The sequence below is a fragment of the Nymphaea colorata genome, chromosome 10 (genome assembly GCF_008831285.2).
Source record: "Nymphaea colorata isolate Beijing-Zhang1983 chromosome 10, ASM883128v2, whole genome shotgun sequence".
Taxonomy (NCBI): Eukaryota; Viridiplantae; Streptophyta; class Magnoliopsida; order Nymphaeales; family Nymphaeaceae; genus Nymphaea; species Nymphaea colorata.
The window spans coordinates 24,630,373-24,699,768 of record NC_045147.1 but is presented as its reverse complement, the minus strand read 5'-3'; the positions used below and the strand labels follow the sequence as shown (position 1 = coordinate 24,699,768).

The 69,396-nt window shown below is 42.3% G+C and overlaps 7 protein-coding genes, 2 long non-coding RNA genes and 1 other non-coding gene across 12 annotated transcripts in view; 5 read left to right on the top strand and 5 right to left on the bottom strand.

Annotated features, from left to right (window-relative positions):
* Window positions 1-1,909, bottom strand: part of LOC116262409 (bifunctional bis(5'-adenosyl)-triphosphatase/adenylylsulfatase FHIT) — a 6,184-nt gene extending 4,275 nt beyond the window's left edge. Inside the window, exon 1 of the mRNA XM_031641752.2 lies at window positions 1,583-1,909. Coding sequence (XP_031497612.1) covers window positions 1,583-1,702 — 120 coding nt within the window. The 5' untranslated portion in view covers window positions 1,703-1,909. The remainder of the gene's footprint in view (window positions 1-1,582) is intronic.
* Window positions 1,910-7,671: 5,762 nt separating this feature from the next.
* Window positions 7,672-9,157, top strand: LOC116262742 (protein LURP-one-related 8-like). The gene is made up of 2 exons (XM_031642232.2): window positions 7,672-8,134; window positions 8,237-9,157. Exons 1-2 carry the CDS (start codon window positions 7,886-7,888, stop codon window positions 8,624-8,626), a joined length of 639 nt encoding a protein of 212 aa, XP_031498092.1. The 5' UTR covers window positions 7,672-7,885; the 3' UTR covers window positions 8,627-9,157.
* A 2,493-nt stretch (window positions 9,158-11,650) lies between these two features.
* TRNAA-AGC (transfer RNA alanine (anticodon AGC)) lies at window positions 11,651-11,723 on the bottom strand. The gene has a single exon. It is a non-coding gene; the product is annotated as a tRNA-Ala (tRNA).
* A 1,405-nt stretch (window positions 11,724-13,128) lies between these two features.
* Window positions 13,129-16,468, top strand: LOC116262741 (uncharacterized). Its single transcript, XM_031642231.2, has 4 exons — window positions 13,129-14,404; window positions 14,803-15,018; window positions 15,119-15,210; window positions 15,476-16,468. The coding sequence occupies exons 1-4, from the start codon at window positions 13,304-13,306 to the stop codon at window positions 16,317-16,319; spliced, it is 2,253 nt and encodes a 750-aa protein (XP_031498091.1). The 5' UTR covers window positions 13,129-13,303; the 3' UTR covers window positions 16,320-16,468.
* Window positions 16,469-30,427: 13,959 nt separating this feature from the next.
* Window positions 30,428-32,389, bottom strand: LOC126410443 (uncharacterized). The gene is made up of 3 exons (XR_007574423.1): window positions 31,202-32,389; window positions 30,992-31,123; window positions 30,428-30,869 (listed from the first exon to the last, which is right to left on the bottom strand). It is a non-coding gene; the product is annotated as an uncharacterized LOC126410443 (long non-coding RNA).
* A 172-nt stretch (window positions 32,390-32,561) lies between these two features.
* On the top strand, window positions 32,562-40,209 carry LOC116262217 (flocculation protein FLO11-like). 3 transcript variants are annotated; one of them, XM_031641361.2, is made up of 11 exons: window positions 32,562-32,818; window positions 33,637-33,749; window positions 33,863-34,045; window positions 34,141-34,252; window positions 34,339-34,372; window positions 35,903-35,940; window positions 36,025-36,059; window positions 36,133-36,285; window positions 36,674-39,231; window positions 39,743-39,817; window positions 39,933-40,209. In XM_031641361.2, the coding sequence occupies exons 2-11, from the start codon at window positions 33,679-33,681 to the stop codon at window positions 39,995-39,997; spliced, it is 3,324 nt and encodes a 1,107-aa protein (XP_031497221.1). In that variant the 5' UTR covers window positions 32,562-32,818; window positions 33,637-33,678; the 3' UTR covers window positions 39,998-40,209. The 3 variants fall into 3 exon arrangements, with proteins under 3 accessions (XP_031497221.1, XP_031497220.1, XP_031497219.1); XM_031641360.2 differs by having other exon boundaries at window positions 33,577-33,749; XM_031641359.2 differs by having other exon boundaries at window positions 33,539-33,749.
* A 3,153-nt stretch (window positions 40,210-43,362) lies between these two features.
* Window positions 43,363-50,543, bottom strand: LOC116262543 (uncharacterized). Its single transcript, XM_031642000.2, has 8 exons — window positions 49,877-50,543; window positions 48,561-48,708; window positions 48,298-48,448; window positions 48,090-48,215; window positions 47,910-47,990; window positions 44,661-44,853; window positions 44,228-44,498; window positions 43,363-43,826 (listed from the first exon to the last, which is right to left on the bottom strand). The coding sequence occupies exons 1-8, from the start codon at window positions 50,066-50,068 to the stop codon at window positions 43,600-43,602; spliced, it is 1,389 nt and encodes a 462-aa protein (XP_031497860.1). The 5' UTR covers window positions 50,069-50,543; the 3' UTR covers window positions 43,363-43,599.
* A 6,348-nt stretch (window positions 50,544-56,891) lies between these two features.
* On the bottom strand, window positions 56,892-58,203 carry LOC126410478 (uncharacterized). Its single transcript, XR_007574535.1, has 2 exons — window positions 57,841-58,203; window positions 56,892-57,651 (listed from the first exon to the last, which is right to left on the bottom strand). It is a non-coding gene; the product is annotated as an uncharacterized LOC126410478 (long non-coding RNA).
* Window positions 58,204-59,066: 863 nt separating this feature from the next.
* LOC116261926 (uncharacterized) lies at window positions 59,067-60,704 on the top strand. The gene has a single exon (XM_031640875.2). The coding sequence runs from the start codon at window positions 59,897-59,899 to the stop codon at window positions 60,560-60,562; it is 666 nt and encodes a 221-aa protein (XP_031496735.1). The 5' UTR covers window positions 59,067-59,896; the 3' UTR covers window positions 60,563-60,704.
* Window positions 60,705-67,290: 6,586 nt separating this feature from the next.
* LOC116262769 (uncharacterized) lies at window positions 67,291-68,724 on the top strand. The gene is made up of 3 exons (XM_031642262.2): window positions 67,291-67,664; window positions 67,978-68,222; window positions 68,322-68,724. The coding sequence occupies exons 1-3, from the start codon at window positions 67,413-67,415 to the stop codon at window positions 68,512-68,514; spliced, it is 690 nt and encodes a 229-aa protein (XP_031498122.1). The 5' UTR covers window positions 67,291-67,412; the 3' UTR covers window positions 68,515-68,724.
* The last annotated feature ends 672 nt before the right edge of the window (window positions 68,725-69,396 follow it).

Below are 69,396 nucleotides of genomic sequence, written 5' to 3'. Positions count from 1 at the left end.
CCAACTTTGTAATTGAGAGGAGGACAGTCGAGCAAAGACGGTATACAACAAACGCACCATTGGTAAACATATATACAATTATCCTCCAAATCTTAATGCCTTAAGTTATTTTAATCAAATATACCCATATAAATCACTATGTCTGCTTTGATAAGAATCAACTCCGAGCTCCTCTGAATAGGACAAGAATATGAGACGTCATTTTGGAAATTAGTGTTGAGTCTATCCAGAAAACCTATTAGTTTGAAGGTTTATGGGTCCTACTTAAAGTATGAGTCCTATTTTTTAGGAGTTGCAGTATCCTTTTAGGATTTGATTGTGTGGGTGCGCTCCCTTGGCAAACTAAGGTTTGATATTAAGATTGGAATTAGTTCCCTTAGTGAACTTTGTTTCTAAGAGTTGTTCTTCTTCCGAGGTTACGAGTCATGGGATATCTACAAGTGGTTAGATATATGTTTTTGCCTCATTGAGATATCCAATCGTATTCAGGTGTGTTGAGATATTGAGTAATACATAGAATCACATTGAGTCACATGGAGGAGTAGTGGAGATTCTGTTGATTATGAGTGGACTTCCAAAGATTTTTTTCCACTTTTCTAGAATGGTATCAGAGCACAATCAATTTTCCCAACTTGTATTTTGCAAACCGAATGAAAAGGCAAATTTGGTGATACTAAAAGGATTTTTTTACATCGAAAAAGACAGCTGAAAGTCAATTTTTTATCAAATCAACCACGTGGAAAGCCTACACAACTACCTGTACTAGAAGTCTAGAACAACTTAAAACATGCAGACTGAGAGGTAATTGCACATAATCCTTGATTGTCAACAGCCAAAAGAGATTAGGGAATGCATTCACGTTACATCAATGCTCAAATAACACCCGAATGCATAAACGAGTAGCATAGGTGACGGGCGAAATGCTATGGAATATGCAAGCAAGTCCATGTTTTCTATCAAGGGGACAGACATGCGCTGAAGTGAAGGTTGCTGAAGCAAATGAACTTGTTGGCTGCCTTAGAGCTCGTCAAAGAACCATCTCACACAACAAAGACTACTTCATCGGGAAGGAAAAAGAGAAGAATATCAACTAAAATCCAATTCGGACGGCACAATCAACTGCTTCCTAACAGGTTTAACAGGGAAGTCCATTCAACTTGTTAGGGAGAACCGGAGAACCTCCTCATGGAGAAGCAATATCGGCAAGAAGCTTTAGGCGTTTTAACAAAAATAAGTTCCTCGAAGACCAGTTACGTCACAGAGTCGCTCCCACAACAGAAATTGTTCCGAAGATTCAAATGGCTCTGATCAATATATTTCCACACAAGCATAGAATCTGACTTCAACTAAAGGAAAAGGTCCAGGGAGTGTCATCGACTCAGAAGGAAAGAGCATACACCCAAACGTTCATCCACATCATTTTCGCACACCTGACCATGGCAATCGAAATCGAAAATTTGGTGCACTGTCGTAAATACGAGGATGATTTGCAGCAGATGCAGGAGGAGGGAGAGGAGTGACTATAACTATAAGCATGTGCATAAAGAAGAGTGGAGTTGAGAGGGTGGAGGCAAGGTAACCGACCAGGAAGGACGGGCCTGAGGTTGACCATGACAAAACACAGATCAGTGGTGTAGAAGACCTCTTCCTTGTAGACTTGGTAAGGTCCAAACATATAAAAGCCAGGATCCTCCGCAGCCATCTCCTGTCTCTCAGACGTTACTTGAGGCGAATCGCAGGCAGCAGCGAAATCCACGACCGTGGGTCAGAGAGAGGGAGATAGAGAGCAGAAGAAAAAAGACGAAGACGAGGGGAGGGAAGCAAGGTGAAGTATTGACTCCAGGTTCCCACGGGAGAACTGACTCTGGCTTCTCAAATTTAAAAGGACCTTTTGTCGCCCACCTGCCAAAAGCATAAAAAGGGTTTTTTTTCAAGGCGGTGCTCGTCTTGTAGGCTATATTACGAGAACCTGCCTTAGCGGTCGGAGTGGCATTCATGGCTGCTTCTCCCTTTTCAGTCTTGGGTAAAACTGCTGCGGTGGGCGTGGAAGACTCCAGCTCCTTTATACTGAAGAAGAAGAATGATCGTCTCGTCCCTTATAAACTTAACACTTTTTCTTCCTCAAACATGACACGATGTTCATGTTCAAAATTGCAAGAATTGACAAAGTATAAATTTTGTCTTGGATAAATCTTCCATTTTAGAACTCATAAGGTAAAGTTGTACAGTGGAAAAAAACTGATTTCATGTTGGTTGCGAAGTTTTACACGCGGGGATCAAATTTACAGTGCCTGCCTCGTTGACCACGGAAGCCAAGACAATAGGGGCAGCAAGCGTTTTCTTGGAAAGAGCAGGTTTTGGTCGTTAGTTCTAAACTTATTTAACCACAATAAGATGGAAACATTGTTTTTCCGACAGTTTTTACTTTTTAACAGTAAGATTCACGGGCATTAGCTATTTCCGAAAATTTTTAACCACAATAAGAAGCAAATTGTAGTTACTGTTAACATTTTTTAACCGTCAGTTTGACATGCACTGCAAGTAGAGTAAGAGGCTGCGAGCTAATTTGCAAAACCAAGTGATGACAGGAACTAGGTTGCCATATCATGCATATTGCTGAGAGCATTTTAATTTAGTCAAACTTTTATAAGGAGGCAATGCCCTAGTCATGATCTCTTTTCCTATAAGCCACCACTGCATGAAGGCCACTTGTATTTAGTATATCGGGAAAGGCACTAAAAGGCAAAGTGCTGACACGGCTACGAATATCTTACAGAAAAGAAAGTAAATCCTTTCAAGAAACAATAAAAGTACTGATAGTCAAAGACAAAATAATTGACAAAACTATGAATATTTTAACGGAAAAGAAACAAAAACCTTTCATCCTGTATTGCAAAGAGCACGAAGAAGAAAAAAGGTTCCATCCTGTTGAGTTGTGCCTTTCGTAACTATCTTGTGGTAAATGAAGGTATCTTCCTAATGGAGCTTTCTGAACGAATATTTAATTTGAACGCCTGTCACGAGGACATGGTTTTTATGCAATTTCTTCTTTTAGTTTTAGCAGCCACCGTTGAGGTGACCAGCCTATCGATGACGTTATGCCCCTTAGACTTAGAGGCTAGAGCAGGACCTTGTGTTGCCAGTCAAAAGTGCCCTTGATTCTAAAACTAGAAGACCCCTGCTACAAGGGCAAAAGTAGACCGGAAAAAATGTCGCTGTATAAAATCAAGGGCAATTAAACAATAAAAACATTGATAACCAGCTAGACAAGAAAAATCGAAGCATAAAATGCGTCAGATTTTTTTTTTTTGGTATGGGCATATCAACAGCCCTTGTGTACAAAAGAGACTCCAAAGAAAAGAAAACCTACAGCTAACATACGCACAAAACAATCGAGCCCACCTAGACCTGCGTTGGAAAAGGGCATGCAACAAGGCCGACTTGGGGCGAGGAAATTTTCAGAGGGGCACATTGTAAAGTTACTCCTGAAATTCTGATTTATGGGATTGCTACAATTTTTTTGCACACTGAAATTATGATCTATTAATGTGTGAACATGGATGAAAATTTATGATGCATATCTTTTTAGCCTCAGAAATAAGGTCCAATTGGAGCTGCAAATTTAGGTCTTCAATTCTGTGACGCTGGAAATGACAAAACCCTTGTACCACGGTTTTATCATTCGCGGCCCTTCTAAGAGCAGTTGATCATCATCCCAAAGGGCTTAAGAAAGTCTTCCTTTTGCCCAAGTAGTCAAGTGGACCTCTATTAACTCACAATGGACCAACTGTAAATTTGCTCAACATGTTTTAGCAAGACGAATCCCTGGCGTCTTGAGGCGTAGTAATTAGTCTGGGGACCTTACTTCAGCAGCCGCCCAATTTAAGTGCATTGCGAGCCATTAATTGCAGCATTTAAACGTTGCTGCTAATGAAGTAAAAAGGCCCTAATTAAGTTTAAGTTCCATCCTGCAGTCTGCAACCTACGCTTTCCCGCACCCTTACCCTTCATGAGGTCAAGCTTAGTTCTACAAACAGAACAAGAATGCTTCTAATGTAATTACAAAACAAAGACAAACCTATACATTAAACAAAACTGAGACGAATCATATAATATGGTAGCTCAGTTATATAGAAACAACCATCCCTGCAAGAAAAGACAAACAAAACTCGACGTCTGAAGCAGACCCGTCTTGACTTGATGGGGTGACATCTAATTGTTTAACCCAGTTATGTCCAAGTTTTCTAACTAGTTTTAGAAATCTTGTTGTTTTTTGTTTGGCTGACGCATTTACAACACGGTTTTTGAATAACTTTATAATTAAGGAGGGTTAGGTTTTTTACTCATTTAATTTTACCAAACCAGGTTATGTGGAAACTAGGTTCTCCACAAACCGGGTCTTGATGATATCCATAAAACCTAGCAAAACCTGATTTTGAATTGAATTTTGAGGTGCCATCCAAACACACCTCCAAAAGTTGGCAAGAGGAGGCTTGTATGGAGTTGAGTAATTGGTAAAAGCTCGGATACGTCTCGCACACACCCCCACTCCTGGTTGCTAGGTAGCTCATGAAAATGGCGGTCGTGGTCCGAATAGAGGCAAAGGAGGAGGAGAAGAGATGCTTGATGGGTGAAAAAGACGCGAAAGTTGAATTGCTCACCTGCCTTTCTCCAATGCACCAACATGGTGGATCGGTGATCCCTCGTCGAGAGCCACCATTAATGCGGAAGGTTGAAGACAAGCTGCTATATCAGCTGCCCGCCCATTCATTATGTATCTTACGCGTACATGGTTAGGTTGCAAACATTCTACGTACCTTGATCAAAATATAGTCACGTCGCGATGCGAGTAATTTACGTTTCTTCACTTCTTCTTCTCACAAAGATACGTTCAGGCTTTTTTCTTTCGGAGCTTTCCTCGTGGTGGCGACGCAGGTGAAAAAATTGCATCTCTGATTACTTGATGACCAAGTAAGGGTAGGCCGCCTTGAGCAATTGAAGAGGCTTTTCCAAGGCCGAAACTGCTTCTCTGCTCTCAATTACTTTGAGGCCTGATAAGCATTTAAAACTGATATTGGCACAATCTCCATGCATCCCTGATTCACTTACGTTACGTTTGTCAGAAGTCTTGATTTTACTTGTTGATTGAGATGTGATTTAGGAAAAAGAAAAGGCAGTCCTATCACGTCGACCCATCTAAACGAATTACTTGCATGGCCAACTGACTTTGTCCTCCAGTTTTCTGAATGGTAGTCGATCGGGAAGTGGATATGAAACAAAATTTTGTTAATAAAATAACAAAGTTTAAGACAAACGATGGAAGTTGAAAAAAAAAAAATTGTAAAATTTGGAAAAGGGTTATTATAAGATAGCCTACCTACCAGCTCGTTCTCACGATGGACAAATTGCCTCGATTCCAATGCATTGTACATAGCTGACAAAGCCCATTAACTCAACCTTCCATCTTTTGCATCGTTTTTTACCCCCACAAGTCGATGAAATTGCGATTGATGCACCCATGAGGTGATGAAGGTGCGAATTATGTTCAGTATTTGATCATTGACCGTAAAAATAACATCCATACTCATACAACTTTTCAAATCGATCGAGTAAGTTGAGTGAGAAAAAAAAAGAGAAAATTGTTTTAAAGGGTAAGGAAAGTTCTTTAACACGTGGCACCTGTTAGTCACGTATTCAACTCAAATCGTTGAATTCAAGCTGATTTCGAGAAGACTGGATTGAAGATCTCAAATCACGTATGATAAGCGGCATTCAACTAGCTAATGGAATGGAATTGTGGATGTGGGAAGTTGGTGGCCCGTCCCCTCCTTTTACGACGGAACTAGCTCTACCTACTATAGTAGCAGTTACATGACAGGGAGGGACGGCAGGCCTGGGATGGGGACAGCTACAAGAGGCGCCACTTTTCATTTTAATGATAACAGAAGCATTTTTTTTTTTTTTTTTCCCCGTCTATCCTTTCGCCTCCCAGCTAGAAAAAGAGAAAAGGGATGGACGGTTTTCCTATCTCGTGGAATAAGTAGTCGACAAGAAATTAAGCTGTGGTCTATGAAACGATCTTATATGAAACCAATCATTGAGTGGTGGACCCAATCTCATGATCTCCATGGAAGGGAAGGGAAGGGAAGGGAAGGGAAGGAGATGGGATCCAACGCAGTGAGCACGTGGTGGGGCTCGGGGAGGGCCTATCGGTAGGAGCAGCACGCAGCTTGCCTTCGCATGGCAACGTATTCTGCAACCCCTTCCTTCAATTGGGTTATGTCTGTCGCCAGACAAAAGTGAAAAGGATGCGAGAGGGCGGCCGCTGGCCTGGGAACTTTAAGGGGGCAGCCATTGCTATGTGCCACGAGCTCCATATAATTGATCTGCGGGTGAATTAGCTGCATATAATGAAGTTAAATTTGCAAGCTCATATGCGCTGCACATGCCATCGACATTAATTAGTGATAGTACTGCATGCATGATGGAGAAGAATATACATATATCCGACTTCCCTTGTGTTAGAGTAGGATGCATGCATTATGGAGGCATGGTGGACCCTTGGGGGGCCGCAATGCCAGTGGATCTACCTGTTCTATAATCAAGAAGATAGGGCTTTTCAGTTTTATTCTTAACACTAGAAGTGGCATCCAGATTCAGAAGCAGGTCGAAATTGAGATTAAAGGTGCCGAGATCTGTTTGCTTTTGGCACCATATCCATATACATGCATCGCATCAGATTTGGTAAAATGGGGCAACATGCGCATGTGGGAGTGGTGGGATCGGGGAGAGAGAGAGCAGTGAATTTTGAAGGGGGAGAGCGAGCGTGAGATGATGGAACGGTGGTGCGTGGCGTGGGTCGGCAGCCACCCTGCTGAAGTGATATGTGAATCATTCATGGATTTTCTTTCCTCCGTTGATGCGGGTCAGGGGTCCAACCCAACCCAAGGACGAGTTAGCCTTGCCAGGGCGGTGGAAGGTTGGGGGAATATATTCATGTATGTAAGAAACCTATTCCTTGCCCAATGGTATGGTTCTCTATAAAACAAATCAAAATAGTATGTGAGAGAATAAGAAAATAAAAAGTGAAAATATCAACCTTTAAATATGCTTCCTATTATGAGTGACTCTCATAGTCATTGCCTTAAACTTGTTTTTACAAACGTAACCATATAGATGCTAACACGCTGACGCCCCTACCTACTTGAAGCTTAAAGCAAAAACATCTCCCGCAATATGATTGCACAAAAGCATACACTAATTCGCAAGGACAATTTTAATACACTAATTCGTATGATTGCTGTAAATGTCCGAGAGAGAGAGAGACGCGACCCAAGACCTCAGACCATAGTGCCTTGTTACCAGGACCCTTCTTCTTTAAAATTTTTAGGATAATACTTTTCCTAGCCTTTTTTTCGAACAAAAGATGAAAACATAGAGTAAATAGTAAATTAGCTTACTTACTTGATAGGCCCCATGCCTCCATACACAAGAAAGGAAGACGATTGATTATATACCCAGCTGGAATCCCAAAATTCCCAATCCCAACCGCAAGGTGTATAATTTGTTACCTTTGAAGTAAAGTATAGAAACCAGATACTGCGTAGTTTAGTTGGTTGACGTAGCTTATGACGATGGCCACGAGGAGGAGCCAAGTGGGGATGGCAATCTAACTGGCACGCTTCCAGATGCGGTACGTGCGATGGAGACCGTCCGCCTCCCTCCTTATAAATGTCCTCAGTTTCCCTCGTCTTGGTTTACAGTCAGATCAGAGACTTGAGGACGGAGCACAGCCTTGGGAGCTAATATATTTAGAAGCGGAGAAGAGAAAAGGAGAGAGGGAGAAGAAATTGAGCAGAGACCCGATCGATCGAGTTACGGAAGGATGACGAAGGTGCACCCGAACGCAACAGAGGAGGCCATAACACAGGGAGGAGTTTCCTCCTGCGTCCGCACCGAATCGACGACGTTGACGGTGTGGAAGAAGTCGCTGCTCTTCAACTGCAACGGCTTCACGGTCTTCGACTCCAAGGGCAACCTTCTCTTCCGAGTGGACAATTACGCCTCCGACCACAAGGGCGAGTTGTTGCTTATGGACGCATCCGGTCACCCGCTCCTCACCCTCCGCCGAAAGGTTGGTTACCGGCACCCAATCTCTCTCTCTCTCCCTCTCTTTCGATGCATTAATGGAGTCTCACTCACTGACATCCGTCTCCTGCTTTTTTGGTTTGTGCAGCGGCTGAGCCTGGGGGAACAGTGGCAGGTGTTCGAAGGGGAGTTGGCATCAGCAGGAGGGTCTCCGACGAGGCCCCCCAAGTTCACGGTGAGGAAGCAAGGGGCTCTGCGGGGCTCGAGGGTCATCGCCCACGTTTTCTCTCGGTCCTCCAAATCGGCACTCTACGAGATCCAAGGGTCCTACTCCAAGCGGTGCTGTGCGGTGTACGACGACAAAAGGAGGAAGATGGCGGAGATCAAACGGAAGGAGGCTGCGGCCGGTGGCGTAGCCTTCGGCTCTGACGTCTTTCGGTTGATCGTTCTGCCGGAGATGGATATGGCTGACGCCATGGCGTTGGTGTTGCTGCTCGACCAGATGTTCTCCTCTAGATGGTCTTCCTACAACGCCTGATCTTGCTGTTGAGAGTAATGACACCGCGACTCATACGAAGATCAGGAAGAAGAAGATCAAGAATATGATGATGGCAAATGAAAGGGGAAGGAGATGGCCGGCCGGAGTTGGTGATCATGACGAAGACGACCGTGAGGGTAGCCCATGCCATGAGACCAAGTGTTAATCATGATAAATGAGAGGAGTCGATGTGGCCTTGTGGTGGGAGAAGGAAGGGCTCCGGTCGTTTTCTAAAACCTGTTCAGGCATCATCCTTTGCTCATGGAAAGAGGGAGAATCTGGAGGCGTCCTGTTTCACTTTTTCTGTTTCTCCCCTTCTTCGTCTTGATGTTAGGATGCAGCACGTAAGGTCTTGTCATGGGGCTGATGTTTTTGTAGAGCACCCAAGGGGCTCCCTGCTCAATTTTGGTTGGGGGCCTTTTTTATATTCCGACCTTCTCCGCGTCTTGCGGAAAATTTGGTTGCAGACTCATAGAATTCTTTTGAAAGCTGACAGTACTAAAAATAAATCAATGGATCCATGTTTCTAGCCATGGTGCTTCTTCCTTACTGGAATTTTATCTCCGGCCGCCAGATATTTATTTCATCATTATCGGCTGGCGGTTGTGAGAAATGGCCGGAAGCGTCTGGAGGCCGAACGGATCGGTCGGCTCCTGGACAGTGAATTCTTTCTGGTTAAAGAATCTATGCAACCATTTAAACAAGCCATGTGAAAAAATAAGAAGGGCGTGGTAGATAGATGACCACCACCATGTCCCGTCGGACTAATTTCTGTTATTATTGCAAAACCAGGGTGGATGGAATTTATTGGTGTGAAGAATCGGGATAGATTGCTCAGACTCAACTCAACCGCGTGATAAAATATATCACGGCTGACAGGGTGGGGGGAAGAAGTGTGAAATATGTGTGGGGGAGGCAGGTTGGTTTACTCCTCCAGTTGCGCAGGGGAGGGGAACCGGAAGACGATAAACAGTATCAGCTGCCAATTAACTCGGCCCGGCGGGCGTTGACGATACCGGCAATGACCCCCTCCAATGTCCAGCGGGTCGTCATCAACACCATGGTCGTTGTCTCTCAGTCCATCATGCCAGTTCATCCCCGCTCTGACCACGAATCAATTACCCCCAGAAACTGATAGTCTGACGGCCCGCTGGACATTGGGGAGATCAGCAGGATTAGAACTTTGGATTTAAGATCAGATCCTTCTCCTCAAATCTTAAATTCTATTTTTTTTTGTCTTCAATGTACATATATATAAATGAAAATTCAAAAATTCTATGAATAAGATCCTTCATTCGATGAAGTTGAATTTACCATGAATCTTTTACCATATCAATAAAAGTATGTCAAATCAATTGCACTTCTTAAATTTGACTTTTTTTTCTATGCAAAAACGTAATATAAGGATTTAGGTCCACTTAAGATCCTTGATTTGATGACTATAGATTTTTTTACCACATCAGATCTATGAATTTCAAATATAAAATATGCAGTCAAGGCAGCGTGGTGTCACATGAATGCAATTAGATCCGCATCAATGAGTCTGGTCCTCATTACCATGGCTGCCGCGTTGTGCAGTAATTGGTATGGTTTAACGTAACATCAACGTGATAAGGGAATGGACTGTACTCCTCCTCCTCTCTATCGCTCTGTGACCACTTCACGTTGTGTGTTGCAGCATGTCCTGAGCGAGATGTTGTACATGTTTCATTCCCCATGAGTTGTGGCACCATCATCCGTAAATCACCTGTCCCCCACCTCCTCTCACGCATCGTTTTCGTCCAACGAATACCCAGACAGCCCCTGTCCCTCAGGTGAGCCGACGCCGAGTCCTCCTCAGGCCAACAAATGCAAGCAGCTGGAAAGCCAAGCCCCTGATTAGTGGAAGAAATTCATCTCTGGTTTCGGGCGGGCAGGGGATTTGGCGAATTATTTTCGTTTTCATGTCCCCGCGTGCCAAGAGAACAAAGAGCGGTCCGCTGTCCCCCCTCTGCGGGGTTCCCTACAACACAGGTCGGTTGAGCGTAACGCCGTTGGTGCGGCAGCTGATGCAGAATCACGAGGTGCAGGCATAGCGACCGTTTTCGTTTTCCCTCTTCTTCCCGGTAATACGAAATTAGAGAAAATTGCCAAAGGCCGGAGGGGGGCCGATCATGGCAGATCTTCACTCCATTTGATGCAGGATTCTGTCCTCCTTCTTCGAACCGTATTCCAGGAAACAAACCGATTCATTTCATTCTGCACAGGGAAAGTTCTGCCCACTGCTCCTTTGCTCGTCCCTATTATTATATTTTGCATACATGCATTTACTTGTTCCACGTACCGGAAAGCCGAGCAAATCTTCGGTTGGCCCAAGGCGCGGAATCGGCATGGGGATACAGCAGACCGGGAGGAACCTCCTGGCCGCACTGGACCACCATCTCCCCTCCCCTCCTTCGACTGCCGGGCCACTTAACCACTTGGACTTGACGTCTTCCATTTTGAAACAGTAAAAAGCAGTTCGTTTCAATCAGCCAGTTCAACGCCAGACGTTGTGAACACCGTGAACTGGCCCGGGCGCTGTTTGGCAAGTCATGCTTGAACAGATTTAGACTGTCATGGTGAAAGCGTGCCTCCTCAAACATCGTTGCTAATGCAATTATTGTGACCATTTGCCATCCGAAATAGACGCCGATCAATGTTTGTCAATCTCTTTCAAAAATTACAATTGGGATGTTAAACATTTTTTCGGTAAGATTAATAGAATATATATTTTTATTAATCATTTTTTAACTATCATATTTCGTTTCCAAGTTTTCCATGCTTTTCTTATTGCTTTCGATCTTCACAAATGTATGATCTCCTTCGGGGACTTTTCTATTTTTCTCTCACAAACAAAAAAGTGTCCAATATTGTTTGGAAAGATGAACAAAAAGGTATCATGTTAGACCCCTGAAAAGAAAAGGGCAAAAACGTGACTGGTGGGAAGAATAAGGCCCGCGACACCTTATCCGCCCATTTTCACAAAAGGGTAAAAAACAAAACTGGAGATGCGGGGTATCGATCCCCGTACCTCTCGCATGCTAAGCGAGCGCTCTACCATCTGAGCTACATCCCCGAGGACACGATGGAAGCTTGCCTACTTTATATAATCAAAATAAAAATGGCTCATCCTGTTCATCCCTTGAAATGGTATTGGTTCCTTCCATAACGCCATGAGAAATTTTGGGAAGTGGGGCATAAAAGACCTAACCCTTTAATATTTAGAAGGAATCACCTGACATTTGAAAAAATACAAAAAGAGAAATTTTCCTCCAACTTCCCTCTAGCATTCCCACAAGTAATAAGTGCGCCAGAAATTTTTTTATGGAAATATCTATTTTGACCTCATTTGAATGCCTTCATTTAGTTTACTTGTCCACGGTGGTGATGGAATATTTGTTACGGACATTCTCTTCAACAATCCGGAGATTCCTCTCTCTCTCTTTCTTTCTTTCTTTCTTTTTCTCTCCGGTTTTGCTTTCTATTTTATTTTTTTTCCTTTGCCACATCTTTTTCGTAACTGGTGATGACAGCTTATGAGCGGCTCTTCCTCTCTTATTAAATCATGCATCCGGCCACTTATATTTCCAACTGCGCTCATTGCAACGTGTGTGATGTTTTCACATCAGAGATGCGGCAAAAGTTTTTCCCATGGCAACAAGTTCCCCCAAAAATGAGATGCCACCTCTGAACAAAGAGAACTTTCAATTAAAATTTCACTGGCAAAAGTTCTGAATTAACAAATCTGTGCAATAATTTGTCATCAATCAACAATCCTTAAAGATTAATTTGGTTACTGAGTGCTTTAGAATTACAAAATGTGATTCTGTTCTTCCGATAGAAATCTGATCATTTCACGAAGTTGTAAACTCTGGATGCTTGCACGAGGACAAGGACAATATCGTATCATGCCTCTATCATGAAATGGAGAAAAATTGTTGATCGAAGTGAAGAGGCCGTTGGTGGCCGCAGCTTTCCTATCGACAGCTGAATTGAGATTAACAGGGCTAAGCACTACCCCGATGAATAAAGGCGAGTAAATTCATTTGCACCTTCTACAAGGAGCTCCGTAAGATAGATGAATTCTTGAGCTATCAAGCTAGCTAGCTCCGTAAGATGAGTTCTTGAGCTATCAAGCTAGCTAGCTCCTTGACTTTGCTCGCTCGGTACCTTTTTCTTGCTACTAGTGCTGAGAGTTGAATAAAAGCCGACCCTTTTACAAAAAACCGCATCGATTTTTTGGTCATTCAATAAAACAGGAATTTTTTTGTTTAATGTCCTCCGTGTGAGCGAAACGTCCAGCAATTTGTAACTTGATCATGAGAACGTTATTCTTCGCAACTTTTCTGGCAAAACAAGTGTGTTCTGTTGAGGGTTGGCTTTGCACCGGCCGACGCGGCTCCTAAAAACGGGCGAGCGGGAGGGCGAAATTCGAATTTCGAATATCTTGATCATACGAGCTAACGGTAAACCTCTTTGCCCTCCGCCACCAACGGTACACTCCCTCCCTCTATCTCTCTGTCACACCCTCCCTTTTTTTGGCTACTCGGGGAGCGTGCCTCGTCCCTCTTTGCTCATCTTCTGAAAACCCTACTACCTCCCCACCTTGTAAAAAACGGAAAGAGGGAAAGGTTTCACAGACCGGCTCTATCGGGCATGGCTACTCTCACGCCGGGAATTCTGCTGAAGCTCTTGCAGTCAATAAATTCAGATGTCAAGGTCGCCGGAGAGCATAGGTCTGCCCTCCTCCAAGTGATCAGCATCGTTCCTGCTCTCGCCGGTGCCGACCTCTGGTCCAATCATGGCTACTATCTTCAGGTCTCTGACTCCGCCAACTCCACTTACGTCTCCCTCTCCGACCGCGACAACGACCTTGTCCTCACCAACAAGCTTCAGCTCGGCCAGTTTGTCTACGTCGACAAGCTCGAGTTCGCTTCTCCTGTACCACGCGTCGCAGGAATCCGGCCCATCCCTGGTCGACACCCTTGCATAGGCAACCCGGAACCCCTCATAGCACGGTTCTCCAAAACCGGCTTCGTCATTCAACCGGTTTCCGATCCCAAGCAATCCATGGATCCCATTCTTGCCTACGTTTCTTCCTCGAAGAAGTCAGAGCCGTCGAAGCCAGACGTGTCCTCTCGCCCCATCTTGGCACCGCAAGAGAATCTGCCTTCGGGGAGAAATGAAGATGCCAGGACGATTAGAAAGCGCCCCCCCTCTCCGGCCCCCACTGTAGGAAAAGGGGATGAACCTAAAGCGGAGAAGCGGTCCTCATCGCCGGCAGCTGGGAAGAGGTCGGCCTCTGTCGGAAAAGCAAATTCGCGGTCCGCATCGCCGGTGCCTGCGAAATGCGTTGTGCCCAGTTTAGTTGCCGCTCAAGAAGAGAACCGGAGGTCAAGTAGGGAGCCAGCAATCATCGTTCCCTCACGGTATAGGCAACCTTCACCGAGTAGTAGTCGGAGGACGACACAGTGCTCTCCTGCCAGGAGGAATGTCCAAGCATCGCCAGCGTCCAAACGGTGCTCCCTCTCGCCAGGAAGGAGGCTTTCTGGTGGATTCAAGGTCTCACTGACGGTCGGGGACTCGGCAAAGAAAAAGACAACTGCTGTTGGCCTCTCCAAAGCTTCAGATGGAGACTCCGCTTTAGGAAAAACGGCGTTGAGAAAGAGTTGGGAGGAGCCTCTCGCTGGTGATGAGAAAAAAGTGAAATGTGCCTCCAAGCACAGGCTAGACGTTAAAGCTATCTTGCGAACTCAGGTTCATTTCCTTCTCCTTCTCCATCTTCTTTTAGGGTTCTGGCACAAAAGTTCCAGTTTGTTTTCAGGTATGCCCGACTCATTAATCATTTGGGGCTTCAACAATACTCAAACTGACAAATTATGGTGGCGTAACACATGCTAGCAATTATCAGAGAAGTAAACCAAACATTTTATTTCTATGCTGACATTCATAACATAAGGTTTCTACAGTCCACTTTTATAGAACGAGAAGTAAATTTATCAGTAAGTCTTGTGGAAGGGGGATTTTAGGCTCTTATGTTTAACGAATAATATTGATGATCTGTAATTCCTTTTCGGTTTGTATGGTTGTTAATGAATCTTCATGTTTCTCATTTCGATTTCTGATTTTCTTTAATAACCTTGATAAAATTGCAGGAAGCGTTGTCTCGGAGGCTGAGTGATGCTAATGTGGCGCATGATAACGATTCGACGTCCTCTGAGAATCCAAAGACATCTTCCAAGAATAATTCTTCATCAATTTCGGAGAAGCTTGGTCATGTTGTTCGGAGAAGTGCTGTGCATGACCAGAAGTTGACTGATGGAAACATTTCCTTAGAATTTGTTCCTCCTAGTTTGGCAAAATGTGGAAAGGTTCGTTGCGCTTTTATTTGTTTTGTTTCAGTATTCTTTTGACCTCCGTTAAGGTTCGCCTACGAGGAGTCATGATGTTTTTCTTGTTTGAACTACACAGGATGCTATTCGAAGAAGAGTTCTCGCATCCATGGCTGCCGTAGAAGCTCTCGAAGAGGCATCAGCTAATGAATCCCTGATTAGGAGCCTAAGGTGTACATTTTTTTCCCTTTGTGGTTCCTTCTACTTTGCCGCTGCGCTTTCCAGTGACCTGTTCTCACTAATATTTTATCTTTTCGGAGTCGGCTTTTGCTCCTCGTTTCTTTCTAGCCACTTTTCTGCATCCAGGGCGTGTTCATATTCTCGCACTGAGCAAACCTTAGGAAAATTGAATGTGGAAATAGTTTTTGATGCATTCTGTTGCAGAGAAGAATTGTCCGACTGTCTTACTTTTGTCTTCCTGATATGTTGCTTGTAGCATGTTTAACGACCTGTGTGCTTCTGCCAAAGCTGTTGATCCTGTTCCCTCCCTTGATCGGTTTTTTGGGGTGTATGATAATGCGGTGAAGTCAGTGGCGGTTGCAGAAGCCTTATCGCTTTCTCGAAGTAATGATGATTCCCAGGATGCATCACAAAACATGCCTACTTCGTTCTATGCTGATAGATCAAAGTTCATCTCTGCTTGGGTAGAAGCTGCATTGGCTGTTGACGTTGAGTCCATCACACTGTCAAATAATCCGAGTGAATTATCAATGGCTCTGGTTTCAAAATTTAATCAAGCTCTTATAGAGAAACAGCAGACAGGAAATTCGGATGGGGTAAATTCAAAACATCCTTCTCCACTGAAGTCTGCCACCATGAAAAGACAGTCGACAAACGTGGCTTCTAGGAATGCTTCTCTGCAGCCATCTGGAGTATGGACTAGCGGTAGCGGAGTGACAGAGACTGCTGATTTCGCGAGGGGCTTGAGGCAGGAAATGCAGATCTGGTTTGTGCAATTTGTAGAGGATGCACTGGAGGCTGGCTTTCAAGTGTTTGGGGACAGGCATGACGATGGTAAAATTTTTCGACACGAGGGGGGTCACGTCGCAGTTGTCTTGGCACAGTTGAAACGTGTTTTTGCATGGTTTGATATGGTTCAGTCTGGTAAAGTTGAGGATTCATTTTCAAAGAAGATAGAGCAATTAAAAAGGAAGATTTACGGATTCCTAATTCAACACATGGAGTCTGCTGCTGTTGCTCTTGATCACCAGGTTAATGTTAATTTGGCAAAACCTGCTTCTGGGAATTCGTCAATGGTATTGGACAGGATAGTTCGTTGATTCGTCTTCCTTTCTTCACGTTCGACAATATGTTCATTGTCTTGTGGACCTTTCTGGGTCGGTTTGGTAGTAAACCGTGCCCGCCGAAAGAATTCCCTTCTGCTTGAAAACCTTAATGTAAAATAAATGAATTATCTCTGACTTTGATCTGTGTCGCCTCCTTGAGTTTCACAGTCCTCCTAAACACCAAAAAACGTAATCTTTATCAAGATATTGCCATTTGAACGAAATGGGGATGCCAGCGAAATGGTCTTTGGTCGAATATTGTCATACCATATCTAACTACTGAAGCGTTTGCAGATGTTGTGAGATCTGAAAGCTTCGAATCAAATGAGAATTTTGCTTATCCCAAATGCGTCGGCACCAAGCTGCTTCCAGAACGGAAAACCTTGTTTTGCCAAGATATTAGTTGCCAGTTACCAATTTCCTCCCTTGCTTCTCCGTTAGGGGCTCCGTTTCCCGTTTGTCCGACTCACGTCTTCGTTCATATAACTTCGACCCATCGACAGACTTACCAAGCGCCAGTCTCTCAGATAATACAGCTGGAATTGCAAGTCCATTTGTTGTTTTCTCCTTTACATGGGACATCTACCAAACCATACTTCGTTCAACATGCGCACAACCAATCATCAAAATAATCACTTTTCACTTCTGTCAGGATCATCATCGGCCTCTCTTGTAGCAGTATTCTCTCGCTTCTCAGATGGTGTACGTCTGTTTTTAGTGCCATCATCAGTGGCATCTTCTTGCTCTGTAACTTGTCAAGGTCTAACAAGAAATCTAAATGAAGTACTAGAAGATTCTATGCCAAAGAACCAACACAGAAACCAAGATGAATCTGAATCCCACGAAAGCGTTCTGATTCTGAGGACATAATCATACAACCAGTGGAGATGCTCAAAAGAAATACTGAACATAGATTGTACCACAGAAAAACATGCCTGGTTGCATTGTATAGTCAATATGAGCACAATATGAGAATGTTGACAATATCACAACCTTGTTAACAAATTCTGGTTGCATTGTATAGTCAATATGAGCACAATATGATATGCAAAAGCAAAAAAAAAAAAAAGAAAAGAAAAAAGAAAAAAAAAGAACTAAAAACAATCACCACTTTCCAGATAAGCACATACTCGGCATCCCTCACTGGAGGAGTGAGCCCATGCCTGTACTCAATATTGTCTGCAAAAGGATCACCATCTTCCTTCCCAGTGGTTATCTACCACCAACACACATTCAATAGTCTGTAGAGATGAGAGGATTTTCAAGTGGAAGCTTGAGGAGCATTCAAGGCCTACCTGACCAAGTTTCTATCAGCACATTATCATCATAGGTCTTGTATAATTGAGTGATGCATGGGAGATCCAAAAGGGAGACATGGAAACGATAATGACCAATAACAAATGTTCAATCCAATTAAACAAATAGAAGGAGCAAAAATCAACAGGAAGTAAACACCTAGAGGTCTAACATGTCCAAGTCCCCAAGTCTGAGGCCCATGCTTCAACAGGACTCTTGTCACGACTCTCTTGAACTTTCAACTTTGAGCGCTACTGAATGTGCAGGACATGGCATGTCAAAGTGTTGGGATGTCCTAAAGATAAGTCAAAGTGTATCAGCATGCTGTTGACCCTTGGAGAAGAACATCCATGTCAGATATGAGCTCTACTACCTTCTTCAGAGTTCATATATACTCCACTTTAAACACCACAACTTGTAGATAGATATTTCAAAAAAAAAATGTTTATAAACTAACTTTTGTTTATAAACTAAACAAAATGGAAATGCAGTGTTCACTTCTAAAACAGCATAATAATTTTCATACAGCCCTCTTGCCAACTCTCACCTTCTGCGCACTGAGAACCTCTCCAAGGTTTTGATTGTAACAACCCCACCTCACTCCCCAAGGTTTTACTCGCAACAACCAGGCTAATAGTTTGATGGATTCCAACCTGCCTTTAGCAACTTCAGTTTTTGCCCTAAAAAGGCTAGGAACCAAGACAAACAATCATTTAGCTAACCTCTTTATAATATAAACCCCCAAAGATTTCCAAGATCTTAAATATGAGACTAAACATTTTTAATGTACAATCCATCCCCCTTAAATCATACTTGCCTACGTAAATGGAACCCCATACCCAAGTGCTGAGCTTGGCCTCTAACACCAACTGTGACAAGCTGGCCACTCCCACACCAAGCTTGGGCTTCTACTTTGGCAGATTCTCACCCGCCAGCTATCAACATTATGCATGCCATAGGAAAAGCTAGGAACTAAGATAACTAGTTATTTAGCCAACCCCCTTACAAACCCCAAAATATTTTCAAGAATCTTTGATACGAGACTTCTCAAAATATCTCGCTCAAGGAATGTTGAAACTTAAAAGTGCCGCTGATGTTAGTGGTCACACTAAAGTTAGAAGATAATTTCCATGTATTCTTGAAACATGTCCTGCAGGTCCTCCAAACAGTTTTCAAGAGTTTTAATTCTGCCTAAAGTCCTAAACTTTCCTGTGACCATTTAGCCATCCTTTTTTCCTACCAAAGCAGTGCCATAAGTAGGTGGAAACTATACAGATCTCATTTCATTGTTAGAAATAAGAGAGCTGAGGGCAATGCCCTCATCAACCATACCTTTGCAATTAGTCGACCTGATCTTTTGCTTCCTGTGACGGACAATTTGCTTGAAACTTCTTCACATTCCCCTTCAACAACTTTATATATAGTCCCAACAAAACAGATGGGCACCTTGAATGCTTTTGTTCTCAAGCTCCATCCTTTCCATGTCACAATTGCAAAGATGCTTTCCACACCCTGTTTGCCCACCCCTCTTGAAAGACTGGGTTTATCAACATTTGGAAAAATCCACAAAATCCCTGTTCATTTTGCAAGGCTTGGCAAACCAATCATTAACCATATTCCACAAGGCATTTGAGGCATTGTAGTCGAGAAGAAGGTGCTAACTCCTGAGCATTCACTGTTTTTGTCGTAAAATATACTTTTACTGGCAAGGTCAAAACCTAGATTATGGAGCCTCTCATTCGTTAGCAATTGACCCTGTTAGCGAAGAACAACAATCTGGTTGCTTTAGGATGGGACTGTTATACCAGGCCCACTTTATTCATTCTTCACGAGGGTTTTTCCTCCTAATAATCTCCCAAACGTCTGAAATAGAAAATTCCAAGCAGGCCTGCCATTGAGGCATGTACATCCTTCTTCGTCAGACAAAGGAAGTTGATGCAATTGATTCTGTTTAGGGCTACCTACAAAGGCTTCTAGCCTATTTTCAGACTACCCCAGTGGTCCCCTCTTCATCTTTTGATTCCATGACATCAAGGTTCTGGACTCTCCTTTTGGTCTAAACTAGCAAGAAGCCCTTCTGATGCAGGGCAGGACCAGACCCGTCACTTTCTTGGGTTCAGTTCTACGCCTCAGGTTCCACCTTCGGGCATCAGTGCAGTTCAAGAACCTTCAACCGTGGGATCCCCTATGGACCCAGAGCACACTCGAGAGGAGGTGCCTCTGCGTAGATATTAGAGGCAGACCAGGGGTTGAATTGTAATTTCGAGTTATATATGTTATTTTGTTATTCTGTGATTCACTTTGTGCATATGTTCATGTGATATCTATGTGGGTCTATTTGGGTCGCACACTTGTACAGGACCCAACCCGTTGCTACTCTCGCCTCTATAAATGGGCGACAATTCTTTTTGTTTACACTTGATGCCAAATGAAATTAAAAGTTATTTTTTGTTTCAAGATGTCTTCCTTAATGTCTTCTAGTGTAAGTACTTTAGTTCGTTTTCGTTCATCTGCAAGTTAGTTTGTGTCAGATTGGTATCAGTGCGAGGCTCGTCCCTGCCCTGTTGTGCCATGGATACAAAAGAAGCAAAGGAAAAAGAAAAGATAAACGACGCTGCTGCTACAGAAAAACAGGTTGCAGAGTTTGCATCCAATGTAAATGAAAAAAATCATGCAGAAATCATGCAGTCTGAAGAAGAAAATCAAGAAAACATACAACAGACTTTGACAAAACATGGATTTGAGAGCGCCCACATCAGGCGAGACCTTGCTGCTGCAACCAGGAAGATGGACGAAAGGCTCCTTGAATTCAAGAATGAGTTCAAAGACGAGATCAAAGAAATGCTATGGTCATTTCTGCAGCAGACGCAGAATAACTCACGAAAGTATCCCGCTTTACCGGCTGCAAACGAAGTCTGTCACGTTCCAAGGGAAGGAGTTCCTGCCGGAGTCCTGTTGCCGACAGGTGTAGTAAAACCGATGCAAAGACCTACCGCCGGAGCTCCCCTGCTTTCACATGGAAGAGGGGGAGAACCAGCCGCGCCCTCCCATCGCCAGGCAGGAATCTTGGCCTTTGTGGGTCTGCCCACCAGTGAAAAAATGAGGGCATCATGTCCGGCGATGGGAGCACCGTCGACATTGGGTCCTCCTGACGCACAGGGAGAGGTGCGGCCGACGTTGCTGACCGGTGGTGGAGCAATGGACGTCGCCAGCGGCTTTGCAGCGTCGGAGGGGCAAAATATGTTGGCGCATCCGACTGACCAGCCACCGCCCGCCGTTCTGCCGCCCGCCATCGATCGTGGTTCGAGGGGGAGTCGCCCGCCACCGTCGTTCACCCACCATTATGGGTGGGAGGCGGTGAGCGCCCCTCCCTCTACCGCGGGTTTCCCCTTTCTGCCTCAGGTGGAAAGGGGGAAGTCCGTCCCCCTCTCGAGAAAACTCGAGAGGCCCAACGATTCGGGCCGGTCTCTTTTGAGACCGATTCGAACTGACTCGGGCCAGGGACCCGATTCAATTCCATATCGCCCGATCCACAGTGATTTGGGTTCGAATCCGGGTTCAAACTCTTTAAATGTCTCTTGTCAACCTGGTTTGGATCCATTAGTGTCCCCTAATCTGATCCAAACCTATGATTCTATCGTCCAACCTACCCCAAGGCCCACCCTAGACCATAATTGGACCCAGAACCCATCCATTTTGTTTCCCGGACCGGGTCAAAATCAGACTCATTCTCTTATGGATTCTGGATCGAGTTCAAACCCAACCTTTCATCCACAAAACCCGATCCAGAATCCAACCCAAACCACTCTGGGTCCGACGAATAGTTTAGGAGCAAACCTGATCCAAACCCAATCCAACCCAAACCATTATCCAAACCCCTATCCAAATCCGTCCTTTAACCCATACCCAAATCCATATGAGAACCCTTTTCACGCCCCATATCCACTCCCAAATTCATATCCATATCCCTATCCGACTGCCCATGTGACCCAAGCCCCAGATCTAGTTCCATTTTGTGTAGGCACAGTTAGGGAGCCGCCACTTCCTCAGGTTCCACAGCGAAGGAGTCAGCTAATGGGTCCCCTTATAGATCGGACCCACCCGAGGCCACCTCCTGTTGAGCTGTACCGACACCACGCGCCAACCGAGAATGACAGTGATTCAACCTATTCAGATGATGGCGAGTTTTGGTGCGCGCATCCAGCAGGACCAATTGACCATCGACACAAGTGTAAAACAGATCATCCACATCGCCCTGCCAGATATGGGGTGAGGTTGGACCTTTTGGAGTTTGTTGGGCGATTCGACGCACAGGAGTACTTTGGCTAGGCATATGCAGTCCAGTTCTTCTTCGACTATCACCAGGTGGAGGAGCATCACAGAGTGCCACTTGCTGTGACTAGGCTGCGTGGGCTTGCACAGACATGGTGGTTCGAGCTTCAGAGATCGTATGAGCGACGCGGTCAGCGACAGGTGCAAGCTTGGAGCGAGATGTAGAGGTTGATGCAGGCCAAGTTTGTACCATCGGACCACGCTGAGGGGGCATACAAAGAGTACCTCAATCTTCTTCGGGCCTCAAGATTTGTAGCAGATTACACGCTGAGAGGGCATACAAAGAGTACCTCAATCTTCGTCAGGCCTCGAGATCTGTAGTGGATTACACGGCAGAATTTCGTCGACTGTCACTGCGTGTCCAAATTATGGAAACTGAGCGTCAACAGGTTACCAGGTACGTTTCTGATCTTCGTCCCTCTATTTTCGATGAATTTAATTGTACCATAGTAGATACTCTAGATCAGGCAAGAAGCTATGCAATGAACATAGAAGAAACCTTGAAACATAAGCATGAAAGCCGAGTGTCTAAGGGTGACGCTTCGCATCGCCCCAAATCGAGTTTTCCAACCGGGGGAGCTAGCTCCTCAAAACCTGTTAAGTCCAGACCCGTACCGCCTTCTCCTGGTAAAGGCGAGCAATCAGGTCTAGCCTATAACACCCGGTCTAAAACTCGTAGTTCAAATCAGACCATCCGTTGTTTTAGGTGTCATGAGTTAGGTCACATAGCTTCAAAATGCCCAAATTCTCAAAAGAAAATTCATTTGGCAGAGACTATAGAGGAACTGCCAGATTCTGATGGTAAGGAAACCTCGAGTGGCCCGTCTGACACGAGTTCTGATCAGGATGATGCTATACACTTTGATGGTGATGACATCAGCAACCTTTTGTTAGTTCGTTACATCATGATTGCACCTAAAGGAAAATTAGACTCTTCATAGTTGCGTAGTAACATTTTCAGAACTCGATGCAAGTGTGGGGTATATTTGTGATGTGATTGTAGACCGTGGTACGTGTGAGAACATAGTTTCCCAGATACAGTTTGAACCCTAGGCCTGAAACCAGAGAAGCGCAGTCAACCTTATAAGATGGCATGGTTTAATAAGGGGGAAAAATCATGTCACTCAACGGTGATTAAGATTTCAATGAGACCTCACTACCTGGATGAAGTGTAGTGTAATGTTGTTCCTATGAATGCTTGTCACATTTTCCTTGGATGTCCATGGCAACATGATAGGAAAACCGTTCATGATGGACACAAGAATACTTTTTCCTTTAGATTCAAGGGTCGAAAAGTTGTCTTGCTACCCACCAAAGAAAACACAACACAACAAATGGGTCGTCTAGTACAACCCTCTAATTTTGTGGGATTATCTGGTAAAGAATTCTTGGATCATTGTGAAGAAGATGAATTTTGCTATGCTTTGGTTATTAAACTTGTGCCTATGATCTTATCAACGTTCCAAAAGAGGTAGCACCACTCATTTCTGAGTTTCAAGAGACTGTGCCAGATGAACTGCCTCCAGGATTGCCACCAAACCAAGATGTTCAACATGCAATAGACTTTGTCCCAGGAAGTAGCTTACCCAACCGACTTGCTTATCGGATGAACCCCATGGAGGATGCTGAGTTGCAGAGACAAGTAAATGATTTGTTGCTAAAGGGTCACATTCGAGAGAGTGTTAGTCCGTGTGCAGTTTCAGCTTTACTAACCCCAAAGAAAGATGACACAAAACGAATGTGCATGGATAGTCGAGCTATCAATAAGATCACCGTTAAGTATCGTTTCCTCATTCCGAGATTGGATAATATTTTGGATATGCTAGAGGGAGCACAAGTGTTCTCGAAGATTGATTTGAAGAGCGGATATCATCAGATAAGAATTCGAGAAGGAGATGAGTGAAAGACTGCATTTAAGACACGAGATGGGCTCTATGAGTGGCTAGTCATGCCATTTGGATTATCCAATGCACCCAGCACCTTCATGAGTGTCATAATGCAAGTCCTTCAGCCATACATTGAAAAATTTGTTGTAGTGTACTTCGATAACATTTTGGTCTTTAGCCTCACAATTACTGATCACATTGGTCATCTATGTCAAGTTCTAGAGACATTGCGTAAGGAAAAACAGTTTGTTAATGCCAAAAAATGTAGTTTCTTCACTTTGAACCTTGTCTTGTTGGGGTTCATTGTTTCGTCAGAAGGAGTGTAGGCTGATCCCTCTAAGGTGCAAGCTATTGTAGATTGGGCAACGCCGAGAACAATAGGCGATGTCAGAAGTTTTCATGGTCTAGCCATTTTTTATCGCAGATTCATAAGAAACTTCAATGCCATTATGGCTCCTGTCACTGAGTGTCTCAAGGGTGAGATTTTTAAGTGGACCCAAGCGGTTGAGGATGCCTTTTGCAATATCAAGGATCGTATGACTCATGCCCCCATTTTGGCTTTACCAGACTTTACTAAGGTATTTGAGGTAGAATGTGATACCTCCAAAGCTATGCTTAGTCAGAACAAGAGGCCAGTTTTTTTTTATAGCGAGAAGCTAAGCGGAGCCAAATGTCAGTACTCTACCTATGACTTGGAGTTCTACACTGTTGTACGGGCCCTTCGATATTGGAGACACTATTTAATCTACAAAGAATTTGTTTTGTTTACAGATCATGAGACACTTAAGTATCTCCATAGCCAAAAGAAGATGAATGCTCGTCACGTCAAGTGGGTTAATTTCATACAAGAGTACACCTTCTCCATTCGCCATCAATCAGGAAAGCTTAATAAAGTTGCAGACGCCCTTAGTAGAAAGAACAACCTACTGATGTCCATGTCTGTGGAGGTAGTCGGTTTTGAAAGTTGCAAGGACATGTATCATGCTGACTCGGACTTTAGCCACATTTGATCTGAGTGCTCTAGTGCGTCTCAACCCTTGGACTCTTAAATTTTCCATTCACAATGGCTCCCTGCTCCGTGGGCACATTTGGTCTAAGTGCACTAATGCGTCTCAACCCCTGGACTCTAAATTTTTCATTCACAATGGTTACCTGTTCCATGGGAATAAGCTATGTATCTCTCAATACTCATTACAGTTATAACTTATTGCAGAACTCCATGATAATGAAATGTCAGGACATTTTGGGCAGGATAAGACATATTCTTTGATGGATGAACGCTACTATTGGCTTAAGATGAGGAATGATGCCATAAAATTTGTTTAGTGTTGCCATACTTGTCAAGTCGCAAAAGGGCATAGTCAAATAGTAGATTGTATACTCCTCTACCCATGGTCCTGGGAGCATGTTTCTATGGATTTCATTGTTGGGATTCCCAAGATGGTTCGTAAAGTAGATTCAATCTTGGTGGTTGTAGACAAATTTTCAAAAATGGTCATTTTTATTCCCTGCAAGCGGACAACATATGCATCACTGGTTGCCTCTTACTATTTCAAAGATGTGGCACGGTTTCATGGACACATCAAATCGAGATACGAGGTTCTTGAGTCATTTCTAGCGTTCACTATGGTCTCTGCTTAATATTAAACTTCAGTTCAGTAGTGCCTACCACCCTCAATCCGATGGCCAAACCGAGGTAGTCAATAGGATTCTAGGAAACTTATTAAAGTGTCTCGTAGGAGAGAATACAAAAACTTGGGACTTAGTGCTACCTCAAGCGGAATTTGCGTATAATAACTCAGTCAACCGTTCCAATGGAAAGACTCATTTCCAAGTGATTTATGGTTGGTCCCCGAACAATGTTGTTGACTTATTCCCAATACCAGGTGCTGGAGAGCATGCTCCGGCGGCACTAGATGCTATTGAATATATGCTTGATATCCATAGTCAAGTGAAACAGAAGCTCTAGGAGAGATATGAAACCTACAAGTCCCGTGTTGGTCGGAGTCGTCGAAATGTCAACTTCGAAGTGGGTCAACAAGTTTGGGTCTACCTACGACCTGAGCGATATCCTCTTGGTACCTATAGTAAGTTAAGTCCTATGAAATATGACACTTTCCGTATCAGTCGACGTCTAAGGAAAAATGGCATCTACTTGAGCTTCCTGAGGATTGGCAAATTTCACCGATCTTCAATGTTTCTGATCTGTTTCCCTACTCTGGTGACAATGATTCGTTAGAAACGACTTCTCTCCAACCAGGGGAGAATGATGCAGGGCGAACCAGACCCGTCACTTTCCTGGGTCCAGTTCTATGCCTCAGGTTCTACTTTTGGGCATCAGTGCAGTTCATGAATCTTCAACCATGGGATCCCTTATGGACCCAGAGCACACACGAGAGGAGGTGCCTTTGCGTAGATACTCGAGGCAGACCAGGGGTTGAATTGTAATTTTGAGTTACATATGTTATTTTGTTATTTTGTGATTCACTTTGTACGTATGTTCATGTGATATTTATGTGGGTCTGTTTGGGCCAGGCACTTGTACAGGACCCGACCTGTTGCTACTCTCGCCCTTATAAATGGGCGACGATTCTTTTTGTATACACTTGATGCCGAATGAAGTTAAAAGTTACTGTATTCCTTATTGTCTTCTTATGTAAGTACTTTGGTTTGTTTTCGTTCATATGCAAGTTAGTTTGCATCACCTTCCTTGGGAGGTGTATTAGTGGAATGCTTGCTTTCCCACTGAGTTGGAAACTGCTTTTCTTTGAGTTCAATTTCCATCTCCAAATGGAAACCTATGGCAACTTCTATGCATAACCTGGCAAGCTCCATTCTTGACCAAACTCTGGTGTATGGATCAATCCCCACCAAGTACCCTAGATCAGATGGCATTAGCAAACCCTTGAAAAACCACGAGTTGCGGTAGGTTAAGGGGAAGCTCCAAAAGTCTGATCCATGTTGGACCATTTAGCTTGTGATCTACTGAGACAGGATCCCTAAAACCATCTACTAGCTGCTTTCCATGTACTGGCTACCAGTAGCTTCCTTGGAACATGCCAAACTCCTTTCCTCTATATCTCCATCAGTTTCTTCCCAACATCAACTAGGAAAATCCCTTTCCCAAGGGTTGCAAATTGAAGATTTTGATCCACTCCTCAGTGATGCTTGGATACCTTAAAAGGCATACTTGTATTCGATGTTCACCCTTGGGAGCCCATCAACGAAGCAGTAAACAGCTGAGCATTTGAAAGTGACACAATGTGGTTTAGAGATAGATCGGATCTGTTTAGGCTTTTGATTTGGCTTATTTGGTTATTGATGCTCTTTTGGGTTTGGATCTTTTTAGTTCAGATCTACGGGCCAAGGCTCTTAAAAAGGCCTCTTTTGTTTCGTTTAGGGCAAACTGTTGATGAAAAAAACCATAATTGCCATTTTGTTATTGAATTTCCCTTTCATTTTTTACTTTCTGGTGCTTTTCTCGCAGGATTAGAGTGATGAACTCTAATCAATGCATCAGAAAGGTTCTCTAAATGTCCCACAGCTGTCCTACGAGATTCACACGCAGGCTTTCCTGCTGCTGAGCTCAATTTCCAAAAGCAGATGATCAGCCTCCTCAAATTTCGTGGTTTCCATCATAATGTTTGCCCATGGCATGTGGAGGCTAGTTAGTTAGCTGACACTTGTCCATGAGCTCCACCAATGAAAAAACAGAGGGCATTCCTCCCACAGCTCTGGACCAATGAGGTTAGCAGCCTCCAACTCACCTACATCAATTGATAAGCAAAGCCCACGAAGCACTCACAAAGCCACGAGTAAAGCACGCTTTGCAAGTGAATTGCATTAAGGATCACAAATCTTTGGCTTTTGCTTGTGTTTTCACAATGCACTCGCTTTTCAATGCTCATGACGTTGCTTCGCTTCATGGATCTTGCATGGAGGAGAAGACCAAATGGAACCCTAGCCCCAACTCACCCATCTCTCTCTCTCTCTCTCACACACACACACACACACACACAAGAACAATGCCTACCTCATTCGAAACTTTGTTTAATGTCTGCCTCATTAACTCTTCATATCGGTTCAACATTTTTCATATTTTTTTTTTCTTCATTTCTATAACCGACAAACCAAATCATAAGCCCCAGTTTGGCTCCACTTTGTGCTGCTGTATTATCTCCCTCTGATAAGCTCCTTTTGCATGAGAAGATCCATATATAATGGTCAAAAATGAAAAAAACTCCTGACTATCTTCAACTTCAAACAACATCAAATAATGTCAATAGGCATCCTACGGTGTGATTGGATCAATTTCTTCAAATGAACAAAAACAACATAATGAAAACAACAGGAATCTTAAGAGGGGAAGGGGTTTTTGAAGGAAATATTTCGAACCTGGACCAAGGTCACTCGAATTGCTTTGGGACCTATTAGAATGAATTTTGCAAAAAAATTACATACATGATTGATATACTAGATTAAATGATAACATATTAGTGCATATGCCCTGTAATATACTTTGCAAGGGGAAGCTTCTTTTGAGAAGAAAGAAGCTTTTTTCCCCATGAGGGTGGAAAAATGGTTCTCAATGTGCACCAAAAAACATCACCTTTTCTCTTTCAATTCTCAAATACGAACACGTTGCAGCCAATGTGTCAAAAATTTCTTTTACCAAAATTTACTTCCCATGTCCTTAGAATTTCAAGTTCCAAAATAGTTCATTTTTCCAAAATCCACATCCCATGCTGTAAAATTTCTGGTGGACTCACCCTTCCTTGTTCTCATCAGGGGCATGCCAACTTCCATAACAGAGGAATTGGTAACATGACAGAAAGTGTGTACTCTCGCCCTTGTTGTCAATGGTGAGAAGACAGATTCACTGTATGACAGGGTTAGAGCAGTACTTTCAGTTAACGAGTAGCTTAACAGTAAAAAAACCACTAACCTCAACCTCAATACTACTTTTCTAGAGGACTTCAGAAACCAAAAAAGAAAAAAATTGTGAGAAGAACCAAGCACTTTAAAGGTATCACCCATTAAACAACATATTCACGTGCATTCTCAACCAAATAACTAAATGCAGAGAGAAAAGAGCAACACTGAAGCACCAGTAGGCATTCCATGTTACTGCAACTTTTGGATATGCTGAACTGGGACTGGCCAGCTAACTAACAGCACTTAAATACAATGCAACTAAACAAAAAAAGACAGATCATTGAAATTAACTAGATCATACTCCAAAGAATAGAAGAATGGTGCCAAAAAAAAGAGGAATCAAGTGGATTGCCCTCTGAAGGACCATTCTCAAACAGGTGGAGGAACTCTGACTTAGAATAAACTGATCTGCCATCTTAAGGTGCTAAAACCATCAAGCTGTTAAAAACGTAACCTACATGGCATTATGATGTTCACTCACTTTCAAGAAGAACATTGACAACATTGTTGGAGATCCTTTCAACGCCAATAAAGCTGTTGGGGCTCTTCAATAGCCACGTTAACCTTTTCACCTCATAGACCACCTATCCCTCGGATTACAATCAAGAAGAACAGATAAGCGTTGCACATTAACAACTGCGTACACGTATTATTTTGTACCAACATTGGATGTCGTTTCCTCGTAGATTTTTTTTTCCTTTGTGAAGAAAAAGAAAGGACATTTAGTTTCAAGCTTTATACCGACTAATATTCTGTAAGCTGTCACTAAAGAGGAAAAATAAGTGTTGACGATGCAATCGCTCCAGCTTTCTGTCTCCTCATCCTCGTGGCCCATCAAGCAGTATCCATAAATAACATGTTTATACTATGTACAATTTCCCAACTGGTTAGAAGTGCCTTTACGGAGCTCCTGTGAGGATGTCCAGTAATTATTCCTATAATGCTTGGAAGAAAGGCACAGCACATCACATATCTATTTTGGTCTGCGTTTGCATGCAGCATCAGGCCATAAGTTATAACACAGCTTTGGGTTGTGCCTGTTCTGTGTGACGATGTCAAAGGATCAAATTTGAATCGGATGTACCCTTTACCATATTTGTCAGATGTTGACATATCCAGATTTGAATTTGGATTCCAATGTCAACGAAAAAAATTCTATACCATGTCAGATTCCGATTTTTAAATTCACAACAAAAATTTGATTTTTAAATTCACAACTGTATCCAAATCGCCATCCAGATTGTGTTATGATATGTTAACAACTGACTAGCAAAATGCATGGCTATTGAATGAACCTGAATCAGAATATGGACATGTTTGGATGCTTATTTAAAAACCAAACCTGATTGGGTGTCATTTCTTAGATCTGAATCCAAAACGATTTCTTAATAAGATGTTAAATTATTTTCCATATCCGATTGGTTTTTTTAAGCAGTTTGGTTCCCGTCTAATCTGAATCTGAATACATCCTTAGTACTTCATTTTCCACCCATTTGGGAGGAATGTCGGACCGAGTGGATTAGAAACGTGTGAAACATGCGTCGGGTTGAGGGTGGGTCCCACTTTTCGGAGGAACACAATGTTCCAGCAAGTCAAATACGCACTTAGAGGATGTTTGATAGGAAAGAATGCTCATGTTAATGTGGACTGAGTCACTGAAAGCCACGGTCTTGCAGCGGTGGGTCTCGTGCTCCTTGTTAAACACCGAACAAACAATACTGGTCGGCCACCCTTATTTGTAGTTAAGGATCGCATCTCTAGGTGGTCCATCTCCACCCATGAAACTAGCGGACAGATCACCCTTTTGTGCAGCAGGTGTCAAGTTACACCAATCAGACATTCTTGAAGCACCGAGAACCAAAAAGATGCACCAGTAACACATTGGATTATCTTCTGCCTTTGACTTCACAAATGTGCCCAAATAGCCTGACGAAGCAGATTATCCTTTATTCAAACCTGAGGAGACCAAGCAGCTCACGCAAAAATATGCGCAGATGTGTGATCTTCCATACTATCTCCACAGTGCACATTAAATGATAAAACGAAACCCTTCACTTCATGGATTCATCCACAAGAAAACTTCGACTTGACACTCCTATTTAGAACCAGACGGGCAAAGAAGGGTCAAGGACCAATGCTATATATACAAGGAACTTACAATGGCGTGGAATCACTACAGGGAAGAATTAGAGATGGACATGGGGCGGATGAACTTACCAATTGGGATACGCTTACCAAATGTGGTACACTTGGGAACATGTGTCTGAGAATAGCCTGCAATCTAGTATCTCCCTTGAGACAGGTTATCAAATATCTGGTGAGCATCTCCAATACCTCAAAGTTCCTTGGCTTACAAAACCATAAAATGGATCCAATTAGGGGGAAGCCTGAAAATTTTTCTGAGGGGTCAGAGAGAGAGAGAGGTACCTTCAAGATGCGGGGGGTCGTCGAGGGGAAGGGAATGGCGGTAGTCATGGAGGACGTCGGCGGGGAGGAGCCGGTGGAGGGCTTGGAGAGAGAGAAGGGGGAGGAAGGGCGAGAGGGTGTGCTCCGGGGGGAGAGGTGACACATCCATTGACCCGCCAGAGTAGGAGGAGATATGGTCAGACAATGCGGGTCCCCTTATAAAAGGGCTGATGAGGTGAAAGGCTGATAGGAGCAAAAACCGCGTCCAATACTCAATGCACTCTCATAGTTGGATTAATGATGGAAGATGGTCTCTTCTTTTCCTTGGGAGGCGCATGTAGGAAAACGCCGACGGTCGTAGCAGGACGTGCACCGTCTCCTCTTGTGCTGCTGTGCATATCCATCATCAACCTCCTCATACGATTGTCCATATCACCGTCACACACACACGCTTCTTTATAGCAGGGACAAGGGACCTGCCAACTCGACTTTAGGCTTCTCCACCACCCAACCCGAGTTGATGGGGCTGATTAAGAGGAGAATAGCGGAGCTTTGCTCTCTGTTTTTTTTCCCTTTCTTTTCAGCTTTCGGTGGACGATCCGCCGCCTTCTTTTGAAGCCATCTTTTCCGTTTCCGGAAGGAGAGTGTTGAGGTGAAAGCCTTATCGCCGTTACTCCGTATCGCTTGTGTACGCCGCTGATGTTTTGTCAGCGACGAGGCAAAGCTACGGTAGCGGTCATTAGTCAGCGCCCGGCCCCACGGTCCTACCGTCGAAGCTTTTTACCGTCTAAATCCGTGGCTAGGGCAGGCCCTTAGCTGGTTGCCCTTGCCCTTTAAAACGTTTCTTGTCGTACCGTTACTTTTTCCCGAAAAAGTATCGTGTAAATTCATTTTTTCTGGAGCTTAAGAAACCTCCGTATGTCCAACGTACTCCCCGGAATCTAGTATGTCCAATTTTACCGGTGCTTTGACAATGCTGCTGCCACCGTGGTGGAAGGGGTGACGGGAGGCTGGAAACGACGGTGAGAGTCGGGGTTCCCGTCTTCTTAGTCTCAGGGAACACCATCTCGGCCGCGGGTAAGCTGCTGCAACGGGCATGGCAAAAACGACATTTTGTAGAAGAAGGGGAGCATGTGTATTTGTAGAAACGGCAAGGGGAGAAGAAGAGCAACGACAACAGTGCGAACTGTACACTACAGTTGTTGCCTGTGGTGGTGCGATCTGAAGGCTGACAGCTTTTTTTTTTTCCTGTTTTTTTCTCACTTTCTTCTCTTTTTTTTTTTCATCTTTTTTACTTTTCCTTTTCCTCATCTATTTTTATGTGGTCCCCTCCTCCTCAGCAACATCTCTCTCCCCGTTCCCTTGGATGTAAAAGGAGTGTAGAGGTTTAACAGAATTACGTCAAAAAGGATAAAAGAGAAGGGTGTGTTCACTCTCAGTCTGAAGTGCCCTGTCTTCCCTCTTTCCAGTGTTTCACATTCTGTTGCTTCTCACTCTCTCTTAGATCCATCTAAGATTCGAGGCATAGTTTCTACTACGACGTTGAATTTTTCTGCTGTCTGGCGTAAATTTATTGGCTTTTGCCTCGATCAGGAAACTATGTGATGCATTAAGGTTTCCTGCAGTAACTTTTTGAAGGTATGCTTTCTTCTTCTTCTTCTTCTTCCTGCCTACCTATTGTGGGCATAGAGTTCAAGATTTGATCTTTCAGCCTTGAAATTCTTCTCCGAATTGACCTGTTTGATCCTTTCGGGGGCAACTCTTTAGAGAGCAGGGCCAAACCTTGTTTTTTTCCTCTCCTCCCAGCCTCCTCATCATGCTTTAATTGGTCTTACTTCGATTAGGAACCCAGAATCGTAGCGCCGGGACACCCGCACTCATCTCGCTCCCCGCATTCACCATTAAATTGTTGAAGAATGTTGCGTATTTGTTTGATCTAGTTTGGGGCTGTGAACTGAAGCCCTTCTCCTTGCCCATGAAATTTGTAAATGTTTCTTTTAGCGGGATCCTCTTTATCTTTTTCACGACTATTTCAGCTGCAGATCTGAGTTCATCTTTCTTCTTCCTTCGTCTGTTCCTCCTTCGTTATGAAGGAAGTTTCAAGACGATTCTCCGATTTTTCAGCTTCTTATTACAGATTTAAGTAGGAAAGGTATCATTTGCTGGGACTTTTTATAAGTTATAACCATTTCCCCGGGTCTAGAATAGGTGGCCTTCATTTATCTGGGATATAATTCTGGTGGTTTCTACTTTGCTCTTTCCTTGTCCTTCCGTCCGCCGAGTTGTTATCTGAATTTAGATCAACTTATCGATGTTTTCTTTAGGAAAACTGACGCCGTAGAATATTTTATGATTCAGGTGTTGATGTTCATGCTCACAAATCTCATGTGATGCAGGCGTATCTGAGCCGCCTGGGTCGAGAAACGTGATATTATTGTGCTACATTGACCGTGCAGGAGTTACCCTTGGACCAATTGTGTGGTCAAGCTATCTTGCAGATGGAAGGAAGGACCAGTCTTGATGGGCCTCTGGACTATGTTGCATTTAAATATTTGTCAGATAACAACAGGTGCATGGTTATAGTAATAATCATTGTCATCACATCATCATCATCATTATTATTGCTATTTTTATTATTGTTATTATGCCCCACCTCTTGAATTTTGCTCTCTTGATCGGCAGTTATCAGGTATACTTATGTCACCAAGGGAAGACAGAACTGCTGGCCTTAGGGTCTCCAGAACAGATAATTTTGCATTTGCCACCTGCCAAAGTTCACTTTCAACAAACAAATGAGATTTACACACTGCAACCTGCTCAGGAGCCCAAGGTTGCCTCTTGGTTTACGAAAGACACCTTGGACAGGTTAACTTGATTTCTCATGGAAACCACGTCCCTTGACGACACTAGTGTGCTTATTACTTATTAGTTTGTCTTGATTAATTGAGTGATATTTGTAGGTTTTTTCATGTCGTTGGTGCATCACAATTACTGAGGCATGCTTGTGAACTTCAGAACGAAATGTCCCAGTTGGAGGAAGCTAGGAGATTTCATCTGGTTCTTTATGCTGAGGTAGATCAGTTTATGTAATTTTATTTTTTATCTTTTTTGCAACTCAAGTAAAACACATTTCATGAAAGGTTCATCTAATTTGTTAGGGTGATGGGAAACAATCCTTGAGTCGAGCTGCAGGTATACTTCTTATCAACCACCATTTTTTTTTTCTCTGTATCTGTTCAGTTAATCCAACAGAATTGCTTTTTTTGTCATTTTCATTGTCATTATTCTTAAAGACCATTCATCACTTTATGATGGTTTTTCCATTTTGTTAGAGAGAACAATCAAAATATGCATGATTCTCCTTACAGAAAATGCTGGGTAGGAGCATGCAGAATTTCCATTCTTTAGTTTGACAGGCTTCAGACCAAACCAACATTTTTCTATTATTGTTGTTTACCATTTTTATTTATAGGTAGCTTTGAAGCAATAATATGATATGTATGTTTTGGCAGTTTTACTTAGTTACAGATTTTTGTAAATTTTGTATATCATTAGTTCATTTTACTACGAATTTATGATACTGGAATTCATGCATTTGAAGGCAAACTGCGTCCTCTCAAATTACCAGCCTCTATTATAACTTGTAAAAAGCGAAAAGATCATGACAAAAAGGTTCAAACTTGGTTCCTGCAGCACGATCCATGCTGATACTGGTGATTATGCTCCCACTGTTGATGAAAATATGTCTCCATTACTCCGGCCAAGTTAAAAGCTTTTGTGCTTGAAAATAGCTGGTTGGAAATTGTGCAAGAGATGCTATTGTGAGCCCTGCTTAACAGACACGGTTGGATCTCCATAGCTGCAGCGATAACACTTGCTCTTTTGTTCTTTATATTTTCCTTTACAACGTTTCATTCCCATTGATCATCTGCTTGTTAACATTTTCAAGGGACATGTAGATCCTGCACTTGAGGGGGTTAGCACAATGGGAGCAGGCCATGCCTGTTTGACCGAAATCCAGCTCAATCTGATTGATGATGCAGCGATTAGAGGGTTAGCTCTAGTCCCTGCAGGAATCACATCAAACAATAACAAAATGCAAAGAACAACTAAACAAGATCAGGTTTCTTAGACATAAGCTTATGACTCAAAAAGGGAAAACATGCCCTTTAAATTGGTGGTGGGGAGGGGCGCTGCAAACTAACATAATGGTTTTGGATTGCAGATCCAATTACAAGATCCAAAGTCGCAATATTAGAATCATAAATAAAAAAGGAACAGTAATAGCCCTGCTTCAAGTGACCATAGGCCTGGGGTTGGGGTTCACACTGCCAGTTGAGAAAGTCTTGTGACTGAATGCTGTTTCCTCCTGTTGCTGCACTGAAAAAAGGGCCATCTAGACCTAAGTAGCATAAATATTGGTCTATATTGCATAAAATGTTATTGGGGGTACAAGACACAGACAAGATTTCTTGAGGGAGGATTTGAATATCAAAAGTGGAATTTGCATTTTGTAACTTGAACTGAAAATATCCTAAACATTGTAAGGCTAGCTTGTGATGATTTAAGAGTCCTTCTGTATGCCATAAGCACATTTATCTGAGTATTGGTTGAAAGGGGAAAAATAGTGATCCCTGTTTCAGCTGCCCTGTTACCACCTTGCAAGTGTGTGCTCTTACAAATTTTCAGCTTAAGTTTTGTTTCTTTTCATTGAGCTCACAGATACAAGCTACTTGGAAGGACTGGGATTAAAAGACAAGGTACATCATTTGCTCACTGAAGCTATTTTCCCCATCATTGTAACTCAAACTGTGATTGTCTAATACATGTTGTTTCACTTACAGGCCAATGGTGTGGCAACCACTGGTGATGCTACAAAGTAAGTGCTCTAGCCAGAATGCCTAAAATGCTTTGCTTCGGTGCCTCTGTTAACACACGAAACCATAATCCAGAAACGAACTGTTGCATGCAATGGATGTGCGGTTAAAAACTTTGAGGGAGGAGCTGACCAGCACACTAGATCAAGCTGCAGGCGGACCTTGCTCATTTCAGGAACTTGCTGATTTACTTGAATTCACTCAATCATTTGGATCAACGGAACTAAAGTAACTATCTGTAGACTCCTGAATTTGCTTTTCTTATGCATTTAGAAAATTATATGTGCCACTGTTTCTCAATATCTGATTTTCTGATCATGTCCATTTTAGATATTATGTTCCTTGTTTACACAGTACCACATCTTATAGGTCCTTTGTTCAGATGACTTTTTGAAGTACCAGGCTGGTCTTATGTGCATGTGATTAATTCCTTATGACCATGCATATGTGCAATTTTCAAGAAAAGTTTTTTGAGCACTTTTGCCATTTGTGTGTGTACAAACGGCACCTTCAGTAGATGATAGTGTCTTTCAATTATATTTACAAAAAGGCCTGCATTAGGATTTATAGTATTACCTTTCATGCATAAAAAATTGCTTAATGTTTTATATACCAGGAGTTTGATTTTGAAGTACTTCTCTATGAGCCAACATGGTCAAGCAGTTGATGTCTCAGATAACTGCCACTCCCCATCTGGTACAATGTGTGATAATGAAGATAGAACCAACATGAGGAAACTTCTACATGCAACCCCCTCAGTATCAGGTCACCTTGATGGGAGGCAGACACCAACTGACAGTGATGAATCATCTGATTCAAGTGGTGAAAGTTATAATCCTACTGAAAGGAGTCGGCCAATGATGAGGTCTGCATCACCAAGGAGGTCAGCATCCCCAATGCGCAGAGTCCAGATTGGCAGATCTGGGTCTCGCAGATCAACAGCGTTAACCATTAAGAGTCTAGGATTCTATCCTGCAAGGGAAAGGATAGCGGCTATGAATAGAGAAACTGAAAACAGTAGTGAGGATGAAGACCCAAAGGAGGTGCCTAAAAAACCTGAAAATTCTGTTAGGAGTATGAGTGTCCAGGATGCTATATCCCTCTTTGAAAGCAAACAGAGGGATCTAAACTTAGACTTTCAGAAGAGAAGAGCTTCTGCCGAGATTGGGGCTTCTTTAATCAATACAAAAAAATCTGTTCTAAGGAGATGGAGTGCAGGTATGGAAGATAATTCTACAAACATTCAGGACAATACTTCGAGTGATTTTTCTCAGAAAGTTACAGAAAATTCTCTGCTCAAAAGCTCAGTGGAAGAAAAGACAGAGGGGGATCCTCCCAGTGGTTCTGAAGTAAAGATTAGTCTTGGAAATGTAGAGACAGATAATGCTACTGATGGAGATGAGTGTAAACCTGCCAAAAATGGTACCATTGGATTACTTGCACCTGAAGTGAACGAAAATTGTGACCTTCAACTGACATCGTCTGAATGGAATCTTCAGAAGAACGTGGAGTTGAACCAAGTGGTGCTCAAAATGATTGAAAACAAGCCTTCTGGGAACCAAAATCAGGCAGGAAATAGTGCAAACAAAAATATCCTAGATGTATCAAGTGCACAGAAGGGTGGGTTCTCTGAACAATATAAGGAAAAGAGGGATGCAAAGCTGCGAGGGGAGAATGCTGGAAAAAGGGCAGAAAAAGAGTTGAAATTCAGGGCAATGACAGAAGATCTTGATCGAAGGAAGGCAGAAACATCTAACAAGTCTGGTCATGCTAGTGCCAAACAGGACCAGCTAGAGCAATCTCAAAGAACTCTAAGAAATTCTTCTCTGTTAGGCAATCCTAAACGTGAAAATTCGAAGCCAATCATCTCGAGAAAGGCCCCAATCAGATCATCACCAGTATCTGCAATGCGTACTTCTTCATCATCAGGGGCATCACCTAGGACCTCCACCACACCAAGTAAAACTTCCAACACTCCCACTCCTATGTCCACCTCCACTGCACCAATCCGCAAGAAACAACAACCGGCTCCATCACCAACCAGAACAAACACAAGAATGGAAAGATCACAAGTACAACATTCTAAAAATACAACCAGAAAAGTTCAAAGTGAAGAAAAACCTACCATCAAGAGCAAGGACAACAAGAAGCGTAATTTGATAAAAAAAAGTAGCAATAGTTGTGGTGTAAACTCCCATGTCCCTTCAGCCACTGATGACTCAACAATGAACTCAGCCAAGCCAAACTTCTACAACAAGGTAACCAAGAAAAGCAGTGTAGTACCATTGGAATCAAAGCCTTTCTTGCGTAAAGGAACAGGAATTGGCCCTGGAGTTGGGCCTGTCATTGTTAAAACAAAAGTGGCACAACTTGCAGACTCATCTAAGGCTGATGTAAACCTTGCCCAAGCTCAGGAATCACAAGCAGATGTAAATGTGGATGCTTCTCAGTTGCCAGAAATCAATGAAGATCAGTTGAAAATGGATGTAGCTGAATCGGGAGACTGCAACAACATCCTGAACAAGTTTGCAGATGTTATTGAACCTGACAACAAAAAGAATGATGTCACAGAACAGTTATATTCTAAAGCAGATGATCCTCTTGAAACAGAAGCCACATTTTCTGCAGAAGCTCCTTTAGGTATTGAGCAAATGAATGCACAAGAGGATGTGACGGACTTGATATGGGCTCAGATGGATCAGCAAGAGAAACAACTCATTCAAGAAAGTGCACCGTCAGAACCAACAGTTGTTACTCCAGAATTGTCTATGAGGAGCCCTCGGGTCCGCCACTCTTTATCACAAATGCTTCAGGCAGATAGTGGTGAAGCTGGGATAGCAAATGAATGGGGCAATGCAGAGAATCCTCCAGCATTGGTTTACCAGAAAGATTCACCTAAGGGATTTAAAAGACTTTTAAAGTTTGCTAGGAAGAATCGAGGTGGTGATAGTATCACAACAGGATGGGGCAGCTCGCCAGTTTTGTCAGAAGGCGAGGATGACAATGATGAGCCAAAAGGTTTTAATAAAAGGAATATTGATGCTCTGCTGAGGAAATCTGCACCACATGTTAAAGGTTTTGGGCACCAGAAGGCTGTGATTCAAGGAAGCTATGATGGAGGGAACTCAAGCAAACGAAGTTTGGAGTACAATGCCCTTCATGAATACGTACCAAGTAAGTCCTTACCATTTAATAATTATTGATGAGTTGTAATGAACAAAGTGTGCATGTTTGTCTTACTGAACTCCTTGGTGGTGCATGGATGATTATCCAAAGTTGCCATATCCTTTCACTCGATTTTCAATTTCTAATCAACACCTATTTCCTTTTGGGGCCTCCTAATGATTTTTATTGACCACAAAAATGTCTGAACCTGAATTTCAAGTCTCGCTGATGCTCGGCAACATATTTGGGGTAATTATTTCAATGGCAAATATGCTTGATTAGCACAAGATCCTATTTGTTTGACCCTTTCAATACAGTCTGCTTTACAGCGGAGTCTTGTTTCTTTCTCATCAATCTTGTTTTTCTCTGTGTTTCTCCTTTTAGACATTGTTGTGCCTTGCAATTGGTCTGAATTGATAAAGCATTTATAGATGTTTAGCAGAAAAGTACATTCAATGTGTTGGTGTTGCATGGTGGGACCACTTCTGTAGATTTTTATGGTTTCGTTTTTTTTTTTCAGAACATTTTACCCAGTCTTCCTCCCCAAAGTTAAGAGAGGACCAAGTCTCTTCTGCAGCTGCAGCCTCTAGCAAAGGTTATTATGCCAGAACTGCAGAAACGTGATGCTTATTCTGCTAGTCTTTACTTACTACGTGGGAGTTCGAGTTCTAGAATGTCATACCTGACTGTGTTTTCCTCTGTGCTTACAGCATCACGATCATTCTTCTCTCTGTCGACATTTAGAAGCAAAGGAAATGAAGCAAAGATACGCTGATATGAGTTTAGATGCCAGCCTAGATGAGATCTGCTGACTACCTGAGTGGGCCAAGTTATGCAGGATGTTTTCTGCGTCCCTTGCTTTTAGTACTTCGTCCATTGGTAACAGAGTTGGTATTGCATGTCTTTGTGTAAGAGTTAGGTCTTGTATATACAATATGCTCATCTCTGTAACACGTTGTTTCCAATCTAAAGATGAACGGTTGCATACGAATGGTTATTGTACACAAGCTCCCATAGTCACTCTTTTGGAAAACGACGAAGCTTTCATATTCCCTTTGTAACGCCCTTGGGAAGGACGTCGCTCCCCCTCGCTTCGCACAACGTCCCCTTCTGCTAACTGAATAATGGAGAAATGGAGATGGGGCACTTGATGACCTAATGAAACGATGGTGAAAACCATATTTAAATGAAGGGAGCGCAGTGCTGTAGCTGCCTGCTTGTGGACGTTAGAATCGAACCAGTTTACTAAGGTTGGGACGGTCTTCGACGTTTTGGGGAGCGCATTGCACTGTGGTCTGTGTGGCAAAGGCATAAAATTGCTTCAGACGGCTACCTTCCCGGACGTTTTGAATATATGGGGCGGGAGGTGCGGAAGAAAGCCTGGAGTACAAGTCACCGGGCAGCCTTTTTTTTTTTTCTCCCTGACCTTCCAAACTTTCAGGAAGAGGCAAAATCACACGCTTTTCGATGCCTCCTCAACAACGTCCAAATGATAGTGTACGAACATGGTGCGATATTGTGATTGAGTTGGATGGGGGAACGGGGTAAAATTAGATCCCCCTTTTTTTTTTCTTCTTACCTCCTCTTCTTGTCAAACCTTTCCACCAATTCAGCCCAGGCTACATGTTTCCCCACATTAAGGAATTCGGGAAACTGGTTCGTTATTGTGAACAAGGGAAGAAGCGGGTAGCTCGTGGGCAGGCCCGATCTTAACCCTTCCCCGCTCCTGGGCTACCCAGACCATCTCTACGCGACGTACCACCTTCTCCTCCTCCTCGAAAGGACAAATTGGTCTAACTTTGAACTCAGCCAAGTCATGGAGCTTCAGTAAAGAACAGCTCATACAATCTGCAAGTTTACTCTGCCATCATTTTTTCATTTTTTGCGGATAGGGGGGAGTCCCCAAACATTTCCAGTTACCCTCTTTTATAAGCCTTAATCATTCAATCAAAGTTAACTGATCTAATGTTAACATGTAGAATTATTTTATTTTGGAAGATATACATCCGCCCTTTCTTTCTTCTGCTCGAGATTCATCGAGGCCCCGTAACAACATATCGGACTTGCCAACCTTTCCCACGCCTTCTTTCCTTGGTGCCTTCCTTTTGCCGTGTGGGGGTAACTCTTCGAAACCTAGGCACTCTGCAGGCATTAAAAAGTCAAAAATTCAACCTGGAGGCCACACGCTGGAGAGAAACTTTTTTTATGTGTTGTGGTTTGAATTCTTGGCACCTTGCGCTTGTGTACGTCAAAATCGGACACCAGCTGCGCCACCGACGGCCAGTACTGTCATCGTCTCCATATTAATGAACCCCACATTCTGTTCCCTGATGTGACTAATGCTGAACCACAGAGCTTTCGCCTTCGAACTTTCAGGCTTCAGCCCTTTTGTGAATACCAAAAAGTGAGTGCCCATCAACTTTCTCATTTTCCACTTCTTGCATTCTCGCATTGAACCTCCAAACAAACTGGCTTCCCAACTGTTGCCTTTTAGTTCCAACATAAGAAATTCGAATGAGAAGCAAAGACACAATATGCAACTACGAATTCTATGTTACGTAGGATAGGACTAGACATTCTGCCAGCCTATAATGAAAGATATAAGTTGGAGGAGAAGGATCATCTAGCCACAGACAGCCTCAACCCACTCCCTGGTTAAAAGATGAGGCATAATCAGGCGAGGACGCGTGGGACGAACATTGATGAGTGAGAGGGACACTTCATGGCGAAATATGCAATTTCCCCATATGTCATTCTAATTTCATGGCAGGCGACCTCCCTTCATCTACTGCACGTTTCATGTCACCTGCTTTATTCAACAGCAAACGCTCTGCATGCGTGCGCGCACACACACACGCTCACACGCACTACGAAGAGCATATTACAGGGAGGGGGGAAAATGCCAAGCAGGCGTATCGTCATGTGCTGTAGCCCATGTCTGCATTTCCAACGTACCGCCCTTCTTAACAGCCAATCACTTCCGCACATCCCTCTCCTTCAAATTACAGTTTTCGGGGATCCCCGGAAACAAAGTCGAGCAACAAAGAAGACAACTTCCAGTCTTGCGGGATCCCCGCAAGCGAAGTCGAGCAACAATAAGGACAACTTAATCTCCCATTAAAACTTAGGCAGCAAATCGGAAGGAGGTAGAATGGTGGATCTTGCATGGCTTCTAACTTGAACCTTGACCAACCACGAGTATTTATGGCACTTATATCCATTTGCTTTCTGTGTGGGAGAAAGGAGCTATAAAGTTGGAGCTGCCAAGGGGAGCATGATCTGCCGCATTGGAAAATTTTCTTTGGCACCGAGGATTTCCTTTTTCCCTACAGAGGAGCATGAGCTTAGAAGGAAGTAATTCTCATGTACAGAGGTTCCTCCCATAAATGGACTTTGCTCAACATGCCCCCCACGAAAAACTACCCATCAGACGCTAAGAACCGTTTGATCATTTTATATGAGCAGCTTTGCTTCAACTTCAAACCGTATAATTGGTTTCCTTTTTTTTTCGTTCTTTATAGCTCGATTTTTTGGCAATAACCCTCTCCCAGCAGGTTTGCATCGAAACTCACATGCAACTTGATTCTCGTCTGGGCTGACAGCAGTAATTGATGCTATAAAAAGATTCTGACGGTAAAAACAAATCATTAGAAGACGGAGGAAAAAAAAAAACCCACTCCCGTGCGGTTGATCGTACAATCTCTCCTGTGCTCCAAGCACATGAAAAGACACCTACAATCTCAGGCAAATTTATGATTACTCGTAAGACGTTAACATATTTTAAAGTGCATATGATTCAATTTCCAAAAGCACATACAGTCTTTGAACTTGTATAGCAAAGTATAGACAAGGCAGCTTTCATGTTTCACAAATCAAGCAAATAATCTTCGAAAATTTCCAGCCGAAACAAAGGTTTCAAAAATTTTAAGAAAACTTCCGCAGTGATAAATTCATTTTCTTGACCACAAAGCCCTAAATGGAAGACACCCTGGTTGCAAAACGTTCCGATGAAACAGTTTTAAGCAAGAGAACAGCCATTCCAATCCTCAAGTCTACAACTGCTCATCGGACCTGAAAACCACCTTACCAAGTCTGTAGCGTCATAATAATCCAAACAACGTGGGATGAGTCATTCGAACATAAACACGAAATTGCCATGCTAAGCCAGCTGAATTCTCCTTCGAATAGACAATTAGTGGGAGGTTAAATGTGCACAGTTATACAACAATGAATGATACAAGGCCATCATAAAGGAGATGTTGGACCAATGGTACAACCAAGAATAATTCAGGACAATATAATGATACAAGCGCATACACCAACCCAGCGAGCACTCCGGTGTACATTTCAGCTGCTTTCTTGGAACCAATCAGCATCCTAGTTTGACCACACATGAACCAGTCCAAGCCTATTACCAGTGTAGATTTCGTTCCTTTCTTCATCATAAAACAATGCTGTTATGTCTTCCAATGCTTCTGCAACGCTGCTCCAGATCTTGGAAGCATTTGCCCGATTTCTAGGACTAATATTAACATTCGGATCACATGCTCGAATCTTTGCCAGACATTTTCCAGTCAAGATATTGCTAATATTAATGGAACCAGCTGTAAGAAGAAAACAAATGTCTGAGTTGAAGATGTTTCAAATTCTTGGCTATGTACAAATGTGCATGTGCTTTGCTTACCTTGCATAGGAGTCAGTATGAGAGAGAGAGTGTGTGTGTGTGTGTGTGTGTGCATGTGCATGTGGGCATGTGGGAGTCAGTAGATGTGGCTCTTGTTGCAATTGTTGGCCTGTTAAGCTTCAACATGGCATGGTATAAATGAACCTCCTACGCTGATAAGTTATTGGTGAAGAGAACAAAAACACCAAGACAGAGAAACATCGATGCCTAGAGATAATTCAGTTCCACCCTAACGTGGCTCCCACGATTCAGATTATACTAAATTGACATTAATCTCAACAATATGAACCAGAACAACAAAGACATTTATGAAAACCATACCAGTTCCCTCCACTGAGGAATCATCAGGATCAGCCTTGCAGTAAGAAATTATAAGGTCTTGGTCACTAGTAATATAAATGTTGTTTGTGTTGCAGTTTGGATGCCATAAAAGGTGATCATCAAATGAAGTAACCAGCTCCCCTCTGAAATTCCAGACAGCCACTGTCCGGTTACGAAATGTCAAGAACAATTGATTTTCATATAAAAAGATGAATGCTGATGGTGTCATGAACTCTGTGCTGCTGACTTCAGTTAACTGTGCATTTCTCACCTGAAAAAATAATTGAAACTAATAATCCATGAAGAAAGCATGGGCATAAGTATTCACACACGAAACCTGTGGACCCAGGACCATGCTCAAGGTATCCTGAACAAAAAGAACGTATAAAAGGGGGAGAGGGGGCGGGAGAGAGAGAGAGAGGGAGAGACTTACATCCAGTATCTGAAGGTTCTCATTTTCTTGTTTGACAAGAAGCTTTTCATTGAACTGCTCAATGAAGTCTACCTTCTTATTTCTGTGCAGGAGGTGATTGAAAGACTTAAGGACTGTACCATCCTCAATCGACAGGATCTTGAGAGGAACATGACTGCTTGCCCTAGTAAAAATTAGTAGCATGATACCTGGGCTGTTTAACAAAACAAGGGTTAAGACAAAAACTATAAAAGAGCGCTCTCTCTCTCTCTCTCTCTCTCTCTCTTTTTTTCCCCACCCCCTGTACACAAAATGTTGTCTTTCTCTCCCTCTATGTTCCCCAACTCCTCTATACACAAAACATCATGGCATCAACTACATGTACATCAATTGCCAATCTAGGACATGTATGAACTGAAAAAGAAACGTTGTGAACACGAGTTCCAGTTAAGTCATTAACCAGTTTGATAATTGATTATATCCAAGTTATTAAGCTTCCAAATAAAATCGATAATTTTGTCAACGGTGGGAAGATTATCTAGTCTTGGTGGCGATGAAGTTCAGCTGCACAACACATTCACAATGTCACATGCCACATACACAAGGATACACACACAAACATGTTCAAGCGTATGTGAAGTGTGAAAATATCCTCATGTTCTATTCCCACACTGACAGATATACTTATCATGGTTTATCTAGTACAGAACATACAATAGACTAGGTATTGTTTATCCCACATTTATTTTTAGTAAACCAAAAAAGAAGAAAAACAAATTGTGTGCTGGAAGTTGATGAAAGAAGGTTGATAATAGTTGAATTAATTTCATATATAGTTTAAGTAATCTCCACCACAGATATAGTACAGATTTAACAACAATGATCAAGCACATGTTCATATTAAGGATGATGCATTTTCACACATGATGTAAAAGGATAAGTGCATGCAGCATGCACACACACACACACACACACACATATTACTAAGTAGACACTGTATGTGAATATTTTGTAGCCTTTTAGCTATTTTACATGGATATTAATGGAAGAGTGACAATGCAAAGCAAAACTACCAAGAAATCTAATGAAGAGGACAGCTTGAGACAGCATACAAACACAGATTGTGAAATGGCAATGAGATGGATAACGCTTCTCTGCATGTGATACAGGTTCGCAAAATGACTGTCCACTTTCCAGAAAGAATGGTTCCGACACAACCCAACCTACCATGACTTGGCATAACATAATCTAAACCCACAGGACATGAGTATTTCATCAAGTACAAGCTCTTGAGAAACATTTCATAATCAGTATCTTTTAAAATATCAATTTGCAAAATAAAATCAAAACTTATGTGCAAGACAATGATAGATATATAAGGAAAAAGAGTTCAAGTAAATAAAAACTACCGTAACAAGATAATAAAAAGGCAAGTGATTAAGTTGAATGCATAGTATTCACAATAACCGACAACACTTGGATTGTGACCAAGAAGGCTGCGAAGTGCCTTTTCTTTTTTTCATATACAGCTACTAACCTGGCAAGACCGAACCCTGGCCAAGAGACTGTTGCTCACGGGGAAGCATAAAACCCCAATGCTAGTACCCCGCCCTCAGGGCCTATGCCTTCTTTGGCTTGCACAGTTGACTTTGATGCCCACAAGCTTTGAACCAGTGACTTGCAGTTGGCAGACACTTGCCTCCCACTATACCAAAGCCCCTAGCCAATGGAGGACGCACACAAAGTGAAGTGTCCATAGGACATAAGACGCATGTTTCATGACCTATGTTATGAAAGCCACAAGGTGCAGCCAGGAGACAGGCTGCACTTAGTGACTAGGCACACTTAGGCAAAACAGAGCATAATAGGAGAAGTCCTCTATGGTTTCGAGAAGAAGGAAATGAAGAATGGGAACAAAACGAAATGCAGTGTTTCTAGCTCTAATTTTAGATGAACTTCTTCCCATGTTGTTGTCTGGTAATAGAACATAGGGTGGCTTGCTCTGACCAACACTCCACTTGCATGTGCATTTCCAGAATGTAGATAAACCAAAAAAGGAATAAGGGAATAGGAATAGGAATTATTGTACCATTGGAAGAAGGGGCACCTGCGGAGACAGCAATCATAATAATGAAGCTATTAATTAGCTTGTATTAAGTTATACAATATGACAACAGTCCATAGCAGTCATTTATATTATACTTGTACAATCAAGGCAAAATGCAAAGTTATAATTTATAACTTTGTAAGTTGTAAGTCGTAACATACTAACAGTCAAATAAATTGTATTACATGACAGAAAAATAGAGAAAACGTTAGTACAATAGGTTAATAGTACAAAGTATTATATATATATATATATATATATATATATAAATATATATACACACACAATAAGTCTATTATATAATACAATGAAGCTGAATTACAATATAAAACATAATTAACCTAATAAAAAATTATGTAAACGGTAAACAGTCTATAAATATAATATAAACTTAATAAACATAATTAATTTAATGAAAAAAATATATATAATAGAGTTACATATATAAATATAAACAATATAAACAGAATACAAATATAAATAACAGTCAATTGTTGCAAGTGGAAACAAAATATAAAGTAAAAAAACGAAACATCAGTAAACTGTAAATCGTTCGCACATGATTACAAAATATAAATATAAAGAGAGAGCACAAGGTGAGCACTGAAAGTGAAGGTTTATCATTTATGAAGGCGGACTGGAACAGAACACACTAGCCAAATTAGCAAGCAGATAGGCACAAATTGGAATAGAACAAATAGTCAAAGAAAGATACGATCCAGTCCTAATGTAGAAAACCTGCACCACAACAGCCTCCAGCACCCATTTAATATTCATTAAATAGTCTTTAAGAGCCCCGCTGAGAGATTCTTGCACTTCTATGGACTAGGAGCAGGCTGGACTAGTTGTGCCTGGGCCCTAATGAGGCGTGTGCCTAAGTGTAATGATCGCCTAGCTGCTTGGACTTAGGCAATGCAGGTGGAGTAGCGACTAGGCGGCACCTAGTCGACACGCCCGTCTCAACAACATAGTTCAAAACATACAAAAGATCAACAATCTAGTAGCTATTGATGTGGTGAAATTTCACGTCTTCATCACATTTTCAACATAAAAAAGGAAAGACAAGACACTGCTCCTTAGCAAACAAAATATCAACACTAAATGATAAAGTATACTATCTGTGCATGCACACACACAAAATAGGGAAAGGGGGCAAATTTCACCTGATTTTAATTTCTTGAACATGCTCATCTGATATTGAGTACAACAGCTTGTAGTTTTTGAGGTCAAACACCTTGTATATGCTAGAACAACAGGAACAAGACAGGAAGGAAGAGAGAACATTAGGATGATAACTCAAACACTCGAGCTATCTAACAACACCCAAATCTCAGTATGGTTACCTGTTCTGTGCAGAATAAGTAAGAACTTTTCCATTTACGTCATCAAATTCAACAAATCCTGGCCACCTCAAGGACTCAGACTCAAAAAGTGGGAAACCGGCACTAGGTTTGCCACGCTGGATATACCTAAGAAATTTTGCCAGATTTCTATGAACCATATCCAAGAAACTTACTGGGCATAATGCATAAGCAAAAAACCTATACTTACTCAATTCTAGTTGTTCTACACTTCAGAGAGCTGAAGTTATCAGATGCATAAACCGAAACCGTAATAAGGGACTCGTTGTTCTTGTTGTAAAATAAGCTTCTGATGACTTCATCAGGGCTCACATTCAAGTAGCATATTCTCTTGTTAGTCTCTGCAAATAATGAACAAGCTTAAACGGGTCAACCATTTTCAGGAGATTTTAAGAAAGCATTTCTCTCGTCAGTCCAATGATATTTTCAGAGTAGCGCAAACCAAATGCAAACCTCTGCTAAATGCCGCACATATACCAGACTGTGTAAGAGCGAAAACAATGTCATGTGCTGCAACAATTTCAATTATTCTAGATCTTTTCTTCAGGAAGTGAAGTTGCAAGAACCAATCGACCTTGGGATCATAAGTATCAAATTCTTCCTGCAGGAAAGCCTTAAATTCAAGACAAAATCCAGCAAAGATGGAAAATCAAGAAAAATATCTAAAATTATAAATATGTTACCCAAAGCACAGGAATATCTCAACCACACAATCTTGTTTCTCGTGGTTTGCAGCATGAAAGCTTGATTCATGAAAAGAAAGATTATGGCAAGCGAAACAGATTCTAGGTTCATGCATGCTCACATGCATGTAGGGTTGCATTCTCTTTTTCCTCATGGTTGATGAAATACTTTTTATTTTTTCTGACTACCATTAACTATCATTTCATTTTTTCACTCTAATTTTTATCACAGAATTCATCACATGGAAGATTAAATTCTATGCACAGCCGATTGACTGATTGAGCAGCTTTATGCCTCACAGTGGCAACCCGCAAGATACTGGCCCAGTCATTCATAAATTAACTGATGAAATTGCTTCATAAAATCCATTTGGGATGCTTTCACTTTCCCTGTCATAATTGATTCTTATTTTGGCTTACGAGATTTTTGCACTACAACGGTACACTGTGAAAGCAGCCGATGTCACACTATGAGTACTGTGTAACACTTGACAGCCATGAACATGATCAAGGCTGCTGTGGGAGAGAAAAACATGTACGCAACTGCAATCAGCTTCCCCTCCATCAATTACTCTTCTTACTACTTGATAAGGAAGGAGATGGTTATCGCCGTCAGTTGCACTAGTTGCATAAGGTGAAGAACTACTGGAAACAGAAGATGTAAAAGAATTTAGAGCATTTTGCTCACACAGCTCAGAGATCCTAATAAAGCGAAAAAAAAGTCACAATGTTTTGGGCAGTATGAGAAAAATAATCAAGTTACTAAGGGGTCATTAGACCACCCTAAAATTTAGCATCGCTTTGATGGCAGCAACCAGAGATGAAAACTACGTGGCATCTTCAAAATTTGAAGGAGGAAGTTTCAACTCCGCCACGACAATCACAGTAAAGTGCCCAGTTCCTTAATACACCAACAAATAAAGATGAAAAGAGAATGAATAGAGAAAGAAAGTAAGGACGCTGACAATACCATTTCAGTCAAAAAAACCAAAAAGACAAAAGAAAGTATAAGAGAAACCAAAATGAGGGAGAAGGGTGCAGGAGGGACATGGTAGTAATAGGGGCGGTAGGAATGGGGATCCAAACCTGTAACTGTATGTTCCTAAACCGCTCTTGAGCGTTGCTCTTGCTGAAGAGCCGACTGCCCTTGGAGGAGATCTCCCGGCGCTGCAGCTTCTTGACGCTGTTGACAACGCCGTCAGAGTGGGGCCTCTTCTGGGCGAGGATCCGACGGCCGCTACAAGGGCTTGGGCGGACGGACACTTTTTTGCCGCCCATCACCACCTCGAAACCACCACTCGTTCTAACACCAAAGCTCAAGCACAAGCAGCAGGCTACCCTTCCCCTCCAGTGGTCCTCCTCCTTCTACCCTTAGAGAAACCCGCGGATCGATCGGAGTCTCTGGCCTTGGCGGCATCTCAGGTTCAATTGGGCGATGAAACCGTCAATGTCGCTGCTGTTCCACATGAAATCCCCACCTCCCTTTCTCCCTCCCTCAAAACCCGCACAAGTACCCTACCCCGCCTACTCTCTCTCTCTCTGTGACACGGATTGGGTGTCCGCCCGAGTCGAATAGGAAGAATTGGGGAAGATAGAGGATGGTCGGCGGGGGAAGGTGGAGCGGGTGGAGAAGGCGTCGGGGTTGGGGCTGAGAGAGCGAGAGAACAAAGCGAGGGGTAACCCCAGAGGGACGTCCTCTGTTGGATTTGACCGTCCTTTTCAATTCCGCTTCAATGGCCGTCCCCCCATTTCCCGATTACAAAATTTGAAAGCTTAGAGGGGAAAAAAAATCGAGAAGCCAACGGCGCACGTGATCCTAAAGTTTCTCGTAAATAAATTAGGTTTTTTCAAACTCATCCATGATTTCAACTGAAAGAAGAGGCAAGCACACTTCTTTCCCTCTCCTTATTTTGACAACTTCGTCCTTAACATTTGCGCGCGTTCATCCTTTTTTCGACGCAAATCATAATTAGCAGATTATCATGTTGATATACTTGGCAAAAACGAGTCTCCTTCCTTGGAAATGGTGGCGTTTAGTTGTTACCTAGTGTCTGGCATGGTGCCAATCGTTATTGTGGTGTTTAATTGGCAAAGATCTAACACGATCTCTTGATTTTTTAAATCCATGTTATTAAGGTAATTCCTCCTCTTTTGGTTTTAGATCAGATCTTTGGAGTTTGGACAGAGTGAAGTTTAATTGTCGAACATAGATCCTTTGCATTTTCCATTATATTTTTCTGAAAGTTTAGAAAGGCAAAACGAAAGTATATTCAATAATGAACATTAAGTGCCGATTTTAGTGTGGATTCCATTAAGTGCCGATTTTAGCATGCCAATATTCAATGAACATAAGATGGGCAACCCTACGTGCCTTAAGTCGACCATCCCCTGCGATTCAGAATGTTTCTGTTGAGTAAAAACATTTGACATGAAAGCCTCCACTGCGGGTGGGTATGGAACGCAGCAACATTTCTCAAGGTAAGGTATCCCATGCATCCCTCCCCCGGCCCCCTCCTCAAATTAAATTAAGCAATTGGACTTGGAGCAATCTTAAATTCTTTTCAACTCTCCATCGGGCGGCCGTTTGACGAGAAGAAGAAGAACATTTAATTTAAGAGCCCTGCATCCAATTTGGCCGTCGTCCTTTTGATCGGAAAATCAGCAAGTGGCGCGCGACATGCAAACGGCTATGGCCAGAAGTTGAGCTTGTATCTAAAGGCAAGTGAACCTGCTCCTGAAATTAATCAGATGCCTTTCTATTGAGATTTTGTGCTATGTCTCATTACCCGTCACTCATTTAAACTAAAAACGGTGCCTTTCAAATTTTAAAGTTTAAAATACTAGCCACAAATTTCTGGCTCCAACACTAGAATGTTCCATATTGAGGGTGCTCGACTCGATCGTTGCCGCTGCTGCAAGAAGAAAGCAATCCACTATAATTACGAGGAACAGCTCCTCTTTCCCTACCGTTTGGCTCGGATCATCCTCCTTGATGATCAATATAGGCTTCTCTCTATGGGGACATGTACAGCGGAGGTTGCAGTGATAAAATTTAAAAAGACGTTGAGAGGTTGATTACCTTATTCATTGACTGAATGAATAAGGAAGGTGCCTCAATTAGTTTTGAACGTTGAGCTTCTCTTCACTTTTAGGCAACTGCGGTATACCCTTTGGCCTTTGTTGTATAAAGAAGAGAACATATTGCAATTAAACGACAGCAAGGAAGATCGATCTCTCTGTTTGTGGATGTAGGCTACCATTAGCCGAACCACGTAAAACTGCCTTCTCTCTTTCTCACCTCTGTTCATCCTCTGTTTTTCTGCACATTTTATCATGGTATCAGAGCAACACTCATTCATCCTAGGCACTAAATCAGTTATAAAGCAAGCAGAAACTTATGGAGCAAGAAGGGGGAGCAAGACACGACAATGAACATCATTCCATTAAACAAGGCAGCAATGGATCATTGCATAGACTTGTTGTACACGAGCAAGGTAACCATAATCTTAAGATTACCAATACCTTGCTTGATAGCCTCAATTATTTATCTTGGTCTAAGGCAGTCACCTGATTCCTTAGTGGAAAATCCAAACTCGGATACATTGATGGTACCACAAAGAGACCATCACTTAATGATCTGAAATATAGTGAGTGGTGATCTACCAACGACACTGTTGCTTCTTGGCTCATCAAATCTATGGAGCCCAAGATAGCATCATGTTTTAATTTTTTAGACACCACATAGGAGGTATGGCAGGCTGCCAAAGATCTTTACGGTGAGCAATATAACACTGCTCGCATGTACCAATTATCTCAAATAAAAGGAAGTCTAAAAAAAGGGGTTGTCCCTATTAGTGAATATATTGGTACCTTGAAAGGAGTTTGGGATGAGATGGATGTTCCTAATCCATTAACTACTGATCTTTCTAGAGCGAAGAAGCAACGTGAGCAAGAACGTATCTTTGAGATTCTAGTTGGGCTACCAAATGACTATGAAAATCTTCGTAGTCAAGTTCTCATGGCACATGAGCTGCCTTCACTAAGTTTTGTTTGTGCTCTTATCATGTGAAAAGAGTCAAGAAGAAAAGCAATGGGCACTCTCAACTATAGCAGTCAAGAAGTGTCCAATGATAAAAAAAAAAGATACGTTCTTGCTCACGTTTCCTACATGGAAAACCAGACAGAGGGACTAATCATGCCTCCAAGACGACTTCAAAAGGGATGGCTAAAAGGGAGGATGATCAGACCAGTCTCATGGCTTCTTCATCAAACAATCCTATCACCCTGGAGACTTTTGCTGAAATGATAATGGGACTTTAAGTGAAAAGGACCGCTGGAATCTCTATGAACACTTCTGATCAAGCTAAAGGTATGACTTACGCTACTTTTAATTCCAGCACTCATTGGATTGTTGACTCAGGAGCCACTGATCATATGGCCTGCTTATCTCTATTTTCCTCATTCTACTTATGACATAGGATCTGTTGTTGAACAAAAATTATACTAGTGAGGTCCTCATAATGCCTGAACTTAAGTTTAACTTGTTGTCAGTACCCAAAATCACCAAAGAATTGGACTGCAATGTGTTTTTTTCTTCTACTAATGTTGTATTTCAGGATCGGAAGACTCAGATGACGATTGGTGAGGGACGCCTAGTTAATGGACTCTACCAAATTGCAGCTCTTGACCATGCCATCTACTTTGAATGAGGGAGAAATCTGGCATCAACGAATGGGTCATCCATCATCTCGGATTTTAAATTATTTATTTTCCAAACATCATTTTGATAATCATACATGTGATATTTGCAAGTATGCTAGAATGACCAGACCTAAGTTCTCTTTATCAGATCCTATTAGTGAACAACCTTTTGATCTCATTCACTCTGATGTTTGGGGCTCTGCGCTTGTGGATTCTCTAGATGGTTTTAGATACTATGTTATGTTCATTGACGATTACTCTAGATCCACTTGGGTTTATTTTATGAAAAACAAATCAGAGGTACTATCGCTTTTTCAAACTTTTTATAAGATGGTTGAAGTTCAATATAATCGTAAAATAAAATGCTTTAAATCTGACAATGGTACCGAGTTCAAAAATTCTAGTTTCAAATTTTTCTTAGACGAGTATGGTATACATCATCAAACATCCTGTGTTGACACACCTCAACAAAATGGCGTGTCTGAAAGAAAAACTAGACATTTATTAGAAGTAGCTAGGAGCTTGTTATTCCAAATGAATATGCCCAAAAATCATTGGAAATATGTTGTTTCTACTGCATGCTATGTAATTAATAAAACTCCTAGTAACCACCTTAATTATACTAGTCCAATTGGAAAGCTTACATGGCAAGAACCGAAGCTTGATCACTTGCATGTGTTTGGTTGTGTGGTTCATGTGTGGCTACATCATGCAAAAAGAGACAAATTAAGTTATTGCTCAATCAAATGCGTCTTTGTTGATTACAACTCCAAAAACAAGGGGTATGCATGTTTTGATCATATTTTTAAGAAAACTTATATTTCGCGTGATGTTCAATTCAATGAAAAACTTTCATACTTTGGAGAAAATGATAGTGATAGAGGTCAGGGGGAGTATAAATCCCCTAACTTGCATGATTTTGATGATTTATTTTTTTCCATTATTAATGAACAGGTCACTAAAGAGACTCATCTAGAAATTGAAAGTCCTACCGAAAATCGAGAACCTACTACCTCTATTGAAAATGATGAACCAACTAACGAGCATTTTAGAAGATCTGAGAGAATTCGAAGAGTGCCCTCTCATCTGGCAGATTATGAGACTAGCTCCTTCAGTCGCTATCCCATCAGTAATTTTGTCTCTTACAATCAGATCTCAGCCAAACATAGTAACTTCATTAAGAGTCTTGATAAAATTTGTGAGTCTCAAACTTGTCAAGAGGCTAAGGACTCAAATTGGAGAAAGGCTATGAATGAAGAATTGGAGGCCCTAAAGCGCAACAAGACGTGGCAGGTTGTTACAAAACCAAAAAATTCAAGTGTAGTTGGATGTAAATGGCACTATAGAGTCAAATACAAGAGTGACGGCTCACTAGAAAGATACAAAGCTCGTCTAGTAGCCAAGAGGTTTACTCAAACAAAGGGTCTTGATTATGACAAAACCTTTGCATCCGTGGTTAAAATGAATACCTTGAGAATTCTATTATCGGTGGCTTGTAACTTGAACTGGGGGCTGGACCAATTAGACGTGAAGAATACCTTTTTGCAAGGTGAACTTAGTGAAGAAATCTACGTTTTACTACCTCCAGGGCATCCAGATGAAGGTAAGAACTATGTATGCAAACTCAACAAAGTTATTTATGGTCTGAAGTAATCCCCTAAAGCGTGATACTCAAAATTAAGTAAGGCACTAGACAACTTTGGATATCGCAAATGTCATATTGACAACACGCTTTTCATAAAGAAACATGAAGAACACACCACTGTTGTGTTGATTTATGTAGATAATATAGTCATAACAAGTAATAATGTTGAAAGCATACTCAATCTCAAACACTACTTAAGAACCACATTTGATATAAAAGATCTTGGAAAACTCATATATTTTCTTGGAATTGAGATAGCCCAATCACACAAAGGCATCTTTCTCTGTCAAAGAAAATATGCACTAGACATATTAAACGAGACTCGAAAAATGGAAGCACGACCAGCCGACACTCCGTTCAAAGCAAACCTCAAATTGGGACCATGTGAGGATAAACCAGAGGTCAACAGGGAAGTATTTCAACATCTAGTTGGTAAGCTTATTTATTTATCTGTCATTAGACCTGACATTTCTTTCGTTGTGAATGTGATTAGCTGGTATATGCAAAGCTCAAGAGAATCACACATGAAGGCTACTGATAGCATTCTTCGATACATCAAAGGCTCTCCAAGACAAGGACTTTGGTACAAAAGGAATAAGAACTTAGACATAGTAAGATTTACAGATGCAAACTGTATTGGAGATATCAACGACAGGAAATCAACTACAAAATATTGTGTCTTTGTTGGTGAAAATTTAGTAGCTTGGAAATGTAAGAAACAAAAAATAGTGACTAGATCCAGTGCAGAAGCAGAATATCGCGCTATGGCAGCAGGAACTAGCGAACTCATTTAGACCAAGAACGTGATTGAAGAACTGAATCTCGAAGTTTCAAAGCTCATGCACATGTTCTGCGACAATCAAGCTGCCATATATATTTCCACAAATCCAGTCTTTCATGAACGGACGAAGCACATTGAAATCGACTGTCACTATGTCAGAGAAAAAATTGAATCTGAAAAAATCAAAACGCTTTATATCAATGGAGTTGAGCAAGTTGTTGATGCATTAACTAAAAGAGTCACAAAAGCAAAACTTCAACTCGCAATTGACAAGTGGGGATGTCATAACTTCTACTCCCCACTTGAGGGGGGTGATAAAATTAAAAGAGACGTTGAGAGGTTGATTACCTATTCATTGATTGAATGAATAAGGATGGTGCCTCAATTAGTTTTGAACATTGAGCTTCTCTTCACTTTTAGGCAACTGCGGTATACGGTATACGCTTTGGCCTTTGCAGTATAAAGAAGAGAACATATTGTAATTAAACAACAGCAAGGAAGATCGCCTCTCTGTTCGTGGATGTAGGCCACCATTAGCCGAACCACGTAAGACTGCCTTCTCTCTTTCTCACCTCTGTTCATACTCTATTTTTTTGCACATTTTATCATGCAACATTCGTCCTTCGTCTTTCCTCCCATCTTCCTATACCTCTTAGTGTTAGTAACGTTATAATACAACACAAGGTCATCAAAATTTTAAGCAGATCGATCGGTAAGGCGCCTTAGAAACAAACAAAAAAGTTTGTACGTAAGTATATGCAACATTGAAACTTGCCTTCCAAATATCTGCAAAAATTTTTTAGGATGTGAGGAGAATGACAGCATAAATAAAATAGTGGAAACTATGTCATCATTATTCTGGATATGATATTAAGGATTTGGGAAAATTGTGTTATTTTTTGGGTATTGAAATTGCATATTCAAGTAGAATTTTTTTTTTTAATCGCAAACAAGCTATCGTTATGTGGTATATATGACATAAATTTGAAAAGGTCACGTTTTCTTTTGGGTATAAATTGGTTATCTAAGCAAAGAGATATTTCTTTCCATCGCGTCTCCAGAAACTATATTTTAGATTTGCTACATAAAAAACTGCAGGAACAAGGGGGAGCATGACCTACAAACACACATATTCAAGAGTGGTGATTATGGCTAGAACAAAAATTCCTCATCTTAATTCCTTTTGCAGCAGGCTGCTGGTGTCAATCTAGCAGAATGAGATCCATAATGGCGAAAGGTGCAGCAAGTAGTGTCCCTCTTGTGTTTGCGTCAGTTTCCCTTTGGCTATCTTGCTTTGCAGAGGAGACGGTACCTGAAAATATACAATACGGCGCGAGTCTGGGCTGCAATTTAAGTTATGGATAGCAGTAGTAGGGAAGCTGCCCAACGCATACAGAATCCCCAGACCACTGGGTCAGCAGCTGGTGGTAGCCGCCACAAGGAGCTCACACCACTGCCTTCCGAAGCTGAGGGTGGAAGAATGGGCAGCGGCCAGCTGCGAGGCGGTGAGGAGAGAGGGGGAAGATTGGTCTACTGAGCTTTTTGGAACAAGGCAGGCAGCGGCCATCATTCCACGCGTACATGAGACGAGAAGCGTAGGCTAATTCTTATTGGCGACCTTTTATCGATAAGAAAGCTACTCCTTGTTTTATGCTGCCTGTGCTGCTGTTCCTTCTTCTCCACACACTGATATATCTCAACTTCATCAAACTTAATGATGGATGATGTCATCATCTGTAATCCACACCCACAGAAGCCGGCCGGGCTGGCCTGTTTAGTTAAGGCGAAGATCCACAGCATCGTCACTTGTTTATCCTTAATTATTTACTTGTGCCTTTTGTTTTTTTGGTTCTTTTAAAGAGAAGTGTGTTTGCTTAATATAATAGGAAATTAATCTTATTAAGGAGGGTCCTAGTTCCGTACCTTGAAAGTCTTGAGCGGCCAACAAGTTTAACCGATCACCAGCAACCCGAACAACCCCTTACCAGACGCCCACCTCCTTAATTTGAATCCTTTGATTTGCGGCCCTCTCCATCAAACCTCACCATTTTCAAACTACTCAACAAACTGCATGCTTCATATCCTTAGTAAAAAAAAGTAAAAATCGAAATCGATGGGTTCACAAACCAACAATAAGAAGAATCGGATAAAGAATCGAACGCCATTTTGGAAAATATTGGCATGATAGCAGATGGAAGCTAGTGTAAGTAGAGAAATCGAGAGAGAGAGGGAAGTTAGTGTGGGATGACCAACTTTCGGGAGACGGAAGCTCAAGAGCGCGGAATCAGAAAGAAATTGATGAGGGAATTGTTTTTAGTTAACGAAAGGCACGGGACTAGAGTTTTTGTTCCAACGGGCAGATTCAATTATTCTATGTTGAACGATGTGTTGTGTGATTGGTCCAGTCCAGGCTGTAAGATGCTACTACTACTGTACTAGGGCTCCTCACCCCGACCCCACTCTGACCTCATCTCCAATGCTACAATAGAAAAGAAGAAGAAAAGAAAAGCTACCTCTGTCCTCAACCTACTGGAGGTAAAGATAAAGAGTAAGTAACACACGGGCCCTGCCATCCGTTTCCCATAATCCTTCCTTACAATCAATTAAGGTCGGGAATGGGCTGGACTGGATGTCTTGGGGTTTAACTTTTTTTTGGCTTTAGATTCAGTTTCTCTTTGGCATTTCATATCTTCTCCTATTCCACGCTCGAGCCTTTGACAACCTTAAGAATGCGTTATTGATAGCTTCCAGCTCAGCTGACGCAGGCATCTTCTTAGCTGTGGAGGTTTTTGAAATCCTATCTTGACAAGCTGCAACAATTCCACCGTAGATTTGTAATCTTGAAACTTACAAATGTCAAGTTAGATTCTTCTCCCTCGATTTGAGAGTCTTGAGACTTGGGGATTTTAAGTATAGTAGTACACTAGTGACGTTAATTCTGCCGGTCTCAAATGCACAGTTTATGAAAACCATGAGTTGAAGGTGAATTTTTGTTGGAGTGCTCAACCACCACCTCATGAGCTGTAAATGTAAATGCAAATGCAAATGGTAAGAAGCAAAATGGGGCCTGATGGGATCCAACCAATCTGATTGGTTCTTTCGTTTCCGTTCTAGGGCACATCACATGGCGAGAGCAACATCTTTCTGATGAAAACCACGTCATCTCTGACAGGAGGCGGAAGAGGTTATTTATTGTTCGGCAGTGGCTGCAAGTCCCACCGTGAGCTCCACTCCATCCATCAAATCGTGATGGTGAGGCACTGACCACCGCCGGTGACCGAACCCACTGCAAGGCAGGCGGAGAGAAACCAACGGACCCTCCCCCTCCCTACAAAACAAAACGGAAAACTCTCCCCTTATTCGAATAAGGGTAGCGAGGCCCTGCCTGCCTGTCTGTGCCCCTCCCTCCCTCTTCTGCTTCCTCCATCTTCCTTCTTCTAATAAAAGTTATTTTTGTGAGAGACCTCTCCAGTTCGGGCCCCGCCGCAGACACAGCGGTCTTCCATGGTATGGTAAAGTGCGTTAACTTCCTCGCTAGCGATAAGCGAACCAACCAATATCCTCATATCGAATTCGAAAGAAAAAAGGGAAAACCGCGAGGGGATGGTAGTAAAATATTTAGAAACAAGGCAATAATAACAAAATCATCGCCTCGTGGAGGCCTTCCCTTTCCCGGTGGGTCTTCATCGTCTGGCGACAACCCCAAAAGCCAATTAGAACACATAAGCCAACAAGAGCACCCCCAAAAGCAAGAGATCGGTCTCCTCCCTCTGCTTCTCCGCTCTTTCACATGCATGTGCCTTCCGGTGCACCAAAACCGTCGTTTCCGGCGTCATGATCTGAAACCAACCCCCGACAGATTCTCTCTCTCTCTCTCTCTCTCTCCCTCAAGTGCAGCCGCACCTCAACGCCCTTTAGTAGGCTCCTACTCGTATCGCTGATTCCTCCTCGTTCTACACTTGTAGCACACCTCTTTTGGATGGATTCTGTGCAGATCGACAAGGGCAAGAACAGAGCCCGCTCTGAGAGAGCGCAGGGGGAAGCAGATGAGGAGAAGGAGGAGGAAGACGAGAAACTGAGGAAGAGAAAGAAGGCGTTCCTCTACTCCGGGATCATCGCCTTCTTCGTCTTCTTCGGCGTGCTGCTGGTGCTTGGCCTCACTGTCTTCAGAGCGAGGCACGCCGTCACTGCCGTCAACTCGATTAACCTCAGGAGCCTGGACGCGAAGTTCAACCTGCAGAGGCTGTCGGTGGACCTGAACGTGACGCTGGAGCTGGGCCTCTCCGTCAAGAACCCAAACAAGGTCAGCTTCAAGTACCACAACAGCTCCTCCCTCCTCTACTACAGGGGCCGCCTGGTCGGCGAGGCCGACATCCCCGCGGGCGAGATATTCCCCGGCCAGACCATCGACACCCACTCCGTTCTCACCATCCTGGCGGACCGCCTCCTCTCCGATTCCAACGCCTACACAGACGCGATCGCCGGCAGCCTGCCCATGACGGCCTTCACCAAGATCTCCGGCACCGTCACCATCCTCAGGATGTTCAAGATCCACCTCGTCTCCTACACCGACTGCGAGCTGTCCATCGATATGCGCAATCGGACGGTCGAGAAATCGGACTGTAAATACAAGACCAAGTACTAAAGTATCGCTTCATTTTTCTTTTTTGTTTTCCCTGCTTTCTCTGTTTTGACCGCTAGACTTGAGCTTTCTACCTCAGAGGGGTAAGAGCAGATCATGGTTATGGTGATGAACGATCGATTCGAGGTGTTTTTGTCTTTTGTCATGTGATGCGTGAATAGGAGGTACATTACATGGATCTCCTCACCGTATGTTGCGGCCCGTGATTTTTTTTTCTTCCCCTTTTCTAATGATGGAGATGGCGAGGTAGGCTCCGTAGTTAGGTTTTCAGGAAATGAATGACCATTATATATAAACAATGCAGGGAGAAATATAACCGAGTTCACGAGCTCTCATCTCTCTCACAGCTCAGTAAGACCGTTGGGAATCTAATCGCCGCTGCCCGTCCGGAGAAAACGTGTAGGCTGCAGGTTTGATTCATATATAAAGATAATCGATGAAGGAGAAGGGGTTGGCGTTCAGTCGGTTAACCAAATTGAACTGAGGAATTAACAGTAGTCAGTCAGATGTGCGGCGACAGCGAGGCTCTTTCGGTAGATGGTGTGTGTGCTTGTAAAATGCTCTCTTCTCTTCTGTTCTGTTGCCATTAATCACGAAGCTAGCTGGAACGAAAGAAGAGCGACTCACCCGTAAAGTGCTCAACTACCCACCCAGCAGAGCAGCCTAACTGGAGTAACGCCTAACGGATTGGATGGTCCACGACCCCCTGCTCTTTTTCTGGGTCAAAATGCAAGTGCGAAACTAAACAGCAGCTACGATCCGGACACCTAGTATATATAGACTTTCTTCGCAAGAGGAACCATCGGATGCTTTTGCTTTTAGGGTTTCAGTGACTTTTTGAAGGAGAGAGGTGAGGTGCCGCCCAGACCAGACCCCTTCAATCACTCAACCCTACATCACTTAAAACAATCAATTTTCTGTCTAAAAGGTACAAGGGAGGAAGAAGAAAAAAAGTCACAACCCACATCGTTGGTAGCTCTGGCTTCGCAAACACAAATTAGCGAGAAAATACCGTGTTAACTTAGGTTTACTACGAAAAGAACGTGTACAGATGCTTGTACGAGAATATTAAACATAACAACAGTGGTTCAGTTTAATGGTTAAATGCAAAAGTGTGTGCACTCAGCATGTGATGTGATGTGAGGGTGTTCATTTGTTCAAAAGTCTTGCGAATAAAAGGTTGAAGTCTTGATATCGCACATGTCGATCCCCTGAAGTTTACATGGAAATTCCAATAGGGACGTCCTCCTAGTATACAGGTAAAATCCAATTTGAAAATCCTTTGTCTTCTAAAGTTTCCCCAGGCTTCGTTTGCCAAGCTCTTACTTTGCTTTTCTTAAAAAGTGAAGTAGATCATTCTATCTTTGTCACAACAAGGCACGACCAACCACAACAACCTGGTTTATGTCGATGGCCTGATGCTCGCATCTGATAATGATTGTCAATCTCAAAAAGTATCGTCACAAAAATTAATCTTGGAATAAAAATATAAGAAAATCTTTAGGAATTGAAGCTGCTCTCTCTCTCTCTCTCTCTCTCTCTCCCCTCAAGAGATTTTCGATGTCAACAAAAAATATACTTTAAATGTTTTGAATAATCGTATATGGAGTAAAAATGAATTTGTAGTTGAGATCTATCACAAATCTCAGCACTTTTTTGTTAAAATTGTTGCGATTGTTTCCTATGACTCTCACATGATCCTTCGTCATCCTTTCATCATTTGCTTCTTCTTCCTATTGCATCTGTACAAGAGGCTCTATTTACATTGCAGCCTGTAATATGTTTATCATTTGAATAAGAAATCAATGGGAGAAAGCTCCCTGTGGATGTAAGCATCAATTTAGCCAACTTAACAATGTAAATAAGCGTCCTAGGCATTGTTGTCTTATTTTTGTGCTTCTTAACAGAATGGTTATTCTTCGTAAGTGGATGCATATTTGTCGATGTTTCAAATATTAAATTTTCTTTATGTAACACAACAGTAGTTGTTGATCGAAACAATTACTATGGCTAAGGCATGGCGTGGCTTAAGAGGTTGACATGGCGGATTTGAGCAGCGTGTACTCCACCACCGTGAACGCGAAGCGCGGCTGGAGGATGGCATGCGGAAGAAGCGGCCCGCCCCCATGTAGATCAACCATATAAGTAAGTGTAAAAAGAAAAACAGAAAGCCGATCCTATGTTGTCACACCTAATAATAAACTTAAAAATTATATAATAGGTATAAGATTTTAGAAGGATCTAGAAATAAAGTCTCTAACTTTTTTAGTTTAACAAATTTAATGTAAATATCAAAATATAACTTTTTTGTTAAATTGAACAGCGTGCAGCTTTCTGTCGAAAAGATAATCTACATTCAATTCTGATGGCCAAAAAAATCTAGAAATTAATACAGAGCAAAAGCAGTGGATGGATTTAAAAAACGTGAAAAAGGAATGAAAGTACGAAAATGAGATGTAGATAAGAGGGAGGGAAAATTTTCATGGAGAAAAAAGGTGGACGCCGGTGTCATGCATGTATACATACGACCAAAAGTAAGTGAGGAAGAAAAGGAGAGCGTAAGGAGGAGGTAGCGGCCGCACGATGAACAGGCGGTGCTGCACCATCGTGGGCGTCGTCTTTGGCATAATATTGCTTCTCCTGATCACAGCAATTTTCTTCGTAGCCATCTTCTTCAGACCCAAGAGTCCAGGCATCAGCGTGCAGTCCACCTCAGTCGAGGGCGCCGCTCCCCACATCACCTTTCGTCCCTTGCGCGTCGACTTCAACATCACCTTCCACATCGAGGTTCTTGTTGACAACCCCAACCGCGCCAGCTTCACTATCCACGATGGCTACACCACCCTCTTTTTCAACAGCCTTCAAGTTGGGGAGGTCGTCATTCGGCCAGCCCAAATTCCAGCCGCCGCCTCCGACACCATCGTTGTCGACATCACCGTGCAGACGGACAAGCTCACAACCAACAGCACTTTCATAGACGAGGTCAAGAAAGGTGAGATTCACCTCGAGAGCCGGACCAGAATCGGCGGCAAGCTCTCCTTTCTGGGGTTCATCCACCGCAAACTCGCCGTCAACGTTCAGTGCCAGACAAGTATCAGTATCTACCGTTTGAAAGTTCTGGAGCGGTCTTGCACTCGCAAAACAGATCTGTAACCAGTTCAAGGCTTTTTGTAGAAAAATCTTTTTCAAAAGGAAACCGATCAAGCGGCAGTCGACACTTGAGAGTTGGATTTCTTCCATGATTGCGGGAAAGTTTACGTCATTGCATTTTCCCCTTCAATTTTTAGTTTTTCTGTTGGTGAGATTGTGAAGTGATCATGGTTACATGCAACGGGGACTTGGCTGATAGCTTTTTCATCCTTTTCTTGTTATTAATTATTTGTTGGACTGTGTAAGCATTTTACTTAGTATGTCAATGGATCACATTCATATCAGTATAATAAGTTGGATTTCGGATTGTGAATTGAGTATTTCCGATACAGTATGGACTTTTAGTCTTTCACATTTAAATTCAAATTTGATTTAAATACATAAGCATCAAACAAATTGGATATGTTAAATATACATCTTATTGGAATCCGAAGAGGAGGGAGAGAGACGTAGAGAGTTTGCTTGATCATCCTATTCGGTCTAAATTAACTTGGTCTTCCAGTCTTCATCTTTTTACTTCAATGAGAGGACCCCTAACGTCCAATTTGGATTATCGATTGATGCCCACAAAGGTGCATTTATACAAAAATCCAATTAAGTCCAACCTGCATTCGGTTTGGAAGGCATAAGGCAAGCGGTGCTGATTTGCGCTAGTGTGACCATGACTAGTAGCTTCTATTACTTTAAAATAAGAAGCTATAAAAAAAAAAATGATCAGGAAGCCTGAGTCTGCGAATTAAACTCTCCGGATTGTTGGTTACTTAAGAATAGCTTCGTGGTAAGTATGAACATCAAAAAGCAGTAGCTATCGTTTCCATGGGCATTCAAGGGCTGGAAGAGGGACGGAGAGTTCGAAAACAATACGATTGACCTTTCTATCAGAGAAAGTCGGCCATTGATCTTCTAAGCTCGTTGTATGTTCAGCCCTGAATAAAATGGATGCGTTGGGTATCGAGCTCAAATTTACAAAGATGGCCCTTGTTTCATATCTCATACATTTACATACATAAAAAAAAAAAATTGAAAATTTATATTTTTGCCCTTGTTAAAATTTTGACACTGTAGTTCCAACTTATAACAAAAATTTCTGACTCTGTCCTTGATACACAACCCATGGGTATTTGAGTCGAATGCACATAGAAGGAAGCTTTTTTTGTTTTTTTTTAAATATTCCTTTACACTCTTCCATTTGGGAGTTTCTTTTCCTTTAAAAGAGTATTTTAGTTAATATTACTCTGAACACAGAACTACATTTCCATTCTTATGGGTTAACACTTGAAGGAGCGTACCATTTGTGTTCCATGCATGAGTATGTCTCAAATATTGAGACAAATTCATGAAAATTACATTCTGTTGTCTGTCTTGTAAATTTGCCTCAATCAATGAGACACATATTTAAGGAATAGTGTTTCCTTTGCTAAACATCCCCAAGAGTGTGTTCATAGCATATGGGCAAAGGGGTCGCCCATCTTCCAGTTACAATGTAAAGCGCATACATAAGCTGTTACGTATTTGTGTTTTTTGTAAAACGAAAAGTTGATCGTTTTGTTGACACGCCTAATATTAATCAACATAAAAATCCAATGTAGATATCAAAATCAAGGCTCTTAACTTTTTTATCCTAATAAATTAATGGAGATATGAGAAATTCATTTTTATATTGGATTTACGTTGATAGTTTTGTTAAAAAAATCATATACGTTCAATTCTTCATGTTCAGAAATCAACTTGGAAATGAATACCAAAGTTCATTTTCGATATTTAAAATAAATTTGATAAGCTATAAAAGTTAGACTTCGATGTCTATATCATCATACATCCTATATGTATGATCATCGAACGTTGATTATTAGGTCGGCCAACATAAAAATAACAATATTATACAATTAGATTTTACAAACAAGAAAACAACTAGTATACAATAGTTTATATTTTCTTTTTTTTTTTTTAATATCATTCTGGTATCATATTTATTTTTATAGTAGTCCTTTGACTTAAACGGAGAGCTGTTTTTTCGTTAATGTTTTGACAATTTCATCATTCGTCTAACTTAAAATCAGTGATCTTTCAAAAGCGGATCATTTGTTTAAGGGGAAAAGGTGGAAGAACTTAAACAACATGAAAAATGAAAGTAGCAATGTAAGATATAGATTGCTCGTGAGAGCCGAACAAGAATTCCGGGCCACTTCTTCCTTACCTTGTCATCAACATGCAGTGCCTGACAACCATCTCTTGTGCCCTTGATCTGGAAATCCTACACCAATCTTGCACTCAAAGTTTAAGACGGACCTGCAAACAAATTCCAACTGTTCATAAAAGAAAACGAAGCTTTGTCTGTTCATTGTCGAGAATTCAATTCCTTTCATGATTGGAAGGAAGTTGTGTTTCACTGCATTTATCGTTACTTATTAGCTTTTTCGGTTGTTTAAATTGTCTAGTCATCAGTGTTTCACGGGTTACATGCAATGGGCACTTCGTAGGAGTTTTAGAGCTCTTTCTTCCTTTCACTCCACTTGTTATTGTCATCAGCATGTTATGTTTAGCTAGATAATTGATTTCATGGTAGCAAGACACCTCAATTCAGGGCAAACACTGAACATGAATTGATGGATCCTTATGCACACGCTTTACCCGTATTTGATACAATTTCTTATTTCTATCCTTAGTTTCATTGGAATTGATTGTGTATACGTTTCCCTCCCAAGCATTTACATTCTGACCTGCAATAACATATGTGGTCAAGGATTGAACTAAAGCGGCAAAGAGCTTCGGTGGATACAGGCCATCGGATCTCAAATAAAAACAGGGAAGAGGTCAAGTTAGTGTTGGTGTATGGAAGTTGATTCATACTGGACACTCATTTACAATACCACGGGTGGGTCATTTTGTACAAATGCGGGTTTGCCCTAATCCTTATGTTTTGAGGATGGCCGCCGCTGAGTGTGTCTGTTGTGTGTGTTCATAGAAGAAGAGAGAGAATACAAGAGATCTGTGCGACCGTGGACGTAGGAGATTATTGTTCCGAATCACGTAAATCGTTGTCTTCTTCCTTGTTGCTTCTAACCCCTTCTTGAGAGTGCGAGAGGAATGTTTATTGTGTTGTTCCTAACAGTTAGCAGATGGACCGACTCAAATCAACTTCAACAGTAAGTTGCCAAAATTCTAAAAAGAAAGATGCAATATTAATAAAAATAAGACGCTCGTTCCAATTGAATATGGGGCTAACTTGAATGGAATCACCCAAGTTTCTTTCTTGTGTTCATTGGATGGGTTGTTGCAAGAGAAGCAATTTTGTTACGCACAAAGCAGCTGCAGCGTGCAGCGGTTTGGAGACAAAACCCGGACTCCGCAGCCCACAGACATGGTGCCTTCGGCCTTGCCGATGGATAAGGTGCCCAGTTGCCCTCATGCTGCGTCTTTCCAACCTCCACTTAATAACCGCAAGATTGCCACCCCACTTCCTGTTTGGGAACTCAAAGGGAGTGGCAGAATCGTGGTTCCTCTCATATCTAGAGGCAATGATGGGGCTCTCAGATTTCTTTCGAGTTTGATTTGCTGGTGGGGCTTCCGCCTTAGACAGGGCCAGCAGCATCGCCATCCCTCTCAACTCTCATCCATCCCCTCTCTGACTCCCCCAATAAATGAGAAGCAGAGTCCCTCTCCCTAAGAAAGAAGACAGACAGAGGCCCTTCCACCAACTCTCATGGCGACCACTCTCCATCTATCAGGCTCCTGTGCCCGCATTGCCCTCCCCCTCTCTCGCAGCCACGCTGAATCTGTTGCACCCGCCTGCCCAGCTCCACCACCTCCCCTGCCTCATACTGCTCCTTTCTTCAACAGGCTGCCTCCGCCTCGCCCTCTCCTATCCCTCAGAAAGCTGCAGAACGCCTCCCCTCCGCTGCTGCTGTCGAAAACCAGAGCCGTCGCTAGAGAATCAAGCCCTAAGGAGACGACGGTAACCAACCCCTCTCCCTCTCTCTCTCTCTCGAAAATCTTTTTTTTTTTTTTCCACAAAATTATATAAACTTGAGAGGGCGTTTCGTTTTGCAACGCATGCATAAACATTGGGTTCGATAGAATGCAGCCGGCCCGTCCCTGGTTGTTACTAAACGTCCTCTCCGTAATTAGAGCCGTGCCAAACGCATTGGCAGACTTGGACACTACTGGAAAGTATTAACCTGGTAGCAAACACATACCAAGTCCAACTGTTGGGCATTGATCGTGAGGTTGCTTGATTCTAAGCACATGCTTTCCTGTCTCGGTTATAGGAGAAATGTGGAACTGCTGAAGGAAAGTATTACTTTCTGGTTGCCAACGCCAAGTTCTTGTTGGACGAGGAAGAGCATTTCAAGGAGGTCCTGTTCGAGAGACTCAGGCACTTGAACGAGCGAAAGAAGGAGCACGACTTCTGGTTGGTGGTGGAGCCAAAGTTCTTGGACAAGTTCCCCTCTCTCACCAATCGCCTTTTGAGGCCCGCCGTTGCTCTGGTCTCCACTGATCCTGGCTGGATCTCGTAACTCCCTAATCCCTTCTCTTTCTTTCTTTCTCGTCTTGAATTTGAGATTATAATTGATGAGGGTGATTCATGTTATCAAATGCTTCTTTCTGGCAGTTTCGTTAGGCTGAAATTGGATCGAGTTCTATCTTCGGAGTATGAAGCAGACAGTCTCCAAGAAGCATTGGCTTGCAATCCGACAGAACTTCGCTTCCCACCCCTGAAAAAGTGGGAAGCACCTTATCCCAAATATGAATTTGGATGGTGGGAACGCTTTTTCCTACCAAGCAAGACCGACTCTCAAAACTAGATGATACAACTCTTCTCCTTTAACGTATTCAGTGGGCAAAATTTTCCTCTCCCATCTCCCATCTTATTATGTTTTTCCCCTTTTGGTTTTTCGAATTCTACTAGTTTGTCAATCCCTTTTCCATCGATTTCTCAAACTTTATATCAACTGTAGACAAGTACCTGTAATTGGAAGGGCAAAGGTTGCGGCCGTTTGGTGTTCTGCATAGCATATTTTTTGTTCTTATTGGTGCACGGTGGCATGTATTTTGAAATCGGAGTGTGGGAAATGTATGACGGCTCGTTTACGCAGTAGAGATACTTCCAAGGTTTAGTATTTCAGTACGTTACGATGGTTCACTGGAAAAATATGTAATGGTTGAGGAGATGACTCTGTCCACCTCTCCTCGTTCGTGGTGCTAAGTAACTCCACTGCTAACTAAATCGATTGTTAAATGGTTGAAGCTTAAGGGTTCGCCCAATGTTGATATTTCCTCCTCCTTAGAAGTTAGAACCGACTTTCTTGCTCTGGTGGTTCTACACATGGATCAATTCAAGATCTTAACGGGCATGTCCCCCTTGTGCTTTCCCCAAACTTCCCTTTTGTTGCTTCATCCCGCGCTTTGAGATGAGATGAGATCAGAAATGCTTTTGGCTTTTCTGTTTAATTACATCGGTAGAGACGGCTTTGAGCAAGTTTGTTGCTACTTCTCTGTGTTCAAGTTGCTGCACAGAAACCAAGTTACACGTAGGTGTATTAAGTGTAAGCTGGATTGATAAAACAAATGTTTTAGTACTTGCTGGTAGGAGAGAAGAATACGCAAAAAGTCATTGGACAAATGAAGAGCCCGTAAACATGGAATTGGCTGGAGTTCTATTTTGCTGTGGAGACTCCGAAGCTACA

Bases quoted from the DNA above. Each gene is read 5' to 3' on its own strand.
- LOC116261926 (XM_031640875.2), top strand. From the start codon at position 59,897: ATGGATTCTGTGCAGATCGACAAGGGCAAGAACAGAGCCCGCTCTGAG.
- LOC116262742 (XM_031642232.2), top strand. From the start codon at position 7,886: ATGACGAAGGTGCACCCGAACGCAACAGAGGAGGCCATAACACAGGGA. The intron at 8,135-8,236 runs GTTGGTTACCGG...TGGTTTGTGCAG, and splicing joins TCCTCACCCTCCGCCGAAAG to CGGCTGAGCCTGGGGGAACA.
- LOC116262741 (XM_031642231.2), top strand. From the start codon at position 13,304: ATGGCTACTCTCACGCCGGGAATTCTGCTGAAGCTCTTGCAGTCAATA. The intron at 14,405-14,802 runs GTTCATTTCCTT...ATAAAATTGCAG, and splicing joins AAGCTATCTTGCGAACTCAG to GAAGCGTTGTCTCGGAGGCT. The intron at 15,019-15,118 runs GTTCGTTGCGCT...TGAACTACACAG, and splicing joins GTTTGGCAAAATGTGGAAAG to GATGCTATTCGAAGAAGAGT.
- LOC116262543 (XM_031642000.2), bottom strand. From the start codon at position 50,068: ATGGGCGGCAAAAAAGTGTCCGTCCGCCCAAGCCCTTGTAGCGGCCGT. The intron at 48,216-48,297 runs GTAAGTATAGGT...AAAATTTCTTAG, and splicing joins TGTAGAACAACTAGAATTGA to GTATATCCAGCGTGGCAAAC. The intron at 47,991-48,089 runs GTAACCATACTG...CTGTTGTTCTAG, and splicing joins ACTTATTCTGCACAGAACAG to CATATACAAGGTGTTTGACC.
- LOC116262769 (XM_031642262.2), top strand. From the start codon at position 67,413: ATGGCGACCACTCTCCATCTATCAGGCTCCTGTGCCCGCATTGCCCTC. The intron at 67,665-67,977 runs GTAACCAACCCC...TCTCGGTTATAG, and splicing joins CAAGCCCTAAGGAGACGACG to GAGAAATGTGGAACTGCTGA. The intron at 68,223-68,321 runs GTAACTCCCTAA...TCTTTCTGGCAG, and splicing joins ACTGATCCTGGCTGGATCTC to TTTCGTTAGGCTGAAATTGG.
- LOC116262217 (XM_031641361.2), top strand. From the start codon at position 33,679: ATGGAAGGAAGGACCAGTCTTGATGGGCCTCTGGACTATGTTGCATTT. The intron at 33,750-33,862 runs GTGCATGGTTAT...CTTGATCGGCAG, and splicing joins TATTTGTCAGATAACAACAG to TTATCAGGTATACTTATGTC. The intron at 34,046-34,140 runs GTTAACTTGATT...TGATATTTGTAG, and splicing joins ACGAAAGACACCTTGGACAG to GTTTTTTCATGTCGTTGGTG.